General features: G+C 40.5%; 6 protein-coding genes across 7 annotated transcripts in view; 4 read left to right on the top strand and 2 right to left on the bottom strand.

The window, feature by feature from the left end:
• Positions 1-13,212: 13,212 nt before the first annotated feature.
• On the bottom strand, positions 13,213-15,647 carry LOC115738763. Its single transcript, XM_030671487.2, has 2 exons — positions 15,308-15,647; positions 13,213-14,035 (listed from the first exon to the last, which is right to left on the bottom strand). The coding sequence occupies exons 1-2, from the start codon at positions 15,445-15,447 to the stop codon at positions 13,828-13,830; spliced, it is 348 nt and encodes a 115-aa protein (XP_030527347.1). The 5' UTR covers positions 15,448-15,647; the 3' UTR covers positions 13,213-13,827.
• Positions 15,648-34,618: 18,971 nt separating this feature from the next.
• On the top strand, positions 34,619-35,470 carry LOC115738725. Its single transcript, XM_030671436.1, has one exon. The coding sequence runs from the start codon at positions 34,619-34,621 to the stop codon at positions 35,468-35,470; it is 852 nt and encodes a 283-aa protein (XP_030527296.1).
• A 2,538-nt stretch (positions 35,471-38,008) lies between these two features.
• Positions 38,009-38,884, top strand: LOC115738724. The gene has a single exon (XM_030671435.1). The coding sequence runs from the start codon at positions 38,009-38,011 to the stop codon at positions 38,882-38,884; it is 876 nt and encodes a 291-aa protein (XP_030527295.1).
• A 2,259-nt stretch (positions 38,885-41,143) lies between these two features.
• Positions 41,144-44,691, bottom strand: LOC115729187 (NADH dehydrogenase [ubiquinone] 1 beta subcomplex subunit 2). Its single transcript, XM_030659660.2, has 4 exons — positions 44,517-44,691; positions 42,350-42,395; positions 42,192-42,254; positions 41,144-41,351 (listed from the first exon to the last, which is right to left on the bottom strand). The coding sequence occupies exons 1-4, from the start codon at positions 44,618-44,620 to the stop codon at positions 41,340-41,342; spliced, it is 225 nt and encodes a 74-aa protein (XP_030515520.2). The 5' UTR covers positions 44,621-44,691; the 3' UTR covers positions 41,144-41,339.
• An 11,334-nt stretch (positions 44,692-56,025) lies between these two features.
• LOC115729190 (lysine histidine transporter-like 8) lies at positions 56,026-58,719 on the top strand. The gene is made up of 5 exons (XM_030659662.2): positions 56,026-56,547; positions 56,865-57,001; positions 57,160-57,587; positions 57,839-57,970; positions 58,140-58,719. The coding sequence occupies exons 1-5, from the start codon at positions 56,153-56,155 to the stop codon at positions 58,626-58,628; spliced, it is 1,581 nt and encodes a 526-aa protein (XP_030515522.1). The 5' UTR covers positions 56,026-56,152; the 3' UTR covers positions 58,629-58,719.
• A 9,685-nt stretch (positions 58,720-68,404) lies between these two features.
• LOC115729188 (lysine histidine transporter-like 8) overlaps positions 68,405-71,475 on the top strand; it is a 3,475-nt gene continuing 404 nt past the window's right edge. The window contains exons 1-5 of one of the 2 annotated variants that reach the window (XM_030659661.2): positions 68,405-68,933; positions 69,064-69,197; positions 70,342-70,769; positions 70,884-71,015; positions 71,105-71,475. The exon at positions 71,105-71,475 is cut by the window's right edge and continues 404 nt beyond it. In XM_030659661.2, the coding sequence (XP_030515521.2) occupies positions 68,578-68,933; positions 69,064-69,197; positions 70,342-70,769; positions 70,884-71,015; positions 71,105-71,475 (1,421 nt within the window). In that variant the 5' untranslated portion in view covers positions 68,405-68,577. Of the gene's footprint in view, positions 68,937-69,063; positions 69,198-70,341; positions 70,770-70,883; positions 71,016-71,104 lie in introns of both variants that reach the window. The other variant, XM_048274495.1, reaches the window with a different exon arrangement.

Here is a 71,475-nt window from a genome sequence, read left to right as displayed (position 1 = left end):
AAAACACAAAAACATTTTCTTTCCTCCTTTCTTTTGTTACTATTTTATATTTACATTTTTCAAATTAAAATTTGGATCTTATTTATAACATGCTGAAAAAAAAAAAAGTGTATTTCAAATTATTATTTTTTGTGTATTGAAAATTGATCTTCAATTTACGAAGAAAATTTTAAAGTAATTACAAAATTAATTGATTTAAATAAAAAAATTGGGAAGAGAAAGTATTTTTGGGAACTTAAATTTTGTACAGTTTTCAAACGTGTTTCTATTCATGAACAGAATCACAATACAGTTATCAAACACATTCCGATTCTCTAAAAACTCATTATAACCATAATCAGAAAAAATCATTATAACCATAATCTGTTTTTGGGAACAGAATTGTTGCCATGCAGACCCTTAGCTACTGCACGTTTCCCGTGTTCAAATCTGCGGCAACCCATGCATGCTAAGTGCAAGACTTGGCCAAGCTCTGGAAGCTAATACCAATCCCTAGCCTATCATATAAATGACAGGAAAAAGATTGTAAGATACACAAGTCTAATTTTAGACGTATCATGTCGATGTTCTAGTAATCCATGATCCAGCCATGGAACCACCAATCATTGCGAACTTGTCAATTATCACATATTATGTCAATCCAGGAACAGTGTTATGTGGGATAATAACAAGAACTGCCATATGAACGAATTGCGCTTCTTTAGCAGTTAAGCTAGATTGATGCTTGGTGACGTAACCTATTATAGTTGGCGAGTGTGAGAGGTCAAAAAAAGAAGTGGAAGCAACAGAAACAATACCGGAAGAAATAAGTCGACGAAAAGAAGAACCTTCATTAAAATATGAGTAACGGCAACACAATGCTCGAAATTAGTGGACGAAGATGGTAAGAAGAAATCATTTCCTAAAGAAATTTCATGACTTTAATAGCACAAACAATGAAGGTGTCTGGATTGTTGTGACTCTATTTCTTCTTGATAGTACTGTTCTCCCATCAGGAACCTCCTTAGGTATGTCCTAGAATCACCCGAGAAGCGACCCACATCTTAGAAAAGAACCTTACCACTCAAATGCTTGATCACAAAAGTCAGATCTGCAAAACTAAATTCTCCAAAAGCTACAGTTGACTCAGCCTTTCATGAGAAAGGACCGGGCATTTGGTCCCAAAGATGGGACAAGCAACTCGTGCAAGTTTACTACTCATTAAGTTGAATGCTTTATAAAATAGTCATTGTCATCAACAAAAGGAATCTCAACCCGATTTAACAAATGGGCAAAGAGATAACTTCAAGATAGTTGCATAAGCTTAAGCTGTGAAGATTCTACTTGTCCCCTATCTGCATTACTCAACAGATGTATTGACAGCATGATTGCACGTGTACAACTATTTAAAAGTTAAAACTGCTTAGATTATTTCATGTTGATTTCAGATTATTCATTCGAACACCGATCCATTGTCAGGAGGCTGCTGGATGATATATGACAGGACAGCTAATGGAAACTAACAGGGAAAGTCATCTCCAAGTACTTGAAAATTTTGAGGAAGACGAACAAGAAGATTAGCCTAAACAAGGACACTAACCATGAAGATGCTCTTGCAATGCTCCAAGAAGCGGAAGGACTGATCATTTCCATATTCATGTCCCTCTCATGCTCCCTAATGGGATCAGAAAAATTGAACCCAGATGAGCTGGACATTCAAATGCCTCTAGCAGTTATATATGTATCAGGGTCAGGGGTGTTGCATGAACACACTTATCTCAGAGAAAAATCCACATATGAAACAGCGAAAGTCTTCTTTCCTTCTAGAGGAAAGCAAAATGGCTCCCTCAGTTGAGGTCTCGAGATTTACCGGACATTCGCGTTCAGTCAGCCCGCCTTCCAGGAGTCACCCTCTGGCTACAAGAGGCGAGGATCAGTTGGGTAGGCTGAGATCATTGGCGCAGCATCCATATCCTCGGCTGTGTCGCGAAGATTAGGAGGCCTTAAGGACTTGTATGAAAGCATCAATGATTTAGTTCAGTTGCCCTCACCCAACAGGCTATCTCCCACGACAACCACAGCCAACGTGCTAAGGAGTTGTTGGATGGTACGCTTAGGTTGCTCAATATTTGTGGAAATATTAGAGATGTGTTCTCACAAATGAAGGAATGTATTCAGGAGCTAGAGTCTTCTCTCAGGAGAAAGAGAGGAGGTGACTCTGGCCAAGCAAGTGAAGTTGAGACTTACATCAAATCCAACAAGAGACTGTAGAAAGTCATCTCCAAGATTTCAGAGAATCTGAAGCGAATGGAGAAGAAAAATGGCATGAACGAAGACTCTAGGCACAAGAAAACTCTCTTACCATGCTAAGAGAAGCTGAAGCTATCAGTCTGCTGGTGTTTAGGTCCTTGTTATGTTTCCTATCAGGGCCGAAAGCGAAATCAAGGACTAATGGTTGGTCTTTGGTTGCCAAGCTAGTCTCATCTAAACGCACATCCTGTGAAAAGATCATTAATGACAACAATGCTGAAGGATTTGCTGACTTGTTTGTTCTAAAAGTCTGTCAAAAACCAGAACCCTCGGGTGCTAAAATGACTGGAGGCATCGGAGTCGACCCTTCAGGAAATTAGGGAGGATTTGGAATGCCTATTTAGGCAATTAGTGAAGACTTAAGAGCTGCTCTTCTCAACATCCTCAACAGTTAGGGCGTTTCTCTAATCGGTGCCGATCAAACTAGGAAAAAGATCTTTGTAATATGTACAGCACAACAATGTATCATTACGGGATGTGAAGAACATCCATACCTGAATTCCTAATGCTCTCGATCTTCCATTGTAATCGCGGCACAATCATATGACTCTCTACTCCCTAAATTCGGATTTAGACTTGGATTAGGATCAGGATTCCCAAACTCTATCAGTCACACCCCAAATCCTACACAAATAGGGGAAATGACACGGCCATCCTTTCCCCTAAAGGGCTTAGCCTCAAAAAATGCATTTACCATACCGAAGCTTTCTATAAACCATCAAAAGATTTATTTACATATATCTATCATGAGAACATCTATTTTTTTTTTTTTTTTGGTCAAAATGAGAACATCTAATTGAAAAGCTCAAAAAGTTTTATACAACCCATACCAAAAATCCCCACTATCAAAATGTCTTCCCGCTAACGCTAACGCTCTCGTCTTACTTGTGATTCACTGAAGAACCCGAAAAGCAATGAAGATAAATGGAATGAGCAAACCACAACCCAGTGAATCGTGCGTATATCTTCTAAGTAGATCGAACATCTACAATGCACTTTACAAAACATCATCTGTTAAATCAATAATATCAAAACACACATCATTGGTAGAGTCCACTGATCAATCTCATCAAATCATACGTTGATGGTCCATTCCATCAACCAATCTATTACTCAATATCAAACCATGGTCACGACACAACGTCTTGTGACAAGGCGACCAAGCTCCCCCTCTTGGCAAGGTCTCCACTTATTATTAGCCCATGGCTCAGCCCATAAAGATGTCCTAGCACCAATATGCATACCCAGAAACCCATACACGAGTTCACAGTCATATTGAGCATCAAACAATCATATTTCAATAATCTACAATTCTAAATCCAGAAAACATTTCCTAAATCACAACACGTTTCCCAAACCATTTCAGAATCCAACCAGACTCACAATTCAGTATATATATATTTACAACTTTTCTCAACACATGTCTGAAAACATCAAACGATTCACAAATACCAAAATGCAATAAATGTTCAATCCAGATTTTTATGCAACCAACATGCTCTTTCATAATTATAATATATCAAATCTCTTTCACTTTTAAGATAGAACTTTATAAATTCATAAAAGAGATAGCACCACTCACCTTAGAAAGACAAAAACCAACCTACGGTAGTTACTCGAATTCCTATAAATTAAATCGAACAATGATCAAAATAGTATTCTAATGAACAACTCGACTGAATTACGCCTAGTCATTGATAAAATGACACATATGCACCAACGAAAAGCTCGCTCATAACGAAAACCCACTGCTATCCACTATGGACCGCCTGCGTGCTGAAATTGTTTGTGCCATAACTTCTTTCACCGAATCCCGTTTCTAGCGAAATTACAATCAATAGAAAACTCTTTCGAAGCACTACAAAACCCTTAATAGCCGACTCGAAAGACAAATGGAGATGGACGAAAATTATCAACTAAACCAAAAATTCGAAACTGTCAAATAGCGTGCGCCGAACTTCAAAAATTCACTCCGATCAAACCGTAAGCCCAAATTGATTTCCGTCAACTCCCACGGCTCCACAATAAAAAAATTCACTCCGATCAAACCGTAATCCCAAATCGATTTTCATCAACTCCCACGGCTCTACAACACCCTAATCTTTCATTCCTATATATATGCATCCCAAAAACTTCTCAATTAAACGCAGCAACTCAGAAAAGATACAGATTCAATTTTTACGCCCTAATTTCAGAAATTCCTTTAAGTAGACGAATAGAAACTTCAATTACTTACCGACCATTGTGAAGTAGAGTTGATTCGGCTTCAGATCATGACCATGGGAAGATTTTCTCCATCTCCCTCCTCGCTTTTCTGACGAGCACTTCTCCTTTCCTTTCGTTTCTCTTCTTTTCCTCTATCTTTATGTCTCCTGTTTGCCCTTTCTGTTTCTATGTACATTTGGTCTTTGAAGAGTCTACTGGAACCTTTATTTTATTTACTTCATCATAATATCTCTTTTATTCACTCCACTGTAACGTTTTAGCAACTAAAGCATTCATTGTAATGTTTCTTTCTTCTTCTTCTGTTTTGCAGGTCCCACAGCTTTTAACCTGGTCAAAAAGAAACGTTAATATTACAATCTACACTCCTTAAAAGAAATTTCGTCCTCGAAATTTATACGTACCTCAATTATCAAACATGTAAGGGGGTTTACGTCTTACCTCTCCCTCCCCCGTCATCACAAAAACTTTCCCGGTCATCCTTTGCCTTTGCTAATTTTCCTGGGGCTTATCAACTGAAGGCGCACTCTTCCTCATGGTACAAGTATGTGCTAGATGTCCAGGTTGGCCGCATACAAAACATACTCTACTCTCCGCAGGGACATCCATTTGCATAGGACAATTTTGCCTCATGTGTCCCATCTTCCCACATAAGAAGCACACTCTCGTTTTCTGACGACACTCACCAGGGTGATACTTCCCACATGTGTTACAAGGGCCCCGAGTCTTCTGAGCTCTAAACGTCCCCGGTAGGTCACTACTTTTTCACTTGCTACTATCATTTACATGGCTCTCTTGATAGTCCAGCGGCTTAGACCTCTTGTTCTGAGGTGCACCATGTGTGCTGCTCTTTAACATATCTTGCTCAATCCTAATTGCTCGGTCCAAAACATCCTTATACATTGTCAGTGCATAAGGCGTGAGTATAGTACGCCTATCGGATCGAAGCCCTCATTGAAAGTGTTCAGCCCTACGCTTCTCACTAGTCATGAAACCTTCCTCAAATCTACTCAACTGATTAAAACAGCCCGCATACTCCATAACTGTTGAGCTGCCTTGAAATATGTTTACAAAGTCACTTCTAATCTTCACTTGAAATTACTCCGAGAAGAATTGAGCGTTGAAAGCTTCTGTGAAATCTTTCCATGAAATAGTTGCATCTTTATCTCCGAGGGTGGGTCTAGTCCCTTCCCACCAACAAACAGCTTAATCTTTCAAATACCGAGTGGCAAAATTGACTTTTTGATTGTCACGAACATTTTCCACTCTAAATATCCCTTCTATGTTTATAATCCAATTATCGGCCTTAAGAGGGTTCAACTTCCCATCGAACTTAGGTGGGTCAGCCTTTCTGAATTGTGCGAAGGTACATGAGCCAGCTGTCCCACCTTGATTTAATTATTTTGCATGCCGATACCAATGAATCATTGCTTGAGCGAAATCAATTGCGGGATTAAGCTCTTGGTGCTCTTCCCTAACTTCTCGTGAATCGGAACTTCTATCATTTTGATCCTCTAGTCCCTTTTTTGAAGCCGCACTTCGAGAATCATAACCTATGCTCTGATATCAATAAATGTCACACCCCAAATCCTACACAAATAAAAGTAATGACATGGCCATCCTTTCCCCTAAAGGACATAGCCTCAAAAGATACATTTACCATACCAAAGCTTTCTATAACCATCAAAAGATATATTTACATATTTACATATATCTATCATGCGAACATCTAATTCAAAAGCTCAAAAAGCTATATACAACCTATACCAAAAATCCCCACTATCAAAATATCTTTTTGCTAATGCTGACTCTCTCGTCTTACTTGTGATTCACTGAAAAACCTAAAAAGCAATGAAGATTAATGGAATGAACAAACCACAACCCAGAGAGTCGTGTGTATATCTTCTAAGCGGATCGAACATCCACTATGCACTTTACAAAACATCATCAAAACTCACGTATCTCAATTGCAGTAAATAATACACATATAAAATAGAAAAGAGTTATATCTCTTTAACATAATTGTGTACGTATCAAAAGATGTTCGTTAAATCACTAATATCAAAACACACATCAATGGTCGAGTCCACTGATCAATCTTATCAAATCACACGTTGATGGTCCATTCCATCAACCAATCTATTACTCAATATCAAACCATGGTCACGACATAACGTCTTATGACAAGGAGACTAGGCTCCCCCTCTTGGCAAGGTCTTCACTTATTATTAGCCGGCGGCTCGGCCTAGAAAGATATCCTAGCACCAATATGCATACCTAGAAACCCATACACAGGTTCACAGTCATATTGAGCATCAAACAATCATCTTCCAATAATCCACAATTCTAAATCCATAAAACATTTCCTAATTTACAACACGTTTCCCAAACCATTTCAAAATCCAACTACTCACAATTCAGTATTATGTGTGTGTGTGTGTGTAGACATATAAATATATTTACAACTTTTCGCAACACATTTATGAAAACATCAAACCATTCACAAATACCAAAATGTAGTAAATGCTCAATCCAGATTTTTATGCAACAACATGCTCTTTCATAATTATAATACATCAAATCTCTTTCACTTTTAAGGCATGCATGACTTTATAAATTCATAGAAGAGATAGCACCACTCACCTCGGAAAGACAAAAACCAACCTATAGTGGTTACTTGAATCGACGTACTCAAATTCCTATAAATTAAATCAAACAATGATATCAAAAACTAAGTAAAATAGCATTCTAATGAATGACTCCACTAAATTACGCCTAATCATCGATAAAATGACACATATGCGCCAACGAAAAGCTTGCTCATAACGAAAACCCACTACTGTCCACTATGAACAGTTTGCGCACTAAAATCATTTGCGAAATAACTTCTTTCATCGTATCCCGTTTCTACGAAATTACAGCCAATAGAAAGCTCTTTCAAAGCACTACAAAACCCCTAACATAGCCGACCCAAAAGACAGACGAGGATGGACGAAAATCATCAACTAAACCAGAAATTCGGAATTGTCTAACAGCGCGCACCGACTCTCATGGCTCCACAACATCCTAATCTTTTATTCATATATATATTATATATGTGTGCGCGCGCGCGCAGCCCAAAAACTCCTCAATTAAACTCAGCAACTCAAAAAAGATATAGATTCGATTTTTACGCCCTAATTTCGAAAATTCCTTTGAGTAGACGAATAAAGACTTCGATTACTTACCGAGCATTGCGAAGTAGGGTTGATTCGGCTCCAGATCGTGACCGTACGATGCTTTTTCTCTATCTCCCTCCTCGCTTTTCTGACAAACGCTTCTCCTTTCCTTTCGTTTTTCTTATTTTCCTCTATTTTTATATCTTCTCTTCGCCCTTTCAGTTTCTAAGTACGTTTGGCTTTTGAAGTGTCTACCGTAACCTTTATTTTATTTGCTTCATCATAATATCTATTTTATTCCCTCCACCGTAACGTTTTAGCAACTAAAGCATCCATTGTAACATTTCTTTCTTTCTTTCTTTGCGGATCCCACAGCTTTTAACCTGACAAAAAAGAAACGCTAATGTTACAGTATCGCTTAGAGTGCATGAACACAGGCCATAAAAGCGAGAATTCTCCCCTGAAGAAATGAGGGAAGATGGTCAATAAAGAACTAGGGGACTCGGCCAAAACAGTGAGTAAACGAGAAAGCGAGAGGAAAAATCTTGGCGGAAACGCGTAGAAATTTGAAGAGATAACCCACGACACTTCATGCCTTAAACTTGATCGGATCTGCAGTTCCAAATTGAAATCGGCTCGTGGTATACGGGTTCGGAACCGGCGGTTCCGGATCGGTTCAAATATAAAAGAAAAATTAACGAGAGCCTTTATTGTACGGCAAAATCTAAGGATTTGTGTTTGTGATGATCACACGTCACCGTCAAAATCTTTTACAGTATTGTCCTCTCTTTCGCTCCAGTGACGAGACGAGATAGGTGGTGCGATGTTTTGTCATGAAGAAAAGATCAGACGGTGGGGGAAGAATCGAGGCGGCTTCATTCATGGATGGACACGGACACGACATAGCTGAGCCTAGCTATTCTGCAGGATCAATTCAGTTGATTTTCCTTTACGCTGCTCCAACATTAGAATCCCCACGCAATCTCGTTTCGCAAGTTCCCCATAAAAAAAATGAGTGGGGCCCGGTGACTTTAAGGATTTGATGGAGAGAAGGAAACCCATATCGTTCTGTCCCATGCATTTGGAACTCGCTCATTTCTTCCTTCCGAACCGGCCCTTTGAATTGATGAATGATGACCGTTGCAAAACCGGCCCGGAACCGCCGAACCGCCGGTTCAAAACCAACGTTTCCATTATCGCTTTTGAACCGGAACCGCCCCTTAAGGGCTCGGTTCCGGTTCCCCTAATCTTGGAACCGGAACGGCCGGTTCCTGGCCCGTAGCCATGCCTAGAATGGGCCGTGGTTGTCCAGCCCATTTTCGATCATTTTGGGCTTCTTCAAGACGGTCCTCAATGGTCCTCCTGGCCCACGGCCGCTCTAGTATGGTCGAGGCCCGTTTTGGGACTGCTCTTCAGTCAAATAATAATCTGAACTTCCCACTATCCACGGTTCCATAAACGCCTCCCAAGGCGGTCCTGCAGCGATCCTCTTTACACATTCATTCGATTTATACCACATAGCATATAGTTATCCATATAGGGACCTTTGTCATCAAATTCCACCATACATTGCATTCTAATCTTCATGCATTTGGATATATTCTAATCTTTCTTCACAGAAACGTGAAATCGAAGAAGTCGAATAAGTATCGGTTCCACGGACGCCGTTGTCCCACGCAGAGTTAGATGTTATCTTTTCCTCATCGGTTTTTTCGGCTCAAAGAAAAAGGCTAATACTAAAAACACAGAATTATGTTCATTGTGAAACAAATACCGCAAGCTTTTTTAATGTCACTAAAAACTCTAAACTTGCCCGTTGTAACACAAATACCCTAAACTTTTCTTTCGTGTCATGAAAAAACTCCGGTCTTATATCGGAGTAACAAATAGACCATGGATGGAACTATAATTAGAGAGTTTATATTGGTTTTTTCATGACACAAAGAAATTGGGATATTTGTGTCACAGTGAACAAATTCAGGGTTTTTGGCGATACAGAAAAAGTTCGGGGTATTCGTATCAAGGCGGACGTAATTTGAGGTTTTTTAATTGTATTTGCTCTAAAGAAAATATTCAGTTTGCACTTAGGCGCATCTCACATTATGTGAATAGAATTAGACTAAGCATTTTTATTAGTTTCATCATATTTAACTCGGAATTTATTTTTAATACATAAAGTGAGAGATTTTTCTTTTATCATATTAGTGCATGTTTTCATTTTCATACATCGCTCACAAGAGTCCTGTCCTAAAGCGTTATTACAAGGCCCTATTTAAACCTAGCTCGATACGGCTCGGGTTACTTTTCTCTTTCCTTTTCTTTATTTACTGTGTTTTTGGTTGATTAATTTTATTGCCTGAGCATTTATGCATGATGACGTAGGATTGCATGCTTTTATGAAATAATAAAAAAAATTTGCATTGAATAATTTTTTATTAAAAGTGAAAAGATACCGATAAAGAACTTTAGGTAAAACTAGCGTAACCAAATCCGAAATTGCACGAGTAAAACATGCTCTTGCGCTTTTATTTGCAATCCATCTTTCAAGGTTCAGCTCGGGAGGGTCGACATAAACCATGACCCAACCATGGACGTGCACCAATCATCGTCAATTTGTGAGTTTGAACATGTTCATCCATGATAATCCTTGTTTTTTCGTTTGAGGTCAATCCACGAACGACCTTATGTGCGATAACAACGAGAACCGCCTTAACAGATTGGACTTACTTTTTAGCAGTTAAGCTGGATTGATGTTCACCAAATTGGAAAACCGAATCGAATTGTTAACCGAACCGAACCGAAATGAAAATTCCATGCATTTCGGTACGTATCGATTTTCGATTCAGGTAAGTGAACATTAACAATTCTTTTTTTCTAGTTCGGTTATTTCGGCTCGGTTCGATTAACCAAACCACACTAAAAATCTCTAAAATAATTTTTTTTAGGCCAAGGGCCGTCGACCCTCATCCCCAAAAAAGACATAAATAAAGAAAGAAGGAAAGAAACAAAAAGAAAGAAAAAAATAAAAATAAAATTAAAATTCAAAAAAGAAAAATCGAAAACCGAATCGAACTGAATTTTTGATTCAATTCAGGGCGAGATTCGATTCAATTCAAACTTGCACGCCAATTATTCAGTTCGATTCGGTTTTCTTGAAAAATCGAATTGAACCGAACCATTAACACTCCTATTCAAAAATATAACCCATTGTGGCTTTTGAGTGTGAGAGGTTCAAAAGAAGAAGTGGAATCAATAGAAATGATACTAGAAAAAGGGGAAAAGTGTCAAAAAAGTCATAAACCTATTGCATTAGTGTCAATTCAGTCCTAAATCTTTTGTATTTGTGTCAATTAAGTCCTAAACCTTTTATTAGTGTTAATTCGGTTATAAACCTCTTACAATAGTGCCAATTTAGTCCTAAAAATTTTACATCTATGCCAATTAAGTCAATTAAGCTAATTTTGATTGAAAATCACTAGCATAGACGTCAATTATCTTACATGGCACGATTAACGCTAACATGAATATTTTTTAAATATTTTTTTGATATTTTAAAAAATAATTTTGAAAAAAACCCAAAAAATGCTTAAAAAATTATTTAAAATATTAAAATAATATTAAAAAATGTTCAAGTTAGCGCTAGCCGTGCCATATAGGACAATCGATGTTCACATCAGCGATTTTCGGTCAAAATTAGCCGAATTAACCCAATTGGTACAAATATAAAAGATTTAGACCGAATTAACAACAATACATAAGGTTTAGGACTAAATTATCATCAATAAAAGGTTGAGGACTTAATTAGCATTAATGCAAAAAGTTTAAGACTGAATTGACACCAAAAAGAGGTTTAGGACTGAATTGGCACTAATACAATAGGTTTAAGACTTTTTTGACGTTTCTCCCCTGAAAAAAGCAAGTGCACGAAAAGATGAACCTTCGATAACATATAAGAAGTAACAACACATGCTTGAAATTACTAATTGAAGAGGGAAAGAAAGATATCATTAGCGGAAGAAATTTTCGATCTTAGGCTCCTTTCATTTCACCAAAAATAACTTTTACGAAAATGTTTTTCAAAATTGTCAGCATTTGGATCACAAAAATAAGCTAGTCTAGGAAAATATTTTCCACTAATGAAAAAACTCCTTCAAAAATAGAGAAAATATTTTCCTCTTTTCAGAAAGAGAAAAACATTTTTTCCCATTTTTGCTCCCCTAATTCCTTTACATTCATTTTCTTTAATACTATTCTTAATTTTTTTTTTCTTTTTTTTTTTCTCTTATCTTCCTCCTTCCTCTACGCGCGGCTCCTTCCTCCTCCTTCCTCTGTCAACTGCAAACCTCAGCGACAGCTGACAGCCTAGAGATTGGCCATGACAAAAGCCAGTGAACGACCAAAACTAGAAGGAAAAGAAAATAAAGTAAAAAACAAAAAGGGCAAAAAGATAAAAGATAAAAGATAAAAATAAATAACTAAAAATTCGATTTTTTAAAAATGAAAATAAAAAATTATTGAAAGGAGTACATGGAAAAAAATCAAATCCAATTTTACATACCAAACGACGTAAAACATTTTCAAAGCCTTTTTTCATATTTCAGCGAAACACAAAAAAATATAGTTATTTTCTTGAAAATTGACTTTTCAAAAAAAAATTTTCAAAAAAAATTCATTTTTCGTGGAACAAATAAAGCCTTGACGAGCAAATAATTGATGTTTCTAGTTAGCTGTGATCTGTTACCCTGTTTCTTCTTGGTTGGACTATACTCTCGTAGGAACATTCTTACTTGTCCTAAAATTGGCTTAATACCCTAAAAAATTGTGAACTTTAATTCTTATCCTAATTTTACCTTTTGTCTCATAAAAAACCTTGAACTTTATGTCCAATTTCACTTCTACCCTAAAAAAAAAAAATTGGTCCCATATAAAAAACCCTAAATTTTAGGTCACGTTTCAATTCTATCCTAAGTTTATTTTGAATCACATGCTAGATCACAAGCGTCAAATCTACAAAACAAAATTCTCCAAAAGGTTCTCTTATGAGAGGGGACTGACGAGTTGGGTCCAAAAGACGGGACAAGCAACTCGCGCAAATCCAATACTCGATCGGAGGAATGTTTCCTAGAATAGTCTGACTAGTTCATTGTCATCAATTAAAAGAGACTCAACCGATGGCCAACCAGATTTAGCAAATCAGGCAAGAGGTAACTTCACGGATGTTGCATAAGCTCAGTAGTCTCATAGCTGGGCCACTTGCAGCATAGTCCACTTCCTCAAACCGAAATAACATTCAACTACAGGGTGGGACTCACAGTACAGAAACCATAGAACGTGGGGGCAATCCGACCCTCGGTTTAATGTAGGAAAGCAATAGTAGCAACGAACAGGCTACGTTACCACAAGTGCATTCAGAAGTCTCCGCAGAACATGTCTGTCATAACCATTGTCCATAAGAGAATTACCATTCAGTAACCACGACTAGCAATGATGTGTGGGAGCTGCAATGCAGCAGCAGAGTAAGTAATAGATAAGACAGTCATTAAAAGAGAAACAACAGTACTGTATGCTGTTGTGTAACTTGTGTTCATCCTTGTACAAAACTCTATGGTACTTTCAACCGCAACTCTTGCATGAAACCAAGAACATCTAACCAATCAAGAAACATCAGTTTCACTAGGGAATGGAATATTCACCCAAATTTCACTTTTGTATGCTTCTAAAGGTAGATAAAGCAAACACTGATCATCTTACCCAAAAAAAGGCAAGCACTGATAATGGAAAAATCAATATCTCATTGACAGCTTTGCTTGGTGGCTCCTCAAAGTTTGAATGCCGACACAGGTACCATCGTGTGTCAATCCTAAAGCAAACCCATACAAGTATAATTTGATGCAGCTGCTTGTATAATGCCAACAAGGAGCGCAAGCAGAACTATTTCTACTACCAATTCACCTAACTCAACCCAAAACCAGCATTTCTCCGTCAAACGACAGGAGCACTTCACTTACAATCCGTTTGCGCCAAGGTATAAGTCTTGTATGATCCTTGCCAACATATTCAACTAGCCAAGAAGATAATGGACGAAGGCACAGCCAAGATTTTCATCTTTATACAACTAAGTGAGAACGCATTTTTTTTTTTTTTTTCCGTTACCTGTCTACATGGACAAAGGAAGAAGCATCCTTCGCTTCTTTTTCCTAGCTGACCTTATTTTCTTTGCAATTTTCATGCATAAGAGCAGTAGCACTGTGAGGCATACCAAGATAAAAGCAAATCGGATACGTCTAAAGTATAAAGAAACTGCTGAAAAAACTAAAAAAGCTAAAATGAGGAGCTCCCATATGACAAAGACCACAACATCCACCCTGCATCCATAGACGAAAATTAGAGCGGGCATTAGTGAAGTCTTCCAAACAGTTACTGTTAAACTTAGCAAGAAAGGAAAAAAAAATGAGAAATGCACAAAAATTAACTGAACTATGTATGAATGCTTGCAAAAGAAAAGCTACAAATTATGGCATAGACCACAGAAATACCAACACGCCAGGTGCAATCAATCAGTCTTTTCAAGGGTTAATAGAAACACCTAGGTTCCTTTATGAGACAAAGCACTTGAATCATCTTAAGGTTGCATTCTCCAAACAGCTCAATCCAAACAATTTCTACAAGCATAGCAAGGCAAAACTCAGTCAAATATCAATTCCAGCCGCATTATGGTGTCCATGAGAGGATATGTATAATGATAGAGACCAGAAAACCCTCCTCTCCCGGTCCTAAATATTAAATGTCAGCAATGTTAGCATACGTTTCGGTCTGTCCAATTTGTTCTATCTCTCTAGTATTGTAGAGTACGAAAAACTTGCATGACATTATAATGTTTGAGAGAGTTTTAATTGATGGACTCAGAGTAGGGCTTACAAGAGCACCATCCCTTTTCCATAATTTTTCAAGTGGGTATAATGTGAGCATCTACCGTCTATGACATGGGGCATCTTACCATATGTTCTGTTTTACTCCTTATAGAATACCTCACAGCATCACCTCATTGTGTGGCCGCGACAAATACAGTCCCTTGCCGTAATTAACAACGCGCATTATTCAGCAACAAAGGATTCTGGGTAGTTGACCAAGAACCACTAATAGAGTGACATTGGTTGCAATAACCCTTCTTTCCATGAGTTGTCTTAGTGTTCTTCGCCTGCTATCACAATCCAAGCCCCCTAGTGCGCTAGTACCATCCGCTCCCCACTGCTCATCCTTCTCGCTGGTACTTTCCCTAAACGATACCAACCCTTCCCTAAAACCAATCCCTGCAACTCCTCTGCACGAATTGGGCAGATACTATGAATCAAATATGTCACCCAACACGCACTCTTATCCGTATACAAGCATGATTTATTTCGGAGTTCGCCAGGGACATAAGATCTACCCACTTTTTGCCAAGAACAAGGATCAATCGGAGGATCCAAGAAACCTAACCGATCCAGTATAACTCCAAACGGAACATAGGAACTTCTCTAAACATCACCACCACCACAAACATAAACTCCGCAATTCAAAGCTACGAATTCGAATTGCAGCATGAAAAGAAAGCATGGGATCCACAAATTGAGGCGAGAGCGAGACAAGTGCAATACCTGGAAGAGGAGGAGGGGGTGGAAGTGGAGGAGAAGAAGGAGACGGTTGCCCAATTGTGCTTCGATCGAATCTGATACTCCCTCAACTGCTCCGCCAAATTCGATCGCGTAATCATGGCTGCCCTCTTGCTCTGATTCATGCGATGGACGGGGATCGTCGCGTCTCTAATCTTCTCCAGCTCGGGGACTCGGCGATGGCGGAGATGTCGCGGTTTGCATAGTGAAGCGAAGGAGGCTTGCGACGAAGCGGAGGAATGAAGTCGGAGAGAGCATCGCCGATCGCGACAGGTTGGCGTGGGTTCTTTCGCGGGGACAGGGGAGTCTGCCTTATTCTATTTCGCTCTCTTCTTTCCTTTCGGGGCCAAAAATCCAAAATTGATTAATTCGTGCCACGTTTAACTCCAAACTATTAGCGAATCTCGTAAATTGTATTAAGTTAATTTATCTTTAAAAATTACTTGCTTTGTTCGATTTTTATTTTTATCTTGAAATTATGTTGCTCTCATTTAAATGAAATGAAAATTCCTTTTTGACCAAAAAAAAACTTCAAACTAATTTTGTATCACGGAATCCCAAAACCGATAAGTCTATGCCACATTTATCACCAAATTAATTTTGTTTCATAAGTTTGGTGGGGGTAAATGTGGCATGGACGTATCAATATGGCGTTTTTCACGATACAAATATCAGTTTAAGGAAAATGTGGTACGTGTGTACCAATTTTGTGGAAATGTGACACAGATTAACTAATTTGAGAGTTTTTAAGGCAAAAAAAATCAATTTTAGGTAAATATGGCACGAGCTTTTGGTAGTACTGACCCTTTCTATTATTCTATCCTATTTTCTTAAGAAAATTTCAAATAAAAATCTGAATTGGAGCCAATTTAACAAAATACTAGAAGATAAAGATTAGTGATGTGCAAAAATGCCAACCGGGCCGGGAACCACTTGGACTAAACCGCATGGCTGGTTTTGGGTGATTCCCAAAGATACTGGTCCAGTTCCAGATTCCAGACATGGAACCACTTATTCGGATCACTTGGATTGGACCAATTAATATATTTTGATTTTTAACTGTCAACACCCTACTTACTAAGTGAGTACCACTCTTAACACTCCGCAAGGCTTATGCTCTCTCGACGCCAATTCATATATATATATATCGTATTCGCAGCTTGCTATCAACGCTTATAGCTCTCTCTCGGCACTTGCAAACTTTTAGGAAATAATGAATTTGAAGCTGCTTGTATAACGCTAATGAACCAATGGTGCTTGATCTTGGAAATATCGATCAGAATAGCATGAAATGGAATTAGATTTTGAGGCGTGATAATACTTTCGTTAATGATTTATTTGTTCCATAATGTTGCTAATGGTTTCCGGCAAATATCTTCCAGAACACAACAAAGTCTCGGTGATTATAATAGATAGCAATTCTAATAATTCTCCAGGATATCTCAAGGGAAATAATTGAAAACAATAGTTGTATATCTTTTTGAGAAAACGAAAATAAATGTTAACGTTCTAAAAATGAGCAGAGTCACTCAATATATAATAGTTGAAAGAATATAACTTTTCATATCCTAAAAACTGTCATTCGGGCACAACTATTCGTGTTCAAAGAATAGTTAATTTTGAACACATCTCTTCGTGTCCGAAGAGCAATAAATTCAGACACGTCTCTTCGTTGTCCGAAAAACAGTTTATTTGGACACAACTCTTCATTGATCGAAAACTGTCTGGTTTGAAAATTGCAATTCTTGGACCTAAATAATTAATTTAGAATTCACAAATAAATTTAACAAAAATAACTGCAACTTCTACGTGAACAGTCGCATTGTTTCGTTAGAAATCAACAGATTATTTTTTATTATAATTTCGACGGAATCAATAGTTAATTTTTTATTACAATTTTGAAAATAAAAAAATAATTGCTGAATAGTGTCAATTCCAAATCGTGACAGTGCAAGTGTGTTACGTACGCCAAAATCTCCCAATTACGTATGGGTATAGTTGGTCTAGCCAAACCACTTGCCCATTCTTAATTTTGAAAGACCATAGTAGCCTTCTAACTAATAAAGAAACTTGCACTCTTCTTTTCATCTTTTGTGGGATTGGAAAAGGGCACACTTTGATTGTTTTACAAACAAGCTTCCACAATCACCTATTTTATTTGTAAAACAAAATTACAAAAATATAATTTCTCAAAAGATGCAGCCAAAATCTCCATGAGATTACTATACATACATAAAGGTCTCTTTCGAGTTAAACCTCCATTTAGTACAAGTATCTAAAAATTCTATAAAAGGGACAAATAGCTACCGGCTTTAAATTTGTTACTCTATATAACATAATCGGACATACCGCACATATACGAATCTCTTGTTTCAATGAGAAGTTCATATTTACTCAGCTCTATTATGGCATTGTGCTTGTATCTATTTCATGAGCTCTCTAAAAAACAATCCTCACTTTCGTAAGAAGCAGCGCCACTTCTAAGCTCATTTAGGTGAAGTATCTACTATATGTTTATGTTACTAATAAGCACGTTACATTTCTGTATTATACTTTATTAAGAAAATAATTCAACTTCTAAAACATAACAGACAATACTGACTTCTCATATTCGGACTAATATCAGCATCAAACAATCACTTTCACTAACTTGTTTATACCAATTAAACTTTATAACTAATGATATGCTATTATTAGGTCGGGTTATCATTATTGACGATTTTAAGCAAAAGGCTTTAGCTCCATTTCTTTTGAGATCATTTTTACCATCTCTCTTGGTAGAGCCTTCGTAAAAGGATCAGCCGGATTTTTGCTTGATCTCACGTAGACAATTGTTATGGTAACATTTTGAATCAATTATTTCACGTATTCATGTCTTATGTGACGTCCTGGAATTTCGATGTATATAGGAAAAATTATAAATTCCAGCGTGGAAAGTGAAATTTGATTTTGATGTTTTAGAAGTCAACGATTGGTTATTCCGAGATGTTGTCGAAAAAAATCAAGTTTGAATCGTCAAACTTTGACTCGTTTTACCGAGACCCTTCGCGCTTGAACGTAGCCCCGACTGAATTTTAGTTGCGAAAATATCATTTTTGCCCTCAATTTTTAGAACCAGTAGTTTAATTTATCCCGATTAGTGAAATAACCCTTTCGTCCTCGGTTTTTAAGCTGGTAAAACAAGATATTTGAATTTTGATTAAAAGTGGGCTCCACCTCCTTTACCCTTTCACTTCAACCGCCCCTCTCCCTCACGTTACCTCCCTACTTGCTCCCCACGTTCTCTCCCTCTTCCCTTTCTTTTTTCTTTTTCTTCTCTCTTTCTTTCTCTCTGCACGCGGTCAAACCCCCTCCCCAAGTTTCTTTTTTTTTGTTGGCCCACGTGACACCTCTCTCTCTTATACTCTCTCTCTTGTGACGGACCGACGCTCCTTACAGGAATGCCTGTTGGCCGTGTCATAACGACCGGAATCACACGGCTTAACGGTCGCCGTTGCCGAAGGAATGGGACGATGCCTGGTCATGCCAGTAGAGCACCAACCGACTAGTGTGCCGGACCTAATGGTCTCTAATAACTGGAACACGTGTGGTGCATTGCGTATGCGAGTTGTGATGAGTGTTCTAGTTATTTGCCTTGGCTGTATGCAAATCATTACGTGTACACATATAAATTGTTCGTCGTGTGGATCAAGGCGGGGTAAGTTTGTATGTGATTGAGGATTCACTGTGATATTGTACTTGGCCATGTAGTAGATATAGCGTGGCGTGGGTTGCACGCTATTGATCTGCCATCGATATTATCCCGCATGCTTAGGATGCCTTGAGCGAGTCAATGTCCTACTCGGACTTAGGCGTTGACTCATGGAGATTTTATATCTCATCTGTTGTTGTTAACCATTTTTCGGGCCTTAGCTGTGGAAAGTTGGAAGTGAGCGAGGCTTCTTTTTGAGTAGTTTGGAGTAGTGTTAACCCCCCAACCCCGAACCGATATTTTTGAGGATCAGAGAAAGTGGCCCTAAGGTAGGGCTTGTATGTATTTTACCAGGGTTAACAAGATAATTAAATAAAAGTGATTTTTTTGGTTAGTGTTGATTGATTTGACTTCCTACTATTCTATCCCTGCTTTTAATTTATTGTTTGGGGAAATTACACGTTTCGCATGCGTTAATAATAAGATAAAATAATGGGTCGATGACGTGCCTAAGACGTCGTTCTTTTTGACCTGAGGTTATTTGGTAGGGTTGTTGCGGGCCCGGGGTTCAGGGCGTGACATCTTAGGTTAATATATCTAAACGTTCTATCATAAGTGCTACTATAAACTCTTGTCAAAGTAGCCTGACTATCACAATAAACAGATATAAGAGGCATATTAGCCTAAGGCATGAGTACGTAAGAATTCAACACTTGAGGATGAGCATTTACTTGGAAAGCCTATGTCGTACCTGATAGATGCTGTGAAGGAGTTTGGTAATTCTACTGCAGTGGATAGACAACTCAAATGCCAGTGAAAAAACAGAAAGAGCGTGCCCTTCAAAATTGAATTCTTATAAGATTCATTGCTCAATTTTTGCATGCTCTGCTCCCAAACTACAGAGATAATTTCGAGGGAAGTCTTCGTCATAGTCTTCTATAGAGATTCCAGGAAACCTTACCCATATGCTTACTCGCTTCATGGTAGCACTTTTTGGGTCGAAGTTGGGTTTTCATTGACGAACGGTATGGTAATAGTCCATGATCATTCATGTTCCTTCCTTCATAACATAGGGAAATTATAGATATTCAAAATCCTTAACTCATTTTTTTCTCAGGTAACTCCATAATAGCTGAATGCTATGGGTTTCCAAATGAAGCTGATGCTAGACCTTTCTCGTGGTTAGATCTCACGTTACAGATGGCTAGAGAATTCAACAGATGGTTTGCACTTTGAACCATTAGAAGACAAGAAATTATCTGTAATCTCTTCTACAATGAACTCCAGGAGATGCTTTTTGCTGCTTCTTTTATTTTTTGGTAACTGGTGTGTTCAAAGTAAAGATGGATACTAATGCCGTGCAATGGCAAGTTTTATGGATTCACCTGAGAACCAGTCCCGGTTCCCAATTTGTGAAACTGGACCTTTATGGGTGGTGAAAATCGGACCCCCTTAGAACTAATTATCCCTAATAAACATTGACCAATTTAGTCTCAAATAAGATCCTCATATCGTCGGCTAGCCACGTCTTCGCCAACCGAAACTTTCCAATGGATAAAGAAGGGACAAATTTTGTCCATTTCTTTTGTAATTAACACAAATTAAAGATAAGCCAATGAGGCGTTGGCTGAGTTGGTAAGATCCTTAGGCCTTAGACAGTTAAATTGATGAGATCCTAGATTCGAATCTCCCCAGCCGCGTCTTGGGGGACTTAACCGGTGGCATTGACGGTCATACCCCCACCATCCGAGGAATAGTCCATTGTATGTAGGAAATCTCTTTTATCCAAAAAAAAAACACAAATTAAAGATATGATTGTGCTGACCAATGGAAAAAATGACCAAAACCCTGAAAATCATGAAGTCCCAGAGTGAATTCACTACTTTGTAGTTCCTCCCTCATTAAGAATCACAATGCACATGATTTCGTACGATATACCAATTGTTAAGTCTTATCTTTGTTAAGAGGGCCAGTTCCATCTGAGGAGTTTAAAGAGGCAAGGGCTCTTCAACTCCAGCTCAAGCCCGTCCCGGTTAGGAAATCACTCCTTGCCCTTTCAAGTTCGTCGTCGCAAACTCCGTCCTTCTACCGAAAGAGGTTTTGATTCCATCTGAATTTCAGCTTCCTCCAATTTTCGCCATTTCGACCGTGGTCCGTTCCGGTAAATTTGTGCAGTTGATCCTTTGTTCATCCAAGAGGATGGCGATTGAGCTTGCTGAAGAGACATCTCAACGAGGTGTGTGCACATTGTGGAGACGGCAGTGACCGCAATAGCATTCACTATGTATTTTCTAATTGGATTTGCTATGGTCGAAATCCCTAAGTACTGGTCGTGGTCCATATTTTGAATTTTATTTTTTCTTTTGTGTGAATCGATGCCCTTTTTTACTGTTTTTGTTTTGTTTTATTTATTATTTTTTTTTTTGTCGAAGTTTTGTTTTATTTGAAATATGTATTATTGATCACAATTCAATCCACTGATTCATGTTTTGTGGTGTACTGCATGAAGCCTTGCCATTAGGCCCATCACTGAATGTAGCTTTTCTTAAATTTTTGGAAGTAAAGGACAGTTTCATTGTCATATATTTTAGGATTAATACCACGAAAACTCCAAATCGGTACACATTTGATAAATTTACTCCGATCTAATTTTTTCACCGCCAAAAATCCCAAAATGGTCACTCGTGACAAATCTATCTTAATTAATTTTTTTACTACAAAAAACCCCAAACTGGTACGCTTATAACAAGTTTGCCCTAATTTATCCTTCGTTAATTTCTCTTAAATTTGTTTAATAGCACGAAAAATCTCAAACTGGTGTACATGTGACAAACAGAAGGTGAAAAACCCAAATCGATACACCCGTCAATTGCCACGTGTCATTCAACTTAGTATTTTGATAGTAAAATTTTGGCGAAAACTAAGGAATGGTAAATGTATCACGGATGCACCAATTTAGAGTTATTAGTGATAAAAAAAATTAGTTCGGAATAAACTTATAACGAATATACCAATTTGAGAATTTTCGTGATACTAACCTTATATTTTTAGATATATAGCATATTTCCAAGCCACCACGAGCATCGTGATTTCACCTCTGCCCAAAAAGTTCACCAAGTCTCAGGCTTGGAAGAAAAATTGCATCAAGCAACAATTCAAGAACCATAATTGACAGAGAGAGTCATGGAACTCAGTTGGTGCATCACAGGCGAAACGATCACGAACTGATTTATGGACCAACACTTCGGCTAAATAGCGAATTAATCATTATCGCAGATTTCTAACGCACAACCAAGACACGAGGAAAGTAAAGTTGAAACTAAGGGTGCGCATGACAACACTTTTGCTTCAAAAATCAACTTATGGCCATAAGTTGATTTTTCTACTTTTGCTCCAAAAGTTTATTTCTAATCGTAGAAAAGCATTTGATAATATAACAAAATTTTTACTTTTGAAACAGAAATTCTTTTGGTAACGTTGGGCAGCGGCGGTGAGCGGTGGTAAGCGATAGACGCTAGCGGCAATCAACAGTTGGTGGCGGGGCCGGTGGTTGCGACGGCAATCGCGGGCGGCGGCAGTGGACTGCGGAGGCTACCGACGGCGGTGGGCGGTAACGGTGGTAGCCAATGGGTTGCGGCGGTCGGCGGAGGTCGGCGTCCACCGGTGGGGAGTGGCAGTTAGTGGGGTGGGCAGCAACAGCGACGGCGACGGCAACGGCGACAGCGTGATTGGGAGAGAGATAGAGACACCGCAAATGAAAAGATACCGAAGTGAGAGAGATATTAATGTTGAGAAATTTCTATTTCTGAAAGAGAAATAGTTTTTTTAAACTTTTGGAATTGGCTTAAAAACAACTTCAAAAGTAGAAATTTGCTTCAAAAGTAGAAATGTAATGTTGCGCAACCAAATGGATTTACGCTTCAGAAGTTGCATTAACAAATGGATTTTTGCTCAAGAACTTTCCGAGAAGAGATTCATTTCTAGAAATGTCACCATGCGCGCTGGAGAAGGAACTCATTTCTCCTATCAATTTAAGAATCTTTAGTGTGCTGGAAACATACCACCCTTCGACCATCGCCAAGGCCCGGCGATCAGCAAAGGAAAAAAGGCATATATATATATAATCTATGAAAAATCTAGATTAAGCAAAATAAATTGTCCACGTCGGCGTTAGCCGTACCAAGAAAGAAGCTGAAGTTCACGTCGGCGATTCCGGCTAAAATTGGCCGGAAGGAATGTATTGTCAAATCGTTAAAATGTTTAGATTTAATTTGACCAAATTGAAATGTTTAAAACTAAATTGACATTAGAAATTTTTTTTTTGCAATTTTCCCAAATTTTTACCCAATTGCAAATTTTGGATAAAACTGCTCATGCTCTACCCATATGAGCAAGCCGGCGAGCGATGATTTTTTTTGGTCCAAAAAAGAAACTATTTAAGCCCGAGTAACTTGGTTTATGGTCTATAAGAGCTTTAACAGTACTTTGAAAGTGGCCCTAAGGTAGGGCTTGTATGTATTTTACCAGGGTTAACAAAATAATTAAATAAAAGTGATTTTTTTGGTTAGTGTTGATTGATTTGACTTCCTACTTTTCTATCCCTCCTTACCAAAAAAAAGGAAAAAACAGTACAAGAAAAATTACAGCTGCTTTTGTCCGCGAATTATAGACCTTCTGATATGGGCAAGCCGATCCTATAGCACTATTAAGGAAAAACTTCAATTTGCCCCACTGAGCATGTTTCTTCTCAAATGGGGGGCGACCGCCGTGGCGACGGGCGGTGATGCGCTGCCTAAGGACCGGCCAGGCTTAACACTTCAAGGGGTTTAATAGGACTAGAAAATCGATCAGCCGTTAACGTGCTCCTTGAAGATCAAAGAGGGTGACGCTATGGTGATTGCGGAAGATGATGAGCAGCCAATTATGGAAGAAGTTGGTCATTGAATGGTGTTTTCGGGAAAGAACTTTTCGGTTTTCTTCCTCCTGCTTTCGTTCAGCTCTTCGAAATGGCTAGCAGCCATCATCATCGCCATCTTTGAGTTTCTTTTCGACCAATTCGCAATACCCACAGAACAGAATCCCTGCAGCAAAATCCGTAGGGCTTCCATTGTCCCCTTATCTACATTACCCTGCAAATGTTTTCACAACCAAGATCCTATATTTCGACCATTGAATGATGCACGGAGTTACTCTCATCCTTTTGTCCTAGAATCACAGCGGCGTCCTGCACTGTTATGATAATCTAAAACTCTTAGAGATTATTTCATATTGGTTACAGTTTTACGGATTGAAACCCGATGGAAGCTCAAGAGGACAGTTGATGGAAAGTGCAGATTATGTCAATTGATCCGTCCCATGACAGCAAATGGAAGCTCAGGAGAACTTGACACTAAACGGCTATGTTATTGCATAAACGTTTTCAAAACCCCACAGGTTCCATTTCATATTCAGCAACAGCTGTTCCAATGACGATCCCTTCTTTTTAAATATTTGTCCGCAGCCCAACAGACGGATCTTGAATGGTCTCTCCCAGACATCGACACCACAGCCGATGAGTATGGCAAGTGGGGTTCGCTAGGAGTATCTGGACAATGCTCTGAGCTTTCATGGATATTGCTGATGCAGATCATACATTTGCTGGTCTGGAAGTTAGCAGACAAACCACCACTCGTGCACAACAGAAAACAAACTTATTTTCCATAAGATGTGGGAATTACTTGACACAAGAAGTTATATAATATAAGCTCGGAGCTGTCAGGATTCCTCATGTCCCTAGCTAGCGGCATTAACACACTCAGAGTTGAATAATCTCCACATGCTCAAGTTCAAACCTATAAGATATAACCATCTAATCTTGATCCGCTTGTCTGGGAGTTATGGTGGCATACCACCTGTTTGTATCGGTACATTAAGCCGGTTGCCTTACATTGAAGATTCCAGTTTTCCTTTAGATCGAAACTATGGGAGACAATTTCTGCTGAGTTGGACAATTTATACAGCGAAAATGAGCTTGGAAGAATACTGATTTGGCAATGTCCTCTTGTCCTTGTATATATACAAGGTTGAAGGGTTTGATTTGAACAACTTCTCTGCAGCAGAGTTTGCATAAGCAACAGAGAAAAGCTTCTTTCTATCAAAAAGAGCTTTACAAAAAAAGGGGAAATGGCTGATTCACTTGAGATTTCTAAAACCACAGGCCACTCGCGCTCAATCGGCTTGCCTTCTGTTGAAAGGGTAGTTTAGTCTTTTCTATAATTAGTGAGCCCTAATGTTCACTATATATATATAGATGATGTAATCTGATAATGAAGTCAATGACAATTATGTTTTTCAACATGGTATCAGAGCCTATGGTCACCAAAACCCTTCTCCGCTTTCAGTAAAAAAAAAGAAAAAAAAAAGGAGGATCCAGAGCGGTCGGCGTTGCCCGACGCCACCCGGCGTTGCTCGACACCGCCCAACCCTAGATCCATAGCAACCGGCGTTGCCTAACGTCACCCGACGTTACCCGACGCAGCCCAAATCCAGCGTCACTCGACGCTTGGCGCCGTCGTCTGACTCCACCAGGCGAGCCCTTGGCCGTCTCTCCGTCTCCATGTTGGATCGATGAATTCCTTCGTCGAATTATAAATTGGCGACGTGAATCCACAGCTGCAGCCACTGTTACCGTTATTGGATCGATGAATTCCTTCGTCGAATGATTGCAACAACAAGGAGAATCACGTGTTCATGTCCACCACCAGCTTGGAATGGTGCGAGATCACGAACTGATGCTTTAATTTTGGTTTTCTATTCATTTATGGTGTTCGGTTGCTTGGTTGCCAGAAAGTTCTTTTTTTTGGTAGTGCTTCATTCTGTGTTGCAACAGAAATTGCGGTGAAGATTAGTTTAGGAGGCTCATCATCAGTTTCAGCATTGAAATTTGAATCTCTCTTAGTTTATAATAAGAGGGAGAGGCAGTGACGGAGGGCTTGTTCCTGCATTTCATCTTCCCTGTCGCGAGCCTCTTGGTTTGCTTTGCGTTTATCTCAGGTTGTTGGAGTCCAGTACCTTTGAAGGTCTATTTTGTCGTGGCATTTGATCTGTTGGAACCTTATTGTATTGGCTTGAGACTTCAGTTGATGTTCCGCCTTCCCTTGGCCAAAAGACAGTGTTGATTTGTTAATGCCCTCTATTGATTCGTGTTTATGTTCTGATGAGTTATTTCCATTGGTGGTAATTGGTGGTAATTATTACCTTTAGTGCACAAGGTGCCAATTTTCGTAAGTTCACTTTTATATTATTATTGAACTATGGCTAGTAATTCCGGAAACACGGATACTAGTCTCACAAATCTGAAGCCGACCTCCGTTAAGCTCGATGGGACCAATTACCCTTCTTGGTCTATGGCAATCGAAACATATCTTTTGGCCACAAAACAACTGAGTTATTTGACTTCATCTCCACCTATGGATAAAACAAAGGAGGATGATTGGCGTTCTGGCGATGTTGCTATTAGGACATTGTTGTGGAATACCATGGATTCCAAGATTAGTCCTCGGTTTATGCGTTGTACCTCAGCCAAAGCTATTTGGGACAAATGTGCTCTCATGTTTTCAAGTCGTGATAATATGACCCGTGTTTGTGATGTGTGGGAGGAACTATTTGACCTTCGTATTGGAGACATGTCTGCATCTGATTATTATTCTAAGTTCACTACACTTTGTGAGAAACTGGATACTTATTTGCCTGCCACCGATGACATTAGAGAGCCGGCTAAGCGCCAACAGGATATGAGAGTTGTGTTATTTCTTCGGGGGCTTGGTCCTACTCATTCTTCTCTTCGACAGCAGATTATCTCTCGGGGTACTCTTCCATCGGTAGATGAGGTTTTCTCTCGAGTACTTCGATACGTGCACGACTCATCATCATCAGCACCTGTAGCAAGTGCCATGATTTCTCGGTCTGGCGGCGGTCGTGGAGGCCGGGGGCGTGGTCCTCGAGGTCGTGGTAGGTCTCTCTTTTTACCAGGTCGTGGCCGAGATGGTGGTAAGGGTGCTGGAAGTTCTCGTTATTGCAATCATTGTCGCCGAGCTGGTCATACCGAGCCTTATTGTTATATCCTACATCCCGAGCTTCGCCCACGGGCTGCTTATGCTGAAGCAGTAGAATCTCCAGTACAGAAGGTTGCCGATCGGTCACAAGAGTTGCCTAGTACCATTATGTCGACTCGCGGTGAGTACGAATCCTTAGTGCGTCCCAACCAGGTGGTGGATTCCTCTGCTCCTATTGCTACTTTGGCACGTACTTCTTCAGGTAGTCCAACTTGTTTACTCTCTTCTGCGCCCACAACTTGGGTCATAGACTCTGGCGCCACAAATCATGTGACCGGTAATTCTAAGTTGTTGTCCGGTATTACTTCTATATCACCTAGTTCCGTTACACTCGCCGATGGTTCACAATCCCATATCACCGGTCAAGGGAATGCAACATTGGGTCCCTCTCTTACTCTTTCATCTGTTTACCATTTGCCAGCTTTCCCATATAACTTGCTCTCTGTTAGTTCTCTTACTAGAGATTTGAACTGCTCAATAACGTTTACTTCCACTCATTGTGTCTTTCGGGATCCGAGGACCGGACGGATGATTGGTGGCGGACATGAGTCCAATGGGCTTTACTACCCGAACAAAGACCTTATTGCTGCAAATGCTCAAAAGAAAACCGCTTCCGACTTATTCCGGATGCATTGTCGTATGGGTCATCCACCAACCGATATTCTTCGTCATTTTTCACCTATTTCGGAATCTATGAGTCATATTCAGTGTGATGCTTGCCAATTGGGCAAACACCATCGGTTATCATTTCCTTCTCGTGTCCAATGTCGTGTGTCAAGTCCTTTTGAGTTGGTCCATTCGATGTTTGGGGACCATGTCGTGTCGATGACATATCCGGTTATAAATATTTTGTTACATTCGTGGATGATTATTCCCGAATGACGTGGTTATATTTAATAAAAGATCGAACTGAAGTTTTTTTCTTGTTTCCGTATGTTCTACTTTGAAATTCTCAATCAATATCATGTTTCTATTAAATGTTTGCGTTCTGATAATGCAAAAGAATATATGGCTATTTCTTCCGGTTTTCAATCATTTCTTATATCTCATGGGATTTTGCATCAGACTTCTTGTCCCTATACCCCCCAACAGAATGGGGTAGCTGAACGAAAAAATCGCCATCTTCTAGATGTGGCCCGTTGCCTCCTTTTTCATATGAACCTCCCCAAAATATACTTGGGGCATGCTATTCTTACAAAGATGCTATCTCATAAATCGCCTTCCATCCTCGGTGCTTCGTGGGGGCATACCTTTCTCCACTATCCATCCTACAAGTTCACTTTTTACTTTACCACTTCGTGTGTTTGGATGTGTCTGTTTTGTGCATCGTCTTGCTCCTGGTCATGATAAGCTCGATCCACGGGCTGATAAGTGTGTATTTCTTGGGTATTCTCGAACTCGGAAAGGGTATAAGTGTTATAGTCCAGTCGGTCGGCGATTATATGTCTCAGCAGATGTAACCTTTTTCGAGGATCAGTCATATTACTCCTCTACGGTAGTTCCTTCCGAAGATGTTACGTCTTCGACTATGGCTCCACCGCCGCCTATTCCATTAGCAAGTGTGCTCGAGCCATCAACATCGTCATCTACTTTTCGGTTCGCCGATAAGACCTATCAACGACGCCGGTCTGTTCAACGTGAGGTAGTACGATCGCCGCCTACTTTGGATATTCATGTTTCTCCACCGGTCGATGTCCCGTCTTCTGATCCTCCGATCGCCGCCGAGCCCGATTCTACTATTGACATTCCCATTGCATTGCGCAAAGGTACACGTTCTTGTGTTGGTCAACCTAATCCTCGATTTACTCCTTATAGTGGATTATCTTGTCATACACATACTCGTTACCCTCTTTCTCAATTTTTATCCTATGATTGTCTTTCTCCTACATATTCCTCGTTTGTTGCTTCTTTATCTACTGTATGCGTGCCAAGTACCGTTGTAGAGGCTCTTGCTCATCCAGGTTGGCGACAGGCTATGGAGGATGAAATGCGGGCGCTACAGGATAATGGGACATGGCAACTTACATCGTTACCCGTTGGGAAACAGGCTGTGGGGTGCCGTTGGATTTTCACACTAAAGTTTCAACCGGATGGCACCGTTGAGCGTCTCAAGGCACGTTTGGTAGCCAAAGGCTACACCCAAACATATGGAGTTGATTATGATGATACATTCTCTCCCGTAGCAAAGATACCTTCCGTTCGTGTTTTCATCTCTCTTGCCGTCCATTATGGTTGGATTCTTCACCAACTTGATGTCAAGAATGCTTTTCTTCATGGGGACTTGGCGTAAGAGGTATATATGGAGCAACCCCCGGGATTTGTTGCTCAGGGGGAGTCTGCCAGTGTTTGTCGCTCGCGCAAGGCATTATATGGGTTGAAACAATCTCCTCGTGCCTGGTTTGGTCGTTTCGGTGATGCGCTTATTCGGTTTGGTTTGCGACGTTGTACTGTAGATCATTCTGTTTTTAGCTCTACTTCCCCTGCTAGGTGTGTTCTGCTAGTTGTGTATGTGGATGATATTATCATTACCGGTAGTGATTCCGTGGGCATAAAAAAATTGAAACAGTTTCTACGGACAGAATTTAGCACAAAAGATATGGGCTATTTGCGATATTTCTTAGGCATTGAGGTGGCTTACTCACGTGATGGTATCTCATTATCACAAAGAAAATATGTATTGGATATTCTTAGTGAGGTTGGCTTTCTTGGAGCGAAACCCGTTAATACTCCGATGGATCCTAATGTGAAGCTTGATGCAGAACATGGCGAATTACTTCATAATCCAAGTAAGTATCGGAGACCGGTGGGTAAGCTCAATTATTTAACCGTTACCCGACCGGATATATCTTTCGCTGTTAGTGTTGTTAGTCAATTTATGAGTACTCCTCGTACTACACATTGGGAGGCAGTACTACGTATAGTTAAATACTTGAAGGGAGCACCGGGCAAAGGGATATTGTTCAAGAATAATGGACATCTTGATGTTATTGGCTACTCTGATGTTGATTGGGCTGGTTGTCCTTTTGATAGGCGATCAACTTCCGGTTACCGCGTATTTTTGGGAGGCAATCTTGTGAGTTGGAAAAGTAAGAAACAACGGGTGGTGTCTCGATCAAGTGCTGAGGCGGAATATCGGGCCATGGCTCATGTGACTAATGAGTTGATTTGGTTGAGGATGTTATTATCCGAACTCAGAATATCATCGTCAAGTCCCTCAATCCTATGTTGTGATAACCAGTCTGCTATGCATATCGCTTCAAATCCAGTTTTTCATGAGCGCACGAAGCATATTGAAGTAGATTGCCATTTTGTGCGAGAAAAAATTCAAAACAAGAGCATAACACTTCAATACACAAGGACTGAAGATCAACTCGCTGATCTTTTCACTAAGTCATTACAGGGAAGTAGAGTAATTGCTTTGTGTAACAAGTTGGGACTCTTTGATGTTTATGCCCCAACTTGAGGGGGAGTGTTGAAAGGGTAGTTTAGTCTTTTCTATAATTAGTGAGCCCTAATGTTCACTATATATATAGATGATGTAATCTGATAATGAAGTCAATGACAATTATGTTTTTCAACACCTTCCAGAAGTCACCCTCTAGCAACAGCTGTCGAACAGCAGTTGCAGAGGCTGAGATCATCAGATGCAACTTCTTCATCTCCAGCCTCATCAGCACCCCTAAAGTTAGGAGGCCTCAGAGATCTGTATGACTGCATTGATGATTGGCTTCAGATGCCTCCAACCCAGCAGGCTCTTGCCCATGAACACCATAGGAGTTCTGTGGAGGAGTTCTTGGATGGATCTGTGAAGCTATTGGACGCCTGTGGGAGCGTAAAAGATGTTTTTTCACAGACAAAGGAGTGCATCCAGGAACTCAATTCATCATTCCGGAGAAGGAGACGAGATTCTGAAAAGGTGAGTGAAGTCGAGACATACATCAAATCCAGGAAAAAATTGCAGAAAATGGTTGCGAAACTCTTGCATCATTTGAAGAAGATGGAGAAGAAAAACCACCTGAGAAAACACTGGAAACCTGAGGCTACTCTCGGCATAATAAGAGAAGCTGAAGATATCAGTTTTTCAGTATTTGAGTCCTTGTTGCATGTCCATTTGGGGCCAAGGGAAAGATCAAAGCCTTTCAGTTGGTCTTTGGTCTCAAATATGCTGTCGCCTAAACGAGTGTCATGTGATGAGAAAGCAGAATACGACAAAATCGAAGGGTTGGATGTCAATTTGACCGTTCTGAAATCTGCTAAAGACAGGAATCCTCAAGTATTCAAGAGACTGGAAGCGTTGGAATCAAGCATTCGGGAAATTGAGGAGGACCTGGAATGCATTTTCAGGAGACTTGTCAAAACAAGAGCTGCTCTTCTGAATATAATCAACTACTAGTGTTATAGTTTTCCTTGGTGCCAACCCATGTATGGCATCCTAAAAAATTTTTGCTAGTCTGTATATTGTACCTTCACCATGCACATTATAAATCGATAGATACATCGGGAATTAAAAATGTTCACTATAACTACTCTCTCTCTCTCTCTCTCTCTCTATCTATTACAATTGTCTGCTTATTGCTTTACTATTCAAATTATATTTAGGAGATCAAAAGAATGAAAAATCATTTGTGTAACAATGAATCTTCAACATTTCTGCAATCAGCTCAAGGAATAAATGGTGCTTATTGACTCAGCTTTTCCAACGGATTATCTGAATTGCATTTCTTTGCATGTTTTATCTCGAAGATGACCTCTAATTAGCTTCAAGGCAACTAGTCTGTCCTTATTGTGCCAATCAGTTTCTACTACTTCCACAGTCCAACAATATTTCCAGAACAACCATCATCTTTTCCCTCTATATATCAGCTAACAGTTGACAGTTTTACTAGAGTATCAATCTGTCTAGTTATCACAAAAGCTCTCTGCCATAGACATCACCTAGGAAATAAAAGTTTGCTACTCTTCTTCCGCCCAACTTCTACTCCATTTCAGAGACATGAATTGCAAGATGAAGGCAGTGATTGATGTAACAAATCCAGGTCATCTGCACACATCAGTGATATGAAAATGGTGAGTAAAAAGCCAACTTTATAATTGATGTAGGCTGTCTTCCTCCAGCTTTGCTCATACTGACCATTGAGATCTTCATACTTTTAACTTTGGTCAGTCCAGTTCTCTCTCTTCCTTTTTGCTTGCTCATTTCCTGCTATGTTCTAGCAGCATGATGTGGCTACGATCTTTCAGGTTCTTGCATGAACAGATGCATTAGACAATGGGAGGTATCATTTTGATTTAATCGGTGCCTTCACCTTATCTATCTAAATTATTAGAAGGCTTCTCAACTAGTGATGCAAATAAAAAAGTTTTCTCAAACTCCCCGCAACGGTGGTATCAATGCAGCAGGTTTTCAGAAAGTTTGGATGAGGATAGTCATAAGGGAAAAAGTAGATAAACAAATGTGCCGACAATTACTCGATTCAACTGTCAGCTGAAGCATAGAAACATTGAAAGAGGAGAAAAATCAAAAAAGGAACTGTCCACACTGTGTACAAATCTAAGTCAAAAGAGAGAGAATCATTTGCAGAAGGAGTTCAAACTTATAGTGAATATGAACAGCTACTCACGTCATAACCGCAGTGCCTCTTATATCTTCCAGATTAATCTTGTTCACTGCAGGAACTTTCCTAGGTGTCACTAGGCATGTACATAGAAAGAGCATCACCAGTTGTTAAGTATAAGTTGTCTCTCAGGGACAACACACTATATCAGGTCTACCTTCAGATCAGATCAATCATACAGAAGCACGCGCAATATTTATGGTCTTAGAGTCCGCAAGATCTTGTGTGCTCTCGAGTCTCGCCAATTAAGCTCGGTCTGGCATCACTAACTCGTGGACATATGTCCACCATAGTTTTAAGATAACGAACAACACAATCTTAACAAATCTCTCTCTCTCTCTCTCTCATGGAATATTACGTGGATGCATTTGGTTCCCCACCAGTTTCCCATTGTCATATTATGTGCCAAAACTCTAACCTGGAGGCTCCTCTGAGAATGCAAAGAGAAGCAGAAGACATTAGTCTATCAGTTTTCTGCTCCCTATTCCTCTTTTTATCTTGAACATGGACAATACCATAACCTAATGGCCGGTCATCAATTTCAAAGCTATTGCCATCTACAATAGTAACACACGAGGGAGAAGAGGGTGTTAGCGAACTGCAACAGTTGGATATCGAACTGCTCTTGCTGACCTCAAGCAAAGATGTCAATCATAGAGCGAGCGATATATTAAAGCATGTAAAGGTGCTAGAGTCGAACATACAGGAAATTTAGGAGGATTCGAGAGCATCTTCAGGCATTCACTAAAAATGAGAGTTTCCATAATTGACATTGTTAAACTCCAGACTAAGTGAACGGAGGCAAATGCATCCATGGAGGCCTCATGTACTGTTTTGTAGTTGCAACATGAATATGAAGGGCATGTCAAGCTAGTTAGAGTAGAGTTGATTTGACTTACCAATTGAAAAAACCCCAATAGTTAAGCGAGTTCAGTAGTATCAAGGGCATGTGACAAATCACTTTGGGACCATTACGAAGACAACACATTTTAATAAAAGTACTATTGTAAAAACTATCAGAAATGAAGTGTAAACTAAATGTATATGCACTCTAAGGCATTCAGAAAATAAGGCTTAGATGGTCTTGCTTCTAGTATCCATCTTATTTTTAGTATGTATTGGAATGTTAAAAGGTGTATATGTGAGTCGTTCCTAATTACCCCTTTTCAAAAGAAGTTCACATGGTTCAAAAAACTCACTAAGGAAAGTTACTTTTGACAGATCTGTAAAGTAAATTGGTGCAAGTGTTGATCTATCTCTTTATAGAAGTATCAGGTTACTGGTCTGGAAGTCTGTGGACAAACCGCTCGTGCACATGAATGAATTAACTTAATATACCTCTCCTGTTCAAGTAAAATGCGGTGATTGTACAAATAATACAAGTTAAATACTATAAGCTCAGTGCCGTCAGGATTCCAAATGTCTCCAGCTGCATCAGCACGCTGATCTACACATGTTCAAGCACAAACGATATGACCATTTCATCCTCTTGTCTGGGATTTTTGGAGGCATACCACCTATGTGCATCGATATTTAAAGCCTTGCTGATGTTTATTACCATAACCCACATGCTCATAAACTGAGTCTTAAATGATGTGACCGTCTAATAACCATCCTTTTGTCTGGGAATCATGGTAGCGCACTGCCCAAGTACACATGATTGATCTTTCTTTCATATTCTAATTTTGCTTGAGATCTGAAACAGATAACATCGTCGGGAAAGTGGAGGACCACTGTAATGACAGCGAATTCGAGCCTGGAAGAATTGGACAGCCAAATGCCTCCAGCAGTTATATATATGCCAGGGTAAGAGGTGTGGCATGAACACACTTCTCTGAGAGCATATCACGATCTCAGACAGTGAAAGGCTTTTATTTTTTGAGAGTTACAAAAGAAAATGGCTTCCTCAGTTGAGATTTCTAAATTTACCGGGCACTCCCGATCTGTCAGCCTGCCTTCCAGGTGCCACCCTCTCACTACAGCAGTAGAGGATCAGTTGGATAGGCTGAGATCATCAGAGGCAACATCCTCATCTGTATGCCAAAATTTAAGGGGCCTCAAAGACTTGTACGAAAGCATCAATGATTTGCTTCAGTTGCCCCTTTCTGAACAGGCCATCTCCGATGATTATCTCAGCAAATGCATCGAGCAGTCGTTGGGTGGATCGATTAGGCTTTTGGATTTTTGTGGAACTATCAGGGAAGTGTTCTCGCAAATGAAGGAATGCGTTCAGGGGCTAGAGTCATCACTTAGGAGAAAGAGAGGAGGTGATTCTGGCCTAGCAAGCGAAGTCGAGACATACATCAAATCTAAGAAAAGAATGCAGAAAGTCATCTCCAAGATTTCAGAGACTTTGAAGAGAGTGGAGAAGAAAAAGAAAGACTCCAACAAAGAAACTGCTCTTAGCATTATAAGAGAAGCTGAAGATATCAGCCTTTCGGTGTTTGAGTCCTTGTTATGTCTCTTATCTGGGTCAAAGGCGAAACCGGAGATCAAGGGTTGGTCTTTGGTTTCCAAGCTTGTCTCGTCCAAACACATTTCCTGCGAAGAGAATGTAAATGACAATAATGTGGAAGGCTTGTATGTTGACCTCTCTGTTCTAAAGTCTGTTGAAGACGTGAAACCTCGAGTACTAAAGCGACTGGAGGCATCCGAGTCGACAATTCAGGACATCGAGGAGGATTTGGAATGCCTATTCAGGCATTTAGTGAAGACAAGAGCTTCTCTTCTCAATGTTCTTAATCATTAGGATCTTTGTCTACTTGGGGCCTACCCAATCATGTAAAAGATTTTGTAGTATGTACAATGCAATGATGTATCATTATGTAAATCAACGCAAATACTTGCATACCAAATAACTTTGCCCATCTCTCGCTCATCGGATTTCAAAATAGATTATCAACAATGATTATTTATATCCATGGCATTCGAGTTCAAGCATTTTAGCCCGATGAATGATAGAGCTACTTCTTTTTCTCGCAGGAAGACTCCTCTAACCAGCTTTCCAATCGGACATTTGACAATTTGACAATTTAACAATTTAACATTTCTACGACGCAAACTTTCTGCTCCAGTTGTTCATTCTCGATGCATTTACCTTACTAGTAATTAGTTTTTCTGTTTCGACGAGATGTACTTCCTGAATTTCAATCATTTTCCTTTTACATCCCGTACATCAGCCATGGTTTTCCTTGAATCTCTCTCTGAGGCTCTCCAGCTGTCGGGTTCCTCCTCAGCAACCGTTGCCTCAAGTCCGATCACTAGATTCATCAACTGAATCATTCCATTCCACACTCACAAAGTGCAAGAAAAGGCCAAGTTTAGAGCGCTCATATATATCCTAGACCTATCAAATGGTATAATTACATCATGCCACTAGGTTTTTGGGATTGTGGCAATTAGCCTCCTGATATCTCAGTTTATGCAACACCCGTCCTGATAATTTGACGAACATTTCAATTTAACCCTGACATTGCCTCCGGCCAAATTCTAACAGGAAATCGCTCACATGCTCTCATCTTCTTTCCAACCAATCGTCCACCACACCCACCCGCCCCCAACCCCCTCCCCCCCCGGAGGATTCAAATTGAATTCAATATCCAATTTAAAAGTTTGATCAAGTAGTAGCTCTGTATGGATTCTTGCAGTATGTTCACAGTTTAGGAACCATCCAAAATGGAAGCACCCAAAAGGAGACCCACTTTCTAAATAAACTTACCATGTTTGCAGTCGTATTCTATCAATCTTACGGCAATGGGAACAGAATTTTATCACTTTGGTTTCCATTTCTAGTCTGCTCTCAGCCATTTAAGCAACTTTGGCAGATCTGAGCAATCCTTCCCTCCTACCCTTATGTCTAACCTTGGTTTTCTAATCGCATACTGACAAGTCAACTGCGAAGCATCTCTCTATCTCTCCCCTTGGCCGTTCCTATGGATCATTTGGTTAGATCTGTAAAAATAGATGTCCTAAACGCTTCTGTTGACAAAGTTTTTTATTTACAGTGGACAGGACTGTTGTTCAGCAAGACGGGACAAGCCACTCGTGCAAACCCACAACTCCATTATATGCATGCCTTTTAGAGTAGTCTGGCTATTCCGTGTTATCGATTAGAAGAATATCAGCCAATAGCCAATGTGTTTAGGCAAAGGGACAGCTTCAAGATAGTCGCACAAACTTAAGCTGTAGCTGTAAAGGTTCCACTTGTCCCCTTTCTACATTAGTCTGTAGATGCGTCACTACCCACACGCTCAATTTTGCTTGAAGTAATTGTCATCCTGTTCTCTGAGAATGGTCGTGGCATTGCGCGTGTGCATGTTGTCAAAGACTTTTTAGATACATTTCATATGGAAGCGGTTTTCTTGATCGATCTAAAACCTGATGGAAACATTGTCAGGAGGTTGTCAACTGATCTGTGACATGACAGCTAATGGAAGCTCAGAAGGACTTGACTCTTATAATGGCCATATTATTACCTAAACATTGTCCTAACCCACGGTTTCCCCAGCGGTATTGAGCAATGGGTGATCTAATGTCTCCATTTCGTTTTATAATCACGGTGGCATGCCACGGGCGAACGTTGTTTACTACATTTCTGATCATTTCATATTGATCAGCAGCCCAACAGACGGATCTGGATTGATCTCTCCCAAACATCAATGCCACATTTGATGAGAATGCCAGGTAAGGTTCGCTAAAAATATCTGAACAATACTCTGAGCTGTCATGGGCAGATCATATGTTTCCTGGATCTACAAAGTTAAGTGGCCTAAATGTTCATTTACTTTTCTGTAGCGGCATTGGTTTTCTGGTCTCGAAGTCAGCAGACAAACCACCCGTACACAATGGCAACCAAACTTAGTTTCATAAAATTTGGTGATTACTCGTAGCTGTCAAGATTCCTCATGTCCCTAGCAGCATTAGCACACTGAGAGTTGAATAATTTGCGCATGCTCAAGTTCAAACCCACAAGATATAACCATCTAATCTAGATCTGCTTGTCTGGGAGTTAAGGTGGCATACCACCTGTTTGTATTGATGCATTAAGCTGGTTCGCTTTTGTTGAAGATTCTAGTTTTCCTTCAGAATGGAAACCATGGGACACACTTTCTGCTTAGTTGGACAATCCATCACATGACAGCGAACACGAACTTGGAAGAATACTGATTTGTCAATGTCGTCTAGCCCTTATATATACAAGGTTGAAGTGTTTCATTCGAACAACACCTCTGTAGCAGTGTTTGCATAAACAACACAGAAAAGCTTCCTTCTATCAAACAGAACCTTAATGGCTGATTCGCTTGAGATCTCTAAAACCACATGCCACTCTCGCTCAATCAGCTTGCCTTCAAGAAATCACCCTCTCGAAACAGCTATCAAAGAGCTGTTGCAGAGGCTGAAATCATCAGATTCAACTTCCTCATCTCCGGCCTCATCAGCACCCCAAAAGTTAGGAGGCCTCAAAGATCTGTACGACCGCATTGATGATTGGCTTCAAATGCCTCTAAACCAGCAGGCTCTTTCCCATGAACCCCATAGGAGTTCCATGGAAGAGTTGTTGGACGGATCTCTGAAGCTATTGGACGTCTGTGGCAACATGAAAGACATTATTTCGCAGATGAAAGAATGCATCCAGGAACTCGAGTCATCATTCCGAAGAAGGAGACAAGGAAATCCTGCATGGTCGAGTGAAATCGAGACATACACAAAATCAAGGAAAAGAATGCAGAAAATGGTCGCAAAGCTTTTGGATCGTTTGACCAAGATGGAGAGGAAAAACAACCTGAGAAAACACTCGAACCCTGAGGCTAGTCTCAGCATATTAAGAGAAGCTGAAGAAATCAGTCTGACAGTATTTGAGTCCCTGTTACATGTCCTTTTACGGCCAAGGGAAAGATCGAAGCCTATCAGTTGGTCTTTGGTCTCGAATATGTTGTCACTTAAACGTGTATCAAGTGATGAGAAAGCGGAATACATCGAAGGCCTGGATGTTGAATTGACCGTTATGAAATCTGCTAAAGACGCTAGTCCTCAAGTATGCAATGTGTCCAATAGACTGGAGGCATTGGAATCGAGCGTTCGGGAAATTGAGGAGGACCTGGAATGCATTTACAGGAGACTTGTCAAAACAAGAGCAGCTCTTCTGAATATGATCAACTGCTAGTGTCATATTTTTCCTTGGTGCCAACCCATGTATTGCATCCTAAAAAATTTTGGTAGTCTCTATATTGTATCTTCACCGTGTACATTGTAAATTGGGTAGACACAATGTGAATACAAAAGTTTCACTGAAATTACTGTCCCTCTCTCTCTCTCTCTCTCTCTCTCTCTCTCTCTCTCTCTCTCTCTCTCTCTCTCATTTTGCTGGACAGATGAATGTAATTATCTTTTAGGAGCTCAAAAGAGTGAAGAAAAAATCATTTATGTATCGGTGAATCTTTAACATTTTGCAATTAGCGCAATTAATAAATAGTTTTTATCGACTTAGCTTTTCCAAAAAATTATTTTAACCGCAACTCTTTGCATTATTGATCACAAAGACGGGCTCTAATTAGCTTCAAGGCAACTAGTCTGTCCTTATTGTACCAATCGGTCTTTACTTTTGCCGCAGTCCGACAGTCTTTGAGGAATAACTGCCATCTATTCCCTCTATATAGCAGCTAACAGTTGATAGTTTGTCAAGTTATCACAGAAGCTCACTGCCATAGACATCACCTAGGAAATATTTCCCGATCTTCTTCCGCTTAACTTTTAAGCCATTGCAACTATGGAATGCAATATGAAGGCTGTGGTTGATATCCGGTCATCTGCACACATCAGTGATATGAAAATGGTAAGCGAAAAACCACCTTAGATTAAATGTAGGTTGTCTTCTTCCAGTTTTGTTCGTCCAGACCACAGAGGTCTTCGTCATTTTAACTATGGTCAGTCCAAGTCCTTCTCTTCCTCTTTGGTTGCTCAGTGACGTTTCTAGAGCACAATGTGGCTATGATCTTTCACGTTCTTGCATTAACAGATGCATTATTATCTATCTAAATTTTGCTAGACTTCTCAACTGGTGAAGCGAATCAATTGTATTCTCAAACTCCTTGCAATAGCCGGTATAGCAGCAGCAGATTTTAAGAAAGATTGTATAAGCATAGTAATGAGGAAGAGTAGATAAACAAATATGCCAATAATGACTTGCTTTTACGGTTGGCTGAAGCCAAGAAACATTGAAAGAGGTGAAAAATCAGAAAATAAACTGTCCATACAAATCTAAGTCAAAAGAGAGAGAATCATTTGCAGAAGGATTTCAAATTTTGGTGAATAAGAACAGCTAGTCTCGTCATAAGTGCAGTGCCTCTTGTTTCTCCCAGACAAATCTTGTTCACTGCAGGAACTTTCCTAGGTGTTGGTTGCTAAGCAAGTACCTAGAGAGAAAATCGCTAGTTGTTAAGTGTAAGTCGTCTTTAGGGACAACGGCAGTGTGTATCAGATCTGCCTTTGGATCCGATCAATCCTACAGAAACATGCACAATGGTTTTTCTCTTACAGTTCGCAAGATCTTGTCTGCTCTCGGTTATCCCAGTAAGTATGTCCAACACTTACTGGGATAACCAAAAAGACAAAATCTCAAGAAAGATCTCTCTCTTTCTCTCATGGAAGGTTCCTGTGGATGCATTTGGTTCCCCACCAGTTTCCCATTATCATTTTCCGAAAAGGATCCTTGCGTGTCCTTTCCCTTCTGATCCTGTATAAAACATAAGAATTCTATAAGAGGTATGTAAGTCTACAAAAGCAGTTTATCGACTCGTGTTTTCAACTATCCTTGATACCCAAGCTAATCCAAGGTCCGCCCTTTTGCACTTCATGCCATTCTTTTTCCTTCTTCCGAGCAAGACACTGCTAAACTTCGAAGCTCTGAGAGACCTCCAAGACTTTGCCCATGAACTCCTTCATTCCCCAACGACCCAACAAGCACTTCATGCCATTCTCTCTTTCTTCTCAGTGCGGTTTGTTCACTAATTAGTGAAACTAAAGAAAGTATGTCCCACAATCTTAATTGTTGTTTATAGTTTCCGTTTCATCGTTAATGCAAAGGTAAAGGCACAACATAGTGTAATTACCTGCTGCAGTTCAAATGAATGGACTACAAACTCCTGCACAAGAAATATTTACTCACTAGTCTTAAATTGTCAATGATCACTACAGTTTCAGTACACTATTCCAGAAGCAATTTGGATGCCAATATCAATGATTGCTCTCATGTTATACACGAGGCAAATGCAACTGGTTCACTAGACTTGGTTGAAGGTTGAAGAATTACCTGGATAGTTAAGGTGCATAAACAATTTTTGAGGCTGCAGAGACTACTCCACTAATTTGACCACCATAAAACAGATGTCACCCAACTTTTTCAGGAAAAGATAATGCAAGCAGCTGTCAAGAACCGAATAGAATACTCAAGTATAACCTCCGCACACCGAAAATGTTTAACATCCTTACAAGCTAACAGAATTACTGTTATGAGATCATAAGTCTCACAGAGATCTTTATTTGAACTCAAAGGAACACAGATAATCCAGATACATTGCAATAGCACCCCTGGCTTTTTTGTGTCATCACTTCCCAGCTTTTCAATGGGATGCCTGCAAAATATGAAAGAATAAACAATAAATGAATGTCGCTGAGTGAAGGTTGACATGAGGATTCTCCTATATACACTAGAAAACAAGAAAAGAATATCTACCAGCTGAAGCTAAAGCACTTTGAACAAATTGTGAGTTTCAAACGATATGGCATGCCTAACAAGTACAATGGAGCACAAGGCAAGTAATTAAGAAATTATAGGTTTTTTCTTTTTTTTTTGGTCGAAATTAAGAAATTATCGTTTGTCTCTCTAATCAAATGCTATGTTGAACAAAACAAATGTGCATATACAAGCCACTTGGTGGCAGAATATGTACAACAGTTGCAGAGGTCAGTTTCCTTTAAAATTTCAGCATCTGTCTTTCGACAAAAATGAACTGAACAGCCAGTCAAGAATCCATGAATTTAAGTCAAGGATCCATGAATTTACACCATCCCTCTTAAGGGCCTAAAATATCGATATCCAGAAGGCATAGATCTGCACAACTTGAGCTCTCCCCTTAATTTGGAATGTAAACCTTACTGCTTGACTTACAATTGAGGTTTAAGGATAAAAGAAAAAAAAAATGGCCACAGCACTTTTCATTCAGGAATCACACAGTTAAGGATAGATTTGGTTAAAAAATTAGTAAATTAAAGTACATTTCTATACACACACATCCGACATGAGAACCACCATATGCAGAAGTTTTTTACCTTAACATGAGCTCTTAAACCTTTTATTTCAGAAGTCGAAGAAAGCTTATCACGTTATTGGTTATTAGACAGAAAACCAAGGATAGGACATTCTCATAAGTTCCATTCACAAAAGTCATGCATCGGGTAGCAGTAATATTTACCTCCTGATCATGTCCATGGCCATGGGAGTGATCTTCATGACCCTCCCAAGGATGTCGCCAACCCTATACACAGAGCAAGAAGCCAAAACCAAATCAGATGAAATCTCCCACAGGCTGAAAAGGATCGTTTGGGTAGAGGAACCGATAAGTTGTCTTACCAGTACTACAGGCCCATCTTGCTTAGCCCTGTAAAGGACCCAAAACCTATAATGCACAATTTAAACTAAGTTCATTATTTTGCTTCATGGAGATTTATACAAAAATTTCGCCAGTATAATGATCTTTCAAGGTTACCTTCTAAAATCAGCCAAAAACGGATTTCGTAATTCACTCAGAAACCAAAACAGTTTGTCCAAAATTGGAATCACATTGAATAAAGAGCAAAACTTTGAAGCATGATCCGCAACATTAAGGTATACTAATGGGATTGAAGATGCTTCGAGCTAAGGCACATTGATTCTCACTTTCATAATTCTATAGGGTGGGATGTCACCCAAGAGATAAGTAAGTTGATTAGTGTGATCTGTGTGGCTATGGCTAGTGCGACTATTTTACTTCAGTTGTGACTTTAGTTTACACTATTGGATTTACCTTGGACTGTTGTTAAATCAATGTTTTGAAGTTGAGATATGGCTTCAAGTGGAAAAACAGAAAATGTTAAAAATAGCTCATTTCACACACTAAAAGTATAACTACATTCTAAATGTGTTGTAATGCAAAGAGAGAAACTGGCGAGGACCGTGTCACTCCACTTTTCTTCTAGCCTCTAGGTGATGTACCCACAACTAAAGGATATGCCGTGGCTATGGATAGGCAACACTTCACCCCAAACTCCAAATTTGCCAGCACTACTACAAATATAAATCACCATAACAAAACTATTGAACAAAGAGTATGAAAATAACTTGAAGGGTGATAATTGAATGTCGGAGAAAATGTAGAATATCTAGTCATATTTTGCTTCATACAAGTGTAAATGCACACAAATTGTATGTAACCAAGCAGGATTTGAGTTTTATACATCCATGTGCTGAGACCACGATCCCACATCTTGATCCATAGACGAGTCAGATTCTAGGTTACTTATTTGTACGGAGCACCTATATCTGTGTCTGAGTAACAGAGAGCAAGAGTAGACTTTTAGGATGGTACTATACATCGGATTTCCATGGCAAAAACAGCTTATTAACTCAAAAACTAGAAGCCAGAAGCAAAATCTCACAGTGATATCCATCCAAAACGGCCACTAATTACAGTTCACTGTACCCAGACAGGACTTGTATACTTTCTGTTCTTTTTGTTCTGTAATAAGAATGTGCATTTTCCTTTGGCCAAAAGATGAGCTGCATGGCTCACGCTATGATTAAAAATAAGACATTAAGCCTTGTTCCTTTGCGGGCAATGAAAATTGGTGTCAAATTTCCATAAAAACTGATATTTGATCAAATTTAACTTCTATTTATCCTACCATGACTGAATTATGCATAATTCTAACAAATATGTATGATGCACAATGCATTATCTTGAAATGCATGAAATTACTTTGATAGTTCAGGGATCCCTTCTATTGCATGCCCTCTCTCATCACCACTGTTACTGTTACCATATAGAATTCCTCCTCAAACCTTGTGCTTCGTTTTATGACTACATGGGATATCAGATAGGTACCAGATGTGCTTCTAAACTTCAAACACCATGCACAAAACTCCTCTTTCTCGTTAGTAACATAACATAGAGGGCATCCCCACCACCCACCCCCACCCCACCCCCCCCCACCCCCCCCTCCCCAACTTCTTCTCTCTGTGCTCTGTGAGTGCATTCCTATACCTTTCCTTCCTCGTCTAATTTATCAATCTCTATTAAGCATTCCTCTTTCCTAGTCAGTCGCCCATCTGATGGCTTCATTAAGCAGCATATACTCGACGGGACCTAGCCACTTCAAATTACATCCTAACATATTCCGGAAGAAAGCAGAAATGAAACCCCAGCACAAAATGTAGCAACAAGTAACGATACCAAAGTGAAGACAGCCAATTACATCCAAAGTTTACTACTTCCAGATCCCCCAATCAACAAATCTGCAAAATTCATCAAACTCCAAGCACATCGAACAAAAACAACACTCAAATGAGCTTCTCCACAGATTTCAGAGAGAAAATCCCCCTTCGAGGAGCAGGGGAAACCTATCGGCGCAGACCCAATTGAACAGAGAGACCGTCGGATTCCTTGCCGCGAGCCAAGGAACACGTTGCACAACAAACACATCCACACGCGATCAAAGAGGATGAACGAGGAGACTCTGAAACTGAGAGCATCGGGATTTACCACATGACGGCGCACAGTCCTTTGCCGGTGATGGTGTGCCACCGCTTGGGTTGGTGTACTGTTATTCCCTTGTAGGTTGTGCCTCCATGTCCGCCTCCTCCCATCTTCGCTCTCTCTCTCCTCGCTCTCTCTCTCCTCTCTCCCTCGCCACTATTCTCCACAGCGAGGAACGAAGGAACGAGACTTAGGAGCTTACTCGGGTCCACTGGGAACCCGATGGATGGACTGCTCCGACCCGTCTGATGTTGCCGATGGGCTCGGTCTCCGGTCACAGAAGAGTTCCTGCACTTCGGCCCCAAATTTGTAGGCCCATCTCAGCTGAGCCCTTTGGAATTTTGCGCCATTTTAAAGCATCAGAATTTTTTTTTTTTTTTCAGAAATGTCACAATTGAGCCCCTAATCCAATTAAATTTCTCAACGAGCACCCGTGTACTTTAGAAATCAGTCTCGAAGCCGATACCGGCCGCCGCTAGTGGAAACCAGCAGACTTAGATAACAAGGCCTAGACACTCATAAACTGTTGAATCTAGGCAATCTTACATGTTAAAACCCTAATTTTTATTCCGAGATTGATTCTTTCGCGAATTTGTATGGGCGATTCGAAATTGACAGAGCATGTGCCCTCGCAGTCGATGAACAGTGTTTGCCAATGTGGTAGGAGGGCTCTTACAAAGAGGACAAGTTCGTGATATGATCTTTCAATATGGAGTTTGGGTAATTTGCTAGTGTTCTGACCCATGTAATTCCACATAATTTAAGATGAATGGATTGTGATTCGTGAATAGTGAACGGGTGATTTTGGCCTTTTGAATGAATTTTCAAATGTTTTAAACTCTTTCATCTTATTCCTTTATTCTTACTTTTTTCCTAACCTATGTATCATTTTTCCAATAATGTAAGAGATAAAAAAAAATTTCTTTTTACGAGGAGGAATTGAATCGTAAAAAGGCTACCTTGCCCCTTGAGGAGTTTATGTTGTTTTTTTGGCCGTTTTCGTTAGAAAAATTGAGTTGATAGAGGAATTTCATTACGCTAATTTGACAAACACTAACATTTGATTGTATTAATTAAAATTTTTAGAATTTGATTACACTTTCAGGATAAGTTTTAAAGTTTCCGATGCGCTTACTCGAGGGCTTTTTTTTCCAAATTATGATTTAAAAAAATAAAAACCAAAATAGGTTAAAAAAACATATTTACCAGTTTGGAGTTTGCTCATGTCATAGTGTCGACCGGGTTCCACTCGGCGATCTTACTATCGAATGGGAACCGCTCGGGCCTGGACCACCCGCACACTTGGTTACGCAAACGCCGAGCGGGGCCCCCGCCTTTTTAGAAAAAAAAATCGTAATTTTTTTAACGTTTTTAATAACATTTATTTTATTTATAATTTTTTTCTTTTGAAACCTTATTTTTTAAAAGTAATTATCAATAATTAATTAAGATATATAATTAATAAATAATTTATCAATTATTTAATTAATTAAAAGAATATTCATAAAATAAAAGTGCTAAGATATATAAAAACACGTAATTTTCATAATAGATAACAATCGTTAACCGCAATTACATCTACTAACAAAGTCCTCTTCCTATATGATCCCATATTCCGCAATTAGGTTCTTTTCGATGCTCGACAAATTTAGTATTGTACCGACGAGGACGAGGATCTAGTTGAGTAGGATGTGTAGATGATGAGAACATATTTTGTGAAAATATGACATGTTTAGACAAGACATATCCTAATATAGGAAAACTTGAATAAAAAGGAGAGAAATCGGATCCATATAAAGCATGAGAATGAGCTGGAGTTTGCGACAGTGGATTGTTAGGAAATGCAATAGTAGATCTCTCGCGAAATAGGGCGGCAAATTAGGTGAATCCCGCATCGAAACTTGCCTGGCCTAGCTTTGAAGTGAAACCCGGAGTGAAATTTGTCGTATGATACTCCAAAGTATAAGGAACGAGATCGTCAACTAGATGAGGTCGAGGAGTCCTCCGAGTGGGCTGAACAGGCTCAGGTGAGTCGTTATCATGAGAGCCGACGAGTGCCGCTGTAATTGCTGATTAGGGTGGTAGCATCATTGTTAGTCGTCTCTTCTCATTTTGGGCGTATAGCATTGTCCTAGCTACCATCCCTACATCCGCCTAAGCCTAATGAGATGGAAGTGAATTTGTTATATGTAAGATTTGTTCGACGCCATTAACCTAATAATGATATCACAAGTAACAAAAGTTATCAAATACCAATAACTTATGTTACTAAAAAATAATTAATGAATTAAATTGAAAATATTTGAACAAACCGTTGAACCCATTGCAGCCTCCGTAATAGAAATCTACTTCCGTATATGTCTATGGAACCACTCCTTATATTCTAAATGAAAGTGAAGTTCATTCGTTGCAAGATTAGCATGACCTATATATTTGGTACATTTGTCCCACATGGCGATGTATCGTCCGTGCTTAGTTGCTTAATTCTTCTCGGGTGGCTTATTGTCAATATCATACAAAGTTTTGTGATTGCTAGGAGGAGTAGGTATTGGTTGTTGCATACCAAACTCTCGAAGTGCTCAATCTTGATAATGCCACTTAACTATCCAGTAATAGATTAGTGGGACACGAGCCCTCTAAATATCTTGTCCCTATAGGCAGTAATATGGTAGAGTCTCTATAATGTCGCCGGCGTAAGGCTCCCAAGTAATCTGTTATTGTAGTAAAACATGTCAAATTAAATGAAAGATTAATTTAAAAGCTAACATTATATTAAATTCATTCGTTGCTATCATTACTTATATTTTCGGATGTCAATCTATCAAGTTGGTAGTGCAGATGTACCAACGTATGTGTAGGGACCTCCGTTGTGTTTCGGCATTGACTCTAACCGCATAAACAAAAAACATTAAATTTTCATATATTATACGCATTGGAAAAAATTAATGATGCATGAACTGAAAATACAATAGATCACATATCGACTACCGAAAAGTGCGTCTACTAAAAGAACATCAATCGTCAAGGATGGGGAGACACATCCGAAATGCTCTCACACCCAAATCAGTAGTACATGTAGGGCACCGCCCATTTGCTTTGCTTCCGGGTCGTGCGTAGGGACAATGTGAGGTTCTCTAGTAGTGGAATAAACAGCAAACTAACTTGGGCACTTGATTTATCGGCGAAAATAGGTCCTCCTAGCAAACGGAGAATGAATGCCCTAGCATGATACACTATGATGATGTCATCGACTTCTACCGAAAGATCTTCAAAGCGTTGTCTCAACCAACTTAAACTTATCTGCGTGCCACATAACTTGGCCGAGTGAGCATCAAGTAGATTATCATAGACAGTGGCCCAATTTACATTAGTAGGGCCAATAAATGCACGTCTATCTATGGGAAGCCCTATAAGCACCGCAATATCCTACAGAGTGATCGTGCATTCACCTTTTGGCATATGGAAAGTATAGGTCTCGGGTCTCCATCGCTGGACCAATGTAGTAATCAAATGCCAATCAAGTTGGACAAATTCCATCATATAAACGCCGTAAAATCCCGAAGCTTGTAGATACGGGACTATGTAGGAATCAAGTTCACCTATGTGTAGCATCACTCGTTGACATCTAATGACTTCAATCGGATGTATCTGTGAAATGTGATATGAATAGTTAGTTGCAATTTTGATAATGCAGTTACATAGGACATATCAACTGCTAAATTCTTCAATTATCTTAGCATTCCTTATAGCTTGAGATCTATGTTGAGCTTGCCTAATAAGTAGTGAACCATCCTCCAGGCCCTACCGAATGTAAGTACTATTTGCCTTATCTACACAATTGTGATATTATAACATTACAACAAATTCCCATATGTATGGATAACATGAAACATATGAATTGAATAAATATCATCCAATTGTGATATTATAACATTATAAAAAAAAAATCATATATGTAATGTAAAAACTCGAAAAAAAAAAATGAACTTCATAAATAGCAATCCAATAATGATATTATAACATTATAAAAAATTCAGCAAACTAATTTACATAATTAACACAACCGTGATATACTCTTGGCCGGATTTGTGTTCACAAGTTTTCCCGTTGTGCCTTGATCTACCATAGTGTGTGCAATGATTTCGTGAAGTTCTTTTGCTCGGCCTTCTCTAGTCCATCTCATTCCACATCCATGATGCACGAGGCCTTCCTTTCTTTCTAATACGACTCAAATCTAGCACTAATGGCAGCTCGTCAAGTTCAAGTTGGTAATCAAGATGCCCCAACGGATGAAACATGTACCGATAGCATTTAAGGGTTTTATCTAACATATATCATTTATCTACGTACGATCCGTAATTAATGCCATATGCTTGACATGTTGTAATTACGTGTGAACATGGGATTTTCAGCATTTGAAATTTTTCACATGTGCATGTTCACAAGTCTAGGCGCACTATATGTTTGTGGCCCCCTAAATCCCTAGATCCGTCAAGTCTAGTTTTAACAATTTTTTTAAGAGACAATTTGCCATAAAGGAAAAATCGTCATTTTTTTAAAGTTGCCAGCCAAAATATCATGAATCGTCCATGGCCAATTGATTGTGGCCATTTTCAATTTTTTGGGATTTTTACAAACTTTTTTGGAGGCAATTTGCCAGAAGGAAACAATCATCATTTTTTAAAATTCTTCGACCAAAATACCCAAAATACTCAATGGCCAATTGATTGTGGCTATTTCTTATTTTTTTGGATTTTTATAATTTTTTTGGGGAGACAATTTGCTAGAACGGTAAAATCATCATTTTTTTAAAGTCGTCGGCCAAAATACCCAAAATCGTTCATGACTAGTTGATTGTGGCCATTTCCTATTTTTTTGGGAATTTTTTTTATAAAATTTTTACTATTTTTTTTTGAGACAATTTGCCGGAAGGGAAAAATTATCATTTTTTTAAAGTTGCAAGCCAAAATACCCAAAATAGTCCATGGCCAGTTGATTGTGACGATTTCCTATTTTTTTTTGATTTTTTATTCATTTTTTTGAAAATTTCTGTGATTTTTCTATATTTTTAATCAATTTTCTATTTTCTAATTTTCTAATATTCAAAATTTGAAATTGTAAAAACATATTTTTTGAACCGGGTCAAACCCCGCCCCGTTCTCGGGCCATCCGATCACCTTTTTTTTTTTTTTTTGCCAAAAATTCATTTTAAACTCCTAAAATTATTTTTAATATTTTGAAAATTGTCAAAATGAATATGGGCATAGTTACAAAAATGAGTCCCAAAAAATTTGTTTTTACGAGATTAGGGTGATTTTTTTTTTATTTACCTAAATTCATAAACATTATAAATATTGTGGGTATAAATAATAACCAAATAAATAAAACAATACTTACGAAACTGCAAAAAAAAAAAAAAAACTATAACGAAATTTACCTCAAACTATTGAGGGCAAACACACGCCGAATGAATAGCTCAAACTATCAAAAGAAAGCACCGAGTGAGGAGGTCGGCTTTGCTTTTGTCTCAACTTTTGCAAAATAAAAAAGTCCCAATTTAATTTAAACATGACGAAAATATTAGTAATAAAATAAAAACACTAACAACAAATAATAACATCAATAAATACCACGGGTGGCGTTGCGCGCTCTTTTCGAGAGGTCTACCGGGTCACTGGGGGGTCCAGTTGCCCCGAGGCTGATGGGATCTCGTTATCAAAAAATAAATAAATAATAATAATAATAATAATAACATCAATAAAGGCACTTGAGGTGAGGGGGATCTCCTTCAACGAGCAAATGAGGCCGATGAACAGTAAGAGCGAGAAAAACTAAACGATAGTAATAAAAGGGCGTTAGAGAGAGAGGGCGTTTTGAGGCGAGACAAGGGAGGATTCTTTGAGAAAAACTTCGTGAGATGAGTGAGGGAGAGTGCAAGAGCCGAGTGAAATGAAGAAAATTTCCGAAAGTGCAAGAGGAGAGAGAGACTCGAGAGCGCGAGAAGAGGGAGAGTTTTGAGAGTTTTTACTTCTGAGATGAGAGCTTCTGAGCGGAGAGCTTTTGAGAGAAGAGCTTCTAAGCGGAGAGCCTTTGGCTCGGCTTTAAGCAAAACCGAAGGCTTTGTAACGCTCGTGGAGGGGTTGCAGCACTTTTGCAAGCGCCGGAACACCTTTGTAGGTGACAGTACCAGCCCCTAATTGAAGGGCGGTGTTGCATGCGGCAAGACTAGTGCTTGATTAAAGGCGCCGTAACGCCTTCAATTAGGTAGGGCCCCCCCTCCGCTCGGCACTCCGAGTGCCGAGCGGGCGGGGGGCCCGTCACTCATGTGCGATCTACTCCTAGGAGTAGAGGAAGCGGATTGAGTGGGCAGACCCCTTTCTCGCTCGGCATTGAGAGTGCCGAGCGGGCCCCGATCGGCACTTTAAATGGGGGATCCGCTATGACCGCCGAGACCCCCAAACCGATAAATATGTTTTTTTTTAACTTATTTTGGTAATTTTTTTTAATCGTAATTTGGAAAAAAGTCCCACTTACTCATAATTTTAATCGAGATGTATGGATTGGATTTTGTCGACTTGGCCTCTTTAAAGTCATGAGTTGATTCTCTTCTTTTTCATTTTGATAGATGAGAAAGTATAGTCACGTGACGCTTTTGAATTGTGATTTTCCATTTTCTCTCTCTCTCTTTTTTTTTTTTTAGTTTTCGTTTCCAAGTAGGAAGATAAGTAATAGGTGGTATTCTTTCTTCAAATAATTAGCAACTCAACATATGATAATAGGAAGTGACCAAACATTCGATAGGATAATTTATATTATCCCATTCGAACTCAAATCCGAGCTACCAAACACAGCCTGAAGAAAATTTATTGTGAGTGATTTTACTTATGATCATGGTAAATACGATCCAATATTTTGTCAAACGCCCCACATTCCAAGTATATGTATGAGGATTGGAAGAAACCATGTCGGTGAAGTATTCGGGGCCGTTGGCTCAGCTCATCTTTGCAACGTACATAAAACCCCAACCACAGCCACCGCTCGCTTAGCTACCGGGTGTGTTCAGTGCAATTTTCATAGAAATCGTGCATTAAAGTCTGATGAAGTTTTCCGACAAAATCTCTTAAACGCACGACTCCCTTCTCCCCTCGCACCAAAATTTCGAAATTTTCTTCATGCCCCTCACCCCTTCCATAAAGTCTACGCTTGCCACCGGATCAATGCATACGGTGCCGGGCATGACCCCAAAGTTACTCTCGGAACGAAATTAAAAAGGAAAAAGGAGCAATTTAAAGTTCTGACTCAAGTCATCGTCGAATCTAGAAGGCATATGAGAACGCGTAGTAGGGGAAACAAGTCGTTTGACAAACCCTTTCGGTTTAAACCTCATCATAATAGTCTACCTTTTGCCATGATCAATGCAATTTTTTAACGATCCCTTAAGCCAATTTTTTAAAAACGATCATTTAAGTGCCAATATTTTTAAAAAAGATAACTTTAGTGTCAATTTAAAGTATATCAAATATGACTCAAAAAGCCAATCAATTCCCCGAATCTAGAAAAGAAACACTAATGAGAACGCGTAGTAAAAGTGGAAAGCGATGTCGTTTGACAAACCTCGCAGCCCCATTTCGGTTTTGAAACCTAAAACTCTGTTTGACTTCTCAGTCCGTCCTGCCACTGTCTCTGCGGGGCGTCGGTCTCGGTACCATTGATGAGGAAGTCGCCCTGTGTTTTTTTCAAAGCTTTTCGAGAAGCATAGACAGTTTTGAATCGGACTGGGGCCCCACGCTCCTTTCCTTTGGGGTCAAACGTCCAATCCCAACCGTCCACCTGGATCGTGTAGATGAAAGACAAAAGAAAGGACCCGAAACCATTGGCATTTGGGTCGAAATCGAAGTGGTCGGTTGACCACGGCATGTTATCCAACGTGAAGCCTGGGAGTCATCAACGAAAAGGGGTAGGAAGTTATAATTGTTTTGGTGACGGTTTAATGGAATCAACAAAAGTGAGCAAAACGAGACGTGTCTTTTCAGTTCACATGTCTCTTTAGTTCATGTATCGCTTCATTTTATGACCTTTCAAATTTTGTAAATTGAAATGAACTATTCTTCGTTTAGAAGAAGAAGATAGATAACCCATCGCTTCTCTTCTCTTCTCTTCTCTTCAATTTTTCCTTTTAGTGTGCAGGTTTGAGAAAAGTTTGACTGAGTTTTGTTTGCGTAGTGCTAATCCAAATGGGTTCGAAGTGTTGTATCTTGAGAGGCATGGTTCGTAAATATGTGAAGCATCATTGGGAAACTAATCTTCTTAAGGTGATTTAGTAATCCGTACCTCACCTCATGTTTATTTTTGTTACAATCCATTCCATTTTTCCCACGTGATGCAGGGCAAAGTCAAATGACTGTGGCAACCAGCCAATGCAACTTCAAACGAGAGTCCACGGAGGCTCCGCACTCGTATCTGCCTCATCGCACTAGACAAAAGGCCTTTCCTCGTTTCCGAGACTGCATAAGATGATGGGTCGGGGACTTTCTTCACTTGATACTCAACAGAACCATCCAGTGGTTGCATTTGTCAAAGTTAATTTGTTTGCGAATTCCTCGGAGTTATTATTTCTGATTAGTTACTAAATTGGTTACAACAAAGAGCATTGTATTAAGTATCCAACAATAATTTACTTTGCCATGTTAGTTATGTAACTACTTGTTGAGATGCTCCTGAGTTTGAAAAAGATGGATGATTAGATAGAAGCAATCTCCAACTTCCGATTCAACAGCTCCTTTTAGCGCAAACCAACTTAAATTCCTTTAGTGGAAGACTTCCAACAAGCTTAGCAGCTTCCTAACCTGCAAAACTCATATTATAAGAAAGGAAGCTGCTGCCCTAATAGTTTAATAGTACTGTCATTATTTCTGATTTCACGATTTTTCAATTAACGAGTGCTTTATGCAAAATATACGGTGATCGATGATATGCGGATCTATGGTTAGAAATAACCGACAATACTGTCAGATTTTCATGAAAACATTTCCCTATAAGAAAACCATACATAATGAAATTTTGGCAAAAGTACAGCGGAGTATCAATATTTGTGTACGGTGCTCACCTTAGTGCTAATATTTTTTTGAATCACTTAAGTGCCAAATCGAAAAAAAAACGATCACCGAAGTGCCAATTCCGGCCAAAAATGGTTATTTAAATGCTAATTCCGACCAAATAGTACATGTGGCATTTTTTATTAAATTTTTAATGTTATGTGTCAATTTTTTTAAAAAATTAACCTACGTGGCATCCACGTGGACCCTAGTTGGCGCCCATGTGGATTATTCAACTTAAAAATAATTATTTTTAAAATAAATTAAATTTAAACAAGAAAAAAGCCTTAAAAAATAAAAAAAATAAAAAAGAAGAAGGAAACCGTGAGTTTGCAACCATGGCAGAGATACATAGGATGTCGGCCTCGCCATGGGTTTGTGAGGCCGGCAACGGCCGGGCCTGAACGACCCTAGCAAGGCCTCGGCGGGGGTTCCGGCGATGGTAGGGCTCACGGAAGTTGGCATTTCTTTTTTTTTGAAATAACTGTTTTTCAAAAATGTTTTTAACTTTTTTATTTTTTTATTGTTGATTTGGAAGCTCCGACAAAAAAACATATAGGATTTCCATTAAAGTGAGCGCCGAAATAACCATTTTCCAAAAAAATTGGCACTTAAGTGATCCAAAAAAAAATATTTGCACTAAAATGCGTACACAAGTCATGAAATTTCATATACCTAGTTTTTCCACAAATGGCGTCACCCTTGAACTGGTGGGTAAAATTTGGTGAATAAACCTACCATCTCAATACTTTGGATGATGTTCACACGTCCAAAGTTCCAGCAACTTGCTGTGGTTTTCTAGTCATTGTAAACCTAATGATTTGAGTAAAGGAATGGTAGAAACGCGCACTGATTTGCAAGAGATTGAACGTTATTGAAAGGATTCTTCATTATCTAGTTTCTTACGCTTTTAAATAACCAAGGAAGTTCGATGGGGATTTCGCGGATTCTCGCTCATGAATCTCATCATTTCAGATATTTTCGATCTTTTTGAGTGACTTTTCGAGAAGGATGCGCATGTGATCGTGATCCGATCATGATCATAACACATGAAAAATCCAAAGCCGTTAATTTGTGTCGGCCTGTTGGCATGGGACGGAGGGTTTGAGCTCAACCGTTCGAGCGCGAGTCTCGAGCTCGAACCGGAACCGGAAAAATTTAGTGAAAAGGCCAAAAAAAAAAAAAAAAAGAGGAAGAAACCCTTTAAGTTGCGAGGTGATGTTTGCAGAACAAGACTAATAGCTTGTCACGGTAAAGATGGAGTGAACCATGCAAGCTACTTTAATCCCGCGTCGACCTACGACGCAGAAGGCGAGCCACGAGACCTCCACCGAAGGACGATCGAATATCCGAAGAGATAGTAAAGAGGGCCGCTTCGATCTGATCGCATCGGCACTCGCTTTTTTTCGTCGACGTCGTGTTCATTCACATAAAAGCTACTGATGCTCGTGAATGTGGTTGCTAAAAGATGATCCTTTTCGTCGATTCCTTGGTGTGAACAGTGAAGATCTCCTTCAACAACTTGGTTATTGGTTTGGTCGTAATAGCTGCTAGTTGTTGAGGCTAATCTTTCTGATTTTCCAATAATCAGGCTGCCCGCAAATGCTCTCGCGAATACGTTATTGACTTTGAGGGCCAGCTCGATCTCGAAGCAGCTCAACGTAAACGTGAACTCAACAGAAACCCTAGACTTTTCAAGAGCAATGCTAAAAGATATCAAGACATTCAGATCGACACCATCAAATGGGAAGTACATAGAAGGCTTTTCTTGCAGTTCGGCCAACGGCAAGAAAAGCAACTTAAAATAGCATAAAACAGAAGAAAACTTGCGTCAATAATTGTAGCAGCCTTCCTACAATCTCGCTGTTCCGACGATTTTCAACCTGAGGCTCTTCGATTCAAAGTCAACAAATTGCACTTCCACTGCATCATTACATGACTGAATAGAAAATTCATGTGCCGTTTTAATTAACCAAACTTCGAGAAACAGCGAAATATTAAGTAATACTGTTCCATCTAGAACGCTACTTGTTTTTTCTACACAATAGTTAGCTTTATTCGTCGCGTTAATAGTGAATCGAGTCACCATATTTGACGGATTATTTATTAGGTTAGCTGACAGAAGAGAGATTTACTTACGCAAGTGTCGTAAATCTCGGAACACATGCAAAAATTCGATATCATGACCGACTTACTTTTGTTGCAAGCGACTTGAAAAAAATTCCCGTATGTTATTGCAGATAATTATCTAAATCCACGGTTAATGATATGTTTTCCTGTTTCTAGGCATCCTCTGTCAAGCGTTTAAGGACATATTATAAAGGGCAGGAAGAGGAAAATTCAGGTCTAAAAGCATCAAGAAGTCAATCCGATACGTTAAGCGCCGGTCAACAAATGATGCCCACTGAAGCCCGATGTCATCACCACTCGATGAGCCAGTAACTCTCAGATGGACACGCGAGAAGCCTATAAAATATCGACCCCCAACACTCCTAGCCACACCGTGTAACGTGGGGCAGACGAAGAGCGCCAAAAGAGAGAGTGAAAATGGAGGAGGTAGTAGGGGATGATTCTGCCGGGCCGGCGCCGGCACCGCCCGTTTCTGCCCCCCCGATGCAGATGCAGTACAACTCGCCGTCACTATCTCGGAAGCCACTGCTCATCGCCCTCGAGCCCGCAGCAGCGGATAATATCAACAGCAACAACCCTAGAGGAGGAGGAGGAGGAGGAGGAGGACACAATAGGAACCGGAGCTTCTTCACGCCCTTGGGTAGCCCAGTGAGGAAGGCGATACAGATGACGAAGCTTGACCCTCAGGACGCCTGGCTTCCGATCACAGAGTCGAGGAATGGGAACGCTTATTACGCCGCTTTCCACACTCTCTGCTCCGGGATCGGCATTCAGGCCCTCGTGCTCCCCGTCTCCTTCACCATTCTTGGCTGGTAAGAGACTTCACAAATTCTTCGCCATTGTCCATTTCTTCTCCCCATTTCCAAGGATAACAGTTATCAACTGAACTCTCGCCACAAGCGACAACCTTAATCTCCGTAAAGTCGTCCATAGAAGTAGCTACCCAAACTGAAAATGGACATAAGTACCGAGGTGAAAGCCGCTTGCGGAGAGACTAGCTGATCTGCCGTTTTGCAACAGTTTCAAAACTGCGCGAAAACCGACCTTAGATATCGCCGGATCACAAGATCCCAAGGGAGAAAACTCTCAGTCTTGATGTCAATCTGAGTGTTGATGTAAATGGTTGCAGGACATGGGGGATCATAAGCTTGACGATAGCGTTCGTATGGCAGCTCTACACGCTGTGGGTGTTGGTGAAGCTTCATGAGTCCACCGAGACCGGCATGCGCTACAGCAGATACCTCCATCTCTTCAGCGCCGCTTTTGGTAAGAAAAATTCATCCCCAATATGTTGGAAAAATATGTTTATTTCTTCTATTTTTACTGTAATTTTTCACTTGTTCCATGGGTTCTCCAGCAAAGTGAAAACAGAAGCTTCAGCAATGTCCTTGTATTAATGTATTTTGCACATTTCAAATTAACAGGTGACAGAATGGGGAACATATTCGCAGCGTTCCCGATCATGTACCTGTCCGGCGGCACGTGCGTTGCGCTCATCATCGTCGGCGGCTCGACTTCCAAGCTCTTCTTCCAGATCCTGTGCGGCGAAGGGTGCACCTCAAAGCCGCTGACGAACGTGGAGTGGTACCTGGTGTTCACTTGCGCCGCTGTCGTGCTGGCCCAGCTCCCGAACCTGAACTCCATTGCCGGCGTCTCCCTGATAGGTGCCGTCACCGCCATCTGCTTCTGCACCATCATGTGGCTGGTGTCCGTGACCAACGGGAGGCTCGACGGAGTGTCGTACGACCCAATCAAGGAGGAGCCGAACATGGCGTGGATCTTCAGCATCCTGAATGCCTTTGGGATCATCGCTTTCGCCTTCCGCGGCCATAATCTTACCCTCGAAATTCAGGTACATCAGAAATTGTTGATTTGAGCCGATTAGAGAATCTGGACTAGAGATGAAGGGAAGGGGAGTCACAAGTGAGACTTTGAACTGAGGCCCTAGCATGCAAAATTACGACGGTCCACGCGAGAAAATTTGGCACCATGTTATTGAAAAATTCGGAACCTTAGCATAGAAACGTGCGGTGTGACATTAGATTAAAAGAAATGTCGCCTAGGAAAATCATGTTCGACCTTTGGCACGTGTGGTCGTTGCAGGGGACGATGCCGTCAAACGAAAAGAAGCCGTCGCACGTGCCGATGTGGAGGGGAGTGAAGGTGGCCTACCTCATCGTCGCCCTGTGCCTCTTCCCTCTCGCCATTGGAGGTTACTGGGCTTATGGCCACAAGGTAACTCAGTTCATAGAGCAACTGGGTATTAATTCTCATATGCTCCATCTTTCGCAATTTTGCTCATATTTTAGGGTTGGTTTGGATGAAATTTTCTGGAGCCGTAGTTATTTATACGTGAACCTGATGAAAATTAATTCATTGGCTCTGCCTCTGCTTCTTGTATCAGATACCGCCTAATGGTGGCATGTTGACGGCGATCTACCAGTTCCACAGGCGCGACACGTCGCAGGCAGTCCTTGCCCTGACGAGCCTGTTCGTCATTATCAACGCCGTCAGCTCCTTCCAGATCTACGCGATGCCGATGTTCGATGACATGGAGTCCAAGTACACGGGCCGTATGAACAGGCCGTGCCCGTGGTGGCTCCGTGCCCTGTTCCGGGTCATGTTCACGTACGGGTGCTTCTTCGTGGCGGTGGCGATCCCGTTCCTGGGCAGCTTCTCTGGCCTGATCGGGGGCATCGCGGTGCCCATAACGTTCGCCTACCCGTGCTTCATGTGGCTGAAGATCAAGAAGCCCAAGAAGCAGAGCTTCATGTGGTACTTGAATTGGGGTTTGGGGGTTTCCGGGGTCATTCTATCTGTGATCTTGATCACTGCTGGAGTTTACGTGGTCATTGACACTGGCATTCAAGTGAGCTTCTTCAAGCCCGCCTAGCTTTCTCCTGTTTCCCATCGATCTCTGTATACTGTTGAGCAGGTTGTCCTGCATGTTATAGTGATATCATATGGATGGGACTTAGTGATTATGTGAGGACTGATAACTAGAATCCATCGGTTTAACTTGTTCAAAGCCAATACGATGGTTGGCGCTGCTGACTAGATCGTCAAGTCAGCAATTTTCACCCAAAATTAGCGAAAATAATTAAATTTACAAATGGTCAAAAGATTTAGGGAAATTTTCAATTAAAATCCCAAAGTGCTCTCATTTTCTTAAATAAGGGCATGAATTGGATCTTATTTCAAATAAGGGCATGAAGTGTCATTATTATTACAAATATAAGCATGAAGTGAATACTGTTTCAAATAATGGCTTGAAATAGCCATCTAAGTAGCACCGACACCGATACGGGACACGGGACACGACACGACACGACACGACACTCCGACACGTCATTTCTAAAATATAGAGATTTTCGAAACATTGGGGACACGTTGTATATTAAATATATTTTTATATATGTATGATATATTATTATTTTTATAATTTTTTATAAAATAGAAAATTTATCAAAAGAGTTCTTATAATCAAAGAAAGCTCACACCATGAATACTCCTGTAATTTGATCCCAACCAGCCTAGAAAATAAATAAATAAATAAAAATCCTGTTATCTGCAGTTCCGCACACTTCCCCCTCCTCTCTCACGTCTCCTCCCCTTCTCTCTTTACTTTATAAAAAATCTCTGACACCTTTCTCCTCCTCTCTCTCTCTTCTCTGTCTCCCCTTCTTTTCTGTTTTGAAACTTTCACGTTCACCGAAAACCTCTCTCTCCTCTCTGCTGTACCCCCTGTCGCTTTACTTCCCGAAAAAATCTCCCCCCCTTTCTCTCTATCAATCCTCTCTGTCTCGCGAAGCCAACTACGGCATCGACCACCATGATTTTTGCTACTGCCTCTGTCCTCCGGCTCGTTCGCTCTCTCTGCTCGGCGCACACGAAGGCCGTTCTTCGCTTGGGCGCTCGCGTCAGCTCCCTCCCTCATCTCTCTCATGGCCCGAAACGCTCCTCCCCCTTCCCCCACCGTTCTCCGCCCTTCGGATCTGCTTTTCCCCGCCCTCTTTCCTCACCGACTCGCGTGTCGCTGGTGTTGACTACGTGTCGGACCTCCGACACGCGTTGACCGCGTGTCGAACGCGTGTCGGACCGTATCGGACGCGTGTCCGTGTCCGACACCGACACGCCGAGGGGTTTGGCGTGTCGCTGCTTCATGGGTAGCCATATCAATCTCAAAAAAAGATCTCTCACTAATCAATTAGGAGTATTTTCATCATTTACTTTTTTTGAATTTTTGAATTTCTTTCTTTGTTTATTCATCTTTTAATTTTCTAAATAAAAAAAAAAAAACACACACACACACAAAGGCGAGAGGGCCCGCCTCCCACTTGTGGATGCTGCCCCACCGGTGATGGGGAAGCGAAAGTTGTCATCAAGGTCGCCAGCACCTCGGCAGGGGCCCGCGACCCCGCCGACCGTTGGCGAGGGCCAGCAAGCCCTCGCCGCGACTGCGAGAGAGTCGCCGGCCCTCACCCGGGTTTTCGAGGGAGGGCTACCGCCTTCGGCTGGACCAAGGTGAGGCCGCGGCCTGCCGACCCTCGCCGCCGGTCGGCGGGGTCACCAGCACCTTGCCGGCAACCTTGACGGCAACTAAGGAGGCCCCATCGTAGGTGGGGCGGCAACCACAGGCGGGAGGGCATCCTCTCGCTTGTGTTTCCCCTTTTTTTTTGTATTTTAATTTTTAGTTTTTATTTCTAAATTTAATTTAACTAAAAATTGAATTAAAATCATATTTTGATGAAAATGCCCCTAACCGACCTGAATATTTAGGCTGCCGGCAAGGAGAGACCCTTATTTAAAACATGCATAATCACTTCAGGCCATTGTTCGAAACAAAGATGGTACTTCATGTCCTTATTTGAAATAAAGACTATTTCATGCCCTTATTTCAGAAAATGAAAACACTTCGGATCCTTAATTGAAATTTTTCCAAAGGTTTAGGATACAATTGGCAAATTATACAAAAAATTAGGATTAAATTGGCAAGTTGTCAAAAAGGTTTAAAACTAAATTGGCAACACCGAAAAGTTTATGACAAAATTGGCTATTATAAAATAGGTTTATGATTTTTTGGACAATCACTAAAATTGATTGTAGATTTGTCCACGATTAATCTCATAAATATTAGGAGTGATCGGTTCTAGGGTGGGAACCGCCCACCTTAGAATTGGGAACCGCCTACTAATGACTAGTTCCAAAAAATTAGAATTGGGAGCCGCTCATTGGTTCCATGGACCCACTCGAGAACCAAACCGTTGGACCCACTAAGTTTCACGTGATCGGTGGCTTGTTTTTCAGCAAGCCATGAACCGGTTCCACCAAGCTTTTTTTGGCAAAAAAGAATGCAATGTTTTTCAATTGCCCATTTGTTTGTAAAAAATCTTCATACACGTGCAAATAATCTTCACTTTCTTCTCAATACTTCGAACGGTGAGTAGATTCAAGAAACTAAAATGCAATATATGTCAGCAATTAAGGTTTTCAATTTACAGTAAATGGAGATGATTGAGAATGAGAGAGGAAGGTGATTGAAAGTAAGAGAGGGAGGCAAGGCAGCGACTCGATGGGAGTTGAGAGTCGAGAGACAGAGAGATTGAGAGAGAGTTGAGATAAGAGAGGCTGAGATAAGACGAGACGAATGACGAGTGAGATTAGGAATTTAGGATTTTAATTTTTCTTAACAATTAGATATGTTGTTTTAATTTTTCTTAAAAGATATACTAGTCCGGTCCGGATGGGCGATTCCACACCCAGAATAAAAAACCAGACTAGTACCCACTGATTCCAGTTTATTGAAATCAAAAACCGAACCAGTTCCCTTGGAATCCATCGGTTCGGGGACAGTTCGGTTCGGTCCAGCTCTGCGTGTTCTGGACGGTTTTCCGATTCCTTTGTATACCTCTAACAAATATGGATTTCTTAATAGGGGTGAGCAAGGTTCGGGGATAAAACTTGGAATCTAGAACCGGACCCGTGGGGAACCTATTCGATTCCAGAATCCAAGATATGCATGGTAGGTTCCAGGTTCTAAAAATTGAGGAACTTATTCCGATCGGTAGGTTCCAAGTTTCAATAGGTAGAACCCGAAACATGTAATGTAATCTCTTGGTAAATCTTCTCATGTGATCCCGCGGTATTCCAAGGCACCCGATGATGAGTGTGTAATTTAGAATCACTAGTCTAAGCTTCCATTTTTTGTGATATTTATGATTGAGACTTTACTTTGGTAATATTTCATTTTTATTCGTGCATCTAAATATGATTTATGGTTTATGAATTGTAGAAGAAAATTGTAGTAATTAAATGTGATGATTTATTGCAATCGTTCAATTAAAAATACTGATGAAACATGCATAGACCTTGGAACCGACCTTAGAACCTATAATATTGTAGGTTCCAAGTTTCAAAATATGTAAGGTAGGTTCTAGATTCTAAAAAATGAAGAACCTGTTCCGACGAATAGGTTTCGTGTGCAACCTGCATGAAATCCGAAAGAGCTCACCCCTATGGTTCTTAACCTTGTTATCTTGCGCAAACTATCGGTTGAGAGAAAAAGCTATCCAGAAACCGCGTTAACAATTCTTTGCTGATCAAAAAATGGGTAATTACAATAATCAATTCAATTGTAGGGAAGGTGGCTAGTTAAGGATCTTTAGTCTGGTAGCGGACAAAATTATTTTCAAAGTGATGTTGCCACAAACATAATCTAGAATTGATCAGGCATGTCACGAATGATACGATTAGGTGCGCGTATGTCCCAAAGACAAATGATCCCCCATTTTTTTTGACGACCCCATTAGGAAAAGCACAAAAAAAATTCCTAAACTTATTGTGTTAGTAACAATTCATTTATAAACCTTTTTGTATTGGTACCAATTTAGTCCATCTAGCCAATTTTATCTGAAAATCACTTACGTGAATGCCGGTTATCTTACATGACGCAAGCAATATTGATGTGAATAATTTTTAATAAGTTTTTTCTTTAAAAAATAAGTTTCTACTTTTTAAATAATTTTTTTTTTCTTTCACTTTGGCCAGCGAGGGTCCCCAGCAACCCTCGCCGGCCACTATGAAAGGAAAAAAAGAATAAAAAATTAATTTTTTTTAAAGGAGTATAAAATTAAAAACATTTTTTAAAAGGAGTATTAAAAAGTGTCTACATGGCGGGCATCTGTATTAGCGACTTCCAGCCTAAAGTATTCGGAAGGACTGACTGATACCCATGGAAAAGGTTTAAGATTAAATTGGTCAAATTCAAAGATTTAGTACTAAATTGGTACCAACACAATAAATTTAGAACTTTTTTGGTACTTTTTCTTGGCGTCGTTTGGCTTAATCTACCGCATCAGCAATGACACGAATCCAGGATCTTTACTCCACGCATTAGTATATGAATTATTTCCAAGGTAATGTTGCGAGAACATAACCTTGAATCAATCAGACATATCCCGAATGGTGAGATCAGACGCATGTATGTCCGAAAAACAAATGATCCTCGTTGATTCGACGACGTCATTGGCTTTTTATAGTGGCCCGAATCCAGGCTAAACAATATTATCTTCTTTCCAGGCTAGCTAAGCTAGCATACTAAAAAGAAAGGGAAGGAAGATGGGACTGAATATTCTTCGCATCTTTCTTTGGTCATGGTTTGAAGCTCGACCAACTACGTTCATGTTGTATTCCTTCTGCAATTGTTGCGCGTAGACGACGGACGAACGAGGGGTAAAGTGGAGCTGGTACGTGCTCATAGCCAAATTGGTCGTGTACGAGGAAAGAAGGCGCAGGGGTTTGTTGGGGGTCGGTAACAGGACAATGGGTGTTGAGATATATTGGCATATGAGGTGTTGAGATGGCTGGGGAGGTCTTTCACTTTTAGAGATGTCGCAAAGGCAATAACGAAGCTAATTGCTTGCTCGGTTCCCACGAGCAGAGCAAGCTATCGATACTAAAGAAAGGAAACCGGAAACTTGGCCGGAGCTCTCACCGGAAATTTGACCGACACCACATGTACCGGGTCAAGGCCTCCGGCTTTTTCAACCGGATTGGTCCTCCGATACTTAGGTCGGCATATGTAGATATAACTGCATATTTATATGGGAGATGGCCTCGTCTTTGTGTATTTAAATCGCTATGTATAGATTACTCTTTTGGTGATATGTCGAGTGAAGCTCGACAGATTATGACTAGTGAATAAGATGGCTCGACAAATGACATTCGTACCGTCTTTAGAAATTAACGAATGTCTAGCCTTTTAAACGGTGTCAAAATGTGTTCCAGTTCCTCTGATGAATTAAATAGCATGACCTGATGAGGTAATCATAAAGCGATATCTTGTCACGCCGTTGTCGGCAGGGTAGCTCAGCCCCCCCGTTGAAATCATGTTTTGATGGGTCTTCCCATCAGGTCATGCTACTTAATCCATCGGCGTAACCGGAACACATTTTCAGAATCGCCAGCCAAAAGCCACCTCGATGGATGTCTAACCAATAATGCCATGCTAAATAAAGTGCATCCACCCGGCAAAAATTTAGGAAGGTGCCTAGAAAATGAACCGATCAAGGAGACAATTTCTTTTTCGACCTCTCAATTCTTCTTTCCTTTTTTTTTTTTTTTTTCCCCATGTTCTTAGTGCCGAGTCAGTTTCTAGTCCATTGCTTTTCGGGAAAACGATCAGACAATCTCAATCGTAACATCACTATCTTGACCAACCCTTGAGACTTTAAAAAAGACATGCAAGAAAGCAAACCCACGACCAATCGTGCATGTAGGAACGCACCCATTATTTGGGGCCTCTAAAAGCCTAACTGGACGACGCCACTATTAACTAACACGCCCGTCTCCAACACTCCTTTTGCTTTCACGAATGGAACATTTGGAGTTATAATATAGTGAACTGATTATGTAATCGTCTTTAGGTAACAATTAGATTAACAACATATTTTTGGCCGCAAAAAAATAAATTATAATTATTTGAAAATTACTATGGAGTCCACTCCTTGAGGAATTTATGGACCTCAATGTGTTTTTATTCTCACAGCCACCAAAGATTGTTATGCAAGCAAAATCCGATAATGTAATGTCTTTTGTCTTGTTATAAACGATTCCATGTAAAACTATAGTAGCATTAAATAGATAGACCTTACTTTACTAGCATAACAGCCTTTGGGTGACTGTGAGAATAACAATATGTTGTGAGTCACGGATTCTTAAAAGAGTGGATTCCACGATAATTTTTAATTAATTATTATTTTTTTTTGTGGCCTAAAACAAACTGTTAACATAATAATCACCTCAAAAACTGTTGTATAATCAATTTTCTAAAAACATATAGCTTTAGGAAGGAAGGATTCTTTTTGATGCGTGATCAGTTGAAAGAACGATTTTAAAAAAGGGAAAAACTACCAAAAAAGTTCATAAACCTATTGTAATTGTGCCAATTCAGTCATAAATATTTTTTTTTTTGCCGATTCAATCCTAAACCTTTTACAATTGTGTCAATTCAATCCATCCAGAGAATTTTGGCTGGCCAGCTCGGACGTAGATGCCAAGACCGCTATCATCATTAGCGCAGAAGTCTTATCCTTGTCCCAGCTGCCCCACCCGAAAGGGCAGCTGAATTGCGCTAGGTCGGATCTCCTGTGGGGCCTCAAATTTAGCCCTTTCACAAACACCGTTGCGGTATCTCCATCCAGATCAGCCTCAAACACCACCCTATCCCACGCTTGGGTTGCCGCTGTCCGATTGGACCGCTTGTTCCCCATCGTCCGCCGGAGCGTCGCCGCACCTGTGCAAATCCACCTTGGCAACTAAGAAATTCATCGGCGGTTGCGGACACCTAACGATGGACCCATGCTCACATTAATTAGACATCAACGGAAATTGTAACCTTGGCATGCCAATCGAACCCATTTGAAGCTAGCATGTAGTACACGCACTCCAAGTACTCGCGAGGTCCGACGGAGCAGGATGTGGTCAGGGAAGGGGAAGGGGAAGGGGAAGGGGGAGGGAGAGGAGGAAAAAAAGAAAAAATTATTAAAATATTAGGTCTCTAGTCGGCTGGCGTCCACGTCATCCCCAGCCGGCCAAAATTCACCGGATTAACTGAATTGGTATAATTGCAAAAGGTTTAGGACGAGAAAAGTACCAAAAATTCTTAAACCTATTGTATTTTTTTTTTTTAATCAGATCCGGAAGTCAACACCACCACCCGAAAAGCCCTTAGACGACTATACAGGGAAGCCCCGCACCACCAAAAAGTCCCTTAAACCTATTGTATTGAAATCAATTTAGTCTTAAATCTTTCAATTTGACTCAATTTAGTCCTAAACCTTTTTGCATTGATACCAAATCGGTCCATCCGGTCAATTTTGACCGGAAACTGCTAACGTAGATGCCGTCCGTCTTATGTATTACCATCGATGCTTATATGGATTTTTTTATAACTTTAAATAATTTTTTATTTTTTACCCCTTACCTTTTTCCTTTCTTCCCCTGTTTGAGGCCAGCCAGCCACCGGGAACAGCTGGGAGTCTGCCCTGCCAGGCCAAGGGGGGAGCGTCGACGAGGGTTGGCCTCGCCGCGTTCGAAGTTAACTCGATTGACTCTTCTCCAATCTCAGCGGTGTCTGATGGATAAGAGCTCCGAGGTTCGAAAGCTTGTAGAAATGGCCGTCTAAATCTTCTCTCTCAAACCAGGTTTTTCAGCTTGTAGATTATCAAATTTTTTTTTTTTTTAAGCCTTTCCGGCTTTCCTCTTCTTAGACGCCCATTATTGCCGAAATCGGTTTACCTTCGAAGTCAGAATCGCTGTGGCTTCGAAGAACCCTTATGGCGGTTCGACATCTACGGTGATGGGAAGTTTGATCTGGGTTCTGGAATTGCGATGGGGAAAAGCTGTTCTCTGAGATGGGTTACTGTGTATAGGTAATAATTCCATCTGGGTTTGCTGGATTTTGACATGCTTTATAAGAACAGGGGGAAGGAAAAAGAAAAGTAAGGGGGGTGAAAAAAGAAATAACAATAACAATAAATTTCAAAAATATTTAAAAATTATAAAATAAATTCAACGTCAATGTTGGTGGTGCCACATAGGACAACCGACGTCCACATCAATACTTTCCCGCCAAAATTGACCGGATGGACTGGATTGGTACCAATACAAAAAGGTTTAGGACTAAACTGGTCCAATTGAAAGGTTTAGGACCGAATTGGTACCAATGCAATAGGTTTATGACTTTTTTGGTATTTTTCCCGATTTAGGACTAAATCGGCCAAAAAAAAAAATTTATGACTGAATTGGCACAATTATAAAAAGTTTAGGACTTTTTTGGTAATTTTTTTTTTAAAAAAGGAGGAGGGCCAAGAAGGATCGAGGAAATTGATGAGATACAAGTCCTTTGGTGAAATTTTCTTTAGGGAAAGTTCTTGAATTCACGTGTGGCAAGTCTCAACCACAACCATCACATTAAACGCAATTGAGTTCACATGAAATAATAAATTCTCCCTACAAGGAGATTTCTCTTTGGTCATTCTTGTCTTCTCTTATGATTATAAGCTCATTATTTTACCATGTCGACTATCATAATCCGATTATCCTGGACAAATCCAAGTACGAATCATTATTATTATTATTATTATTATTTACCCGGCGGGGGATATAACAAAGACACTGGTTAAGTTTACCAAACAATTTTGGGCAAGTAAAATCAGACAACTAGTAGCAAACTAACGGGAGGGCTTGAAGAAGCTAAGTTCATTCCTGCCTCCTTTGTCTTGGGCTTTGAATTTTCCTCCTTACGCGGAAATATGTACGGAGTGGTCGACCCTGGATGAACCTTCGCCGTCCACACGCAGGTCATGGCCGTCATCGATGATGCAAGCTGCGTGCGTCACCTGCATGGCGTCGGCGTCGGCTGCACTAACTCGCCTTCTTGTACTAAGCCGACGGATTACCAAAAGAATCGAGGGGGGTTGTTAAAGTACGGGAAAGAGACAACACTAAAGACCGAACGATTGAAACTTGGTTTGTTTCACGAGGATAAATCTACATGTGAAGATTATTTTGATCGGAGAATTTTCAATTTTTGTCCAATCCGAAAAAATAATTTTTTAAAATTAGTCGTTTATATCACTTATAGAAATAAATGAACAAGAAATATTCTAATCGGCTATGCAAGTATCTACACACAAATTGTCGTGGGTAATGAAGAAATTTTTCATCGACGGATTATTTCAAGCGATGCGCGCGATTATTTTTGGGAAAATATTTTCTAGATCACTTATCTTTCACGAAACAAACGGAGCCTAAGCGATCAAGCGCTTGATTCAGATGCGACAGATTTCGTACTCAAATCAACCGCATGTTTCACACGCTGGTCGTCAAGGGATGCAGCCTTAGTCGATGCACATGAGGAGGACGACCAACGGGCGTGTGTCGTGGTTAGTCGTGTTCGGATAGTCCGCCGCGAAAAAGCAAAAAGGAATCCAATTATTGACTAGCTTGGCATGATTTTCATGTCGAAAATATGAGAGAGAGAGAGAGAGAGAGGGCAGCCATGAAAATGGGGCCGGTCCAAGGTTCCATCTTTTTATCTTTCCCCCAACAAAATTAGCCTAGACTTAAAGTTCACAATCCCCCCAGCTCAGCAACCACGTAACGAAATCATTTGGAAAAACAACTCTCTTTGTCACCTCTCTCAGTCCCATAATGTCTCCAACACATCCTTCCCTTCCCTATAAGTATTACAACAACTTGAGATGAATGCATATGATAATCACTATATATAGAGAGAGAAAAAGCTATCTGGAAAGAACTGCCACTGTTTCGCGGATCATATGGCGGCAACCGCAGAGTCCCCGGTGATCTCGGCACCGCCGTTTCAGCTGCACAATTCCCCTTCGCTGACCCATTCGCCGCTCATTGAGCCCGCGCCGAAGACGCCCGCGAGGAGCCCTTTCGCCACGCGGCTCATGTCGACTCCCCTGGCGAGCCCCGTGAAGAAGGCCATGGCGAGCATGCAAGGGTACCTGGAGGAGGTCGGGCACTTCACCAAGCTCGACCCGCAGGACGACTGGCTTCCCATCACGGAGTCCAGGAACGGCAACATGTGCTACGCGGCGTTCCACACGCTGAGCTCGGGGATCGGCGTCCAGGCCCTCGTTCTTCCCTTAGCCTTCTCCGTGCTCGGTTGGTAAGTTCGATCAGCCTCCGGTTGAACGTGCCCTCGTTGGCTTGATCATCCCAGAAAAGAATCCTCTTGCTCTCTCCTTAGGTTTTGGAGTCCATGAGTCGCTGCTGATGATGTGTTTCTGGTGGTGCAGGGCTTGGGGGATCGTGTGTCTGTCTGCGGTGTTCATGTGGCAGCTCTACACACTCTGGCTGTTGATCCAGCTTCACGAGTCCGAGGACGGGACACGATACAGCAGATACCTCCGACTCTCCACGGCAGCTTTCGGTGAGTATTTAGCATCTGCCTAAGTACATATTCATCTGTGTCTTATGTCATAACTTGAATTATATAACTGTAACTTTGGTTACAAGCCTGTAATTATAAATACGGTAAGGTTGATAGAGTCTCCCCCAGGTCAACCCAAAAAAGGACGGATATGATCGGATCCATACGCATTCACATGTTCAAGGGCAAAGGAAAAAAGAACAGTTACGTGTCCCCGACCGAACACCCAATTCCTTCTACCGGACTTGACTTTGGACTTATGAAGTCGCTAGATTCGAATAAACACCAAGTAGAATTACAAAATTCACGATTTCAAAGTAGGAATGACCATGTGAACTTAGTAGCATGATAATCCTGTGCGTCAAAAAGGATGATAGATCGAGGATTACACTTTTTAAGGAAAAGGGTAGTTGAAATAGATAAGGATAGTTATGTTTTTAAATGGAGAAAGTGGGTGCTTGCGTGGTACATGACGTATAATTCAAACTTTTTTATTATTATTCAGGGTTTGGTAGTTTTGAAAGGAATATAAAATGAGTCGAAATGGTATTTTAGTTTAGTATATAAGATAATGACAATGATCGTCCGATGCCGTATATTCCTAAGTCCAAACATAGTGATTGAATATTCATTGACCAATCAAAGCTAAAATTTTTGACCAACTTTAATATGGTATGGTTAGAGGTGTCAAACGGGTGGATCGAATCGAGTTTGGGTCGAGTTTAATATAATCCGACCTATATGGGTCCTCTTACCACTTTTTGATCAATTTTCATGCTATACACATCTATTGTCCCATATCCGATACGACATATATTGTCAAAACGCTTCAATATTAAAATTCAGTTTAAAGAAAATTATTTCTTATACATTCTTAAAAAATATATATTTATATTGCTAATTTTTTTATAGTTTTCTTAATTAACTCATTTTATGACCTATTTAAAATCCATTTATGACTCATTAAGTTTTTAAATAACCTATTTACAACCTACTTTTAAAACTTAAGAAACTTATTTATGATGCACATGGGTACTAGACCCATTTTGCTACCTAGGCGTGGCTTTATTGAGCTTTAGATAAAGCTTTATTTGATGACAAAAGCCACGAGGAATGCTAAAGTCAGCCAATGACGCAATTCCAGGTGAAAAGAAGGGGAAGCTCCTGGCCCTCTTCCCAATAATGTATCTTTCCGGGGGCACGTGTGTGGCCCTGATCATGATCGGCGGCGGGAGCATGAAGATCATCTTCGAGATCCTGTGCGGCGGCACGTGCCACATCAGACCGCCGTCCGCCGCGGAATGGTACCTCGTGTTCATCTGCTGCGCCATCATCCTGGCTCAGCTCCCCAACCTGAACTCCATAGCCGGAGTTTCGCTGATCGGGGCGATCACTGCCGTCGGGTACTGCACCTTGATCTGGGTGCTGTCCATCACCAAAAGCCGGCCAGCGGGGGTCTCCTACGAGCCGCTGAAGGCGAGGTCGGAGCTGGCCAGGGTCTGCGGCGTCCTGAACGCGGTCGGGATAGTGGCTTTCGCGTTCAGAGGCCACAATGTTGTGCTCGAAATCCAGGTAAAAGGGTCATTCATTCGAGAAAGTATGTTGCTTATCGCTAACTTATGTAAATGTTTCGACTTCAGACCAAAGCTAGTTTGCCCTAGTCTTATGTTTTGCCTTGGATTGCAGGGGACCATGCCGTCAAGTAGACAGAAGCCATCTCGGAAGCCCATGTGGAAAGGCGTTAAGTATGCTTACGTGGCAATAGCAATGTGTCTGTTTCCCCTAGCAATTGGTGGCTATTATGCCTACGGAAACTCGGTGAGAATGACACAAGAATCGATCTAGACTTCACGTTTCCTCAATGTTCTTCGTGAGCTGTTCCATGATCACTCTCTTTTTCTTAACAGATCCCGACAAACGAAGGCATCCTCGATGCTCTGTACAAGTACCACCTCCGCGGCACCTCCAAAGCCGTCCTCGGCTTCGCCAGCCTGCTCATCGTGGTCAACAGCCTGAGCTCGTTCCAGATATACGCGATGCCGGTGTTCGACAACCTGGAATCCAGGTACACCCACAGCAAGCACAGACCGTGTCCTCGGTGGCTGCGCACGGCCCTCCGCATCTTCTTTGGGTGCCTGGCGTTCTTCATATCGATCGCGCTGCCCTTCTTGCCGAGCCTGGCGGGTCTGATCGGAGGAATCACGCTGCCCATAACCTTAGCATACCCTTGCCTGATGTGGGTCCTGATGAAGAAACCCGCCAGATACAGCGCGATGTG

This window comes from Rhodamnia argentea, chromosome 2 (assembly GCF_020921035.1).
Source record: "Rhodamnia argentea isolate NSW1041297 chromosome 2, ASM2092103v1, whole genome shotgun sequence".
Taxonomy (NCBI): Eukaryota; Viridiplantae; Streptophyta; class Magnoliopsida; order Myrtales; family Myrtaceae; genus Rhodamnia; species Rhodamnia argentea.
This window is presented reverse-complemented; position numbering and strand designations above follow the sequence as displayed.

What these genes read in the sequence shown, in the direction of transcription:
- LOC115738763 (XM_030671487.2), bottom strand. Translation starts at nt 15,447, where the DNA reads ATGAATCAGAGCAAGAGGGCAGCCATGATTACGCGATCGAATTTGGCG. An exon ending in ACCCCCTCCTCCTCTTCCAG is followed by an intron (nt 14,036 to 15,307) that starts GTATTGCACTTG and finishes CTATGGATGCAG; the next exon opens with GGTGGATGTTGTGGTCTTTG.
- LOC115738725 (XM_030671436.1), top strand. Translation starts at nt 34,619, where the DNA reads ATGGCTTCCTCAGTTGAGATTTCTAAATTTACCGGGCACTCCCGATCT.
- LOC115738724 (XM_030671435.1), top strand. Translation starts at nt 38,009, where the DNA reads ATGGCTGATTCGCTTGAGATCTCTAAAACCACATGCCACTCTCGCTCA.
- LOC115729187 (XM_030659660.2), bottom strand. Translation starts at nt 44,620, where the DNA reads ATGGGAGGAGGCGGACATGGAGGCACAACCTACAAGGGAATAACAGTA. An exon ending in GGACTGTGCGCCGTCATGTG is followed by an intron (nt 42,396 to 44,516) that starts GTAAATCCCGAT and finishes TGTGCATTATAG; the next exon opens with GTTTTGGGTCCTTTACAGGG. An exon ending in AAGATGGGCCTGTAGTACTG is followed by an intron (nt 42,255 to 42,349) that starts GTAAGACAACTT and finishes CTCTGTGTATAG; the next exon opens with GGTTGGCGACATCCTTGGGA.
- LOC115729190 (XM_030659662.2), top strand. Translation starts at nt 56,153, where the DNA reads ATGGAGGAGGTAGTAGGGGATGATTCTGCCGGGCCGGCGCCGGCACCG. An exon ending in TCCTTCACCATTCTTGGCTG is followed by an intron (nt 56,548 to 56,864) that starts GTAAGAGACTTC and finishes AAATGGTTGCAG; the next exon opens with GACATGGGGGATCATAAGCT. An exon ending in ATCTTACCCTCGAAATTCAG is followed by an intron (nt 57,588 to 57,838) that starts GTACATCAGAAA and finishes TGGTCGTTGCAG; the next exon opens with GGGACGATGCCGTCAAACGA.